Consider the following 60,569-nt stretch of genomic DNA (forward strand, 5'->3'; position numbering starts at 1 on the left):
AAGGTAGAGATGGAGCCGGAACCAGCACAACAGAGCCAGGTCAGGAATGCGTTTCTATGTTAGAAATTCAAATTGCATTTCACATTAAAGAAAGAGAACAGAGAATGAAGTATAACTGTGCAGTGCAACCTCTGCTTACGAGCAACCAACCTCCTTTCAGCGTCCAAAGACTCCACCTCCAACCTGAAGAAGCATCTTAAAGTTAGTTATTAGCTAGGGGTAGTCGTCTGCTGTAGTTTTACAGGTCACCTTACTATTTTATAGTTGTATCAGGTAGCTACCTGCTTAGTTGACGTGCAACTGTACATTCTCCTATGGGATGATTTACTAGCCCCAGAGCCGTTGAAAGACTGACTAGCCCTGTTTGACATGCTAGCTAACATTAGCTAAAACTAGCTCGTGGTAGCTTAACTTAGTATGCAGTTCGGGACTACAAATACAAAAATTCATCTCTGATTTAACAGCTTTTCTTTATCTGCACTTGAAATAAAACCATCACCAGTTCTGGAATATTAAAAATATGAAATATTTTGCTATTATCTTCTTATTAATTATCACAGTACAAAGGCAGACCCAAATGCCCGACTCAAACAGGGAATCACAGGTAAGGAGATTTTATTGTTCTCAGAACAAAGCAGGCGACAGTACAAAAAGTGGTAGAAGTGAAAGGTCCTTGGTAGCCAACCAAACTCTTTGTCCCACTCGATACTGGGGAGCCACAGATCAGGGGCAGTAGGAGACCAGCAGGAGCTTGGCGAGAATTCTTATTCCGAGCAAAGAGCGGACAGGCCGCCACATACTCTCCAACCTCCCTCTTCATGGATGGCCACCAGAACCGTTGCTGTACCACAAAAATGGTCCTTTTGACACCAGAATGGCAGGTGAGAAGAGAGGTGTGCGCCCAATGGACCACCTGAGCACGGAGTTCAACTGGAACAAACAGACGATTAGGAGGGCAGCCAGCTGGAACCGTGAGACCTCATTGTGCCCTTTTAACCCTTTCTTCCACCTCCAAAGCAACGGCTCCCAAGACACAGGAATCAGGTAAAATGTTTGCAGGTTCTTCAGGGAATGGGTCAGGATCAAACAGGCGGGACAAAGCATCTCGCTTGACATTTTTGTAACCAGGACGATAGGAAGTCAAAGTCAAATCTGTTAAAGAACATAGCCCACCTAGCAGGGCGTCTTTTGGCAGAACGTAGGTATTCCAGATTCTTGTGAAAGGCTGTTCTGCTTCCTTGAGCCAATGACGCCTCTCCTCCAGTGCCACCTTAACTGCCAGTAACTCCTGATTGCCAACATCGTACCTCCTCTCAGCTCCAGTCATTTTACGGGACAGGAACGCACAGGGATTAAGTCTCTCATCCTGCAAGGAACGTTGCGAAAGAACAGCTCCAACACCCACATTTGAAGCATCCACCTCAACCACGAACTGGCATAGCGGATCCGGCAGGACCAACACAGGAGCCGAATAGAGTCGTTGGAGGTGAGAAAATGCCCGTTCAGCGGCTGGAGACCACTGGAACGGCATCTCGACAGAAGTAAGCTCATGAAGAAGAGCAGCCACCGTACTGAAGCTTCTGATGAATTTACAGTAGAAGTTGGCAAACCCGAGAAACCTCTGCCATACCAAGGATTGAGGTTACTGAGGTCTGGACCTCAGTATTTGGAAAACCTAACCAGAAAGGAAATGTGACTGTATGTCCTTCAGCAACTATTTTGCTAATAAAATTATACCCCAGGTTATGCAATGCAATGCACCCTTCTGTAAGCGATGGACTTCAAATTTTATATAAATGCTCAATCAATCTAATGGGATTAATCGTTAATCAAAGAAGACATGCAAAATGTTTAAATGGAAACTCAGGCAGTAAAAACAGAAATTAAACAAACAAGAGACACCAAAATAAAATTCAACGAAAACCATGGAGATGATCAAGAAATTGAAATTTGAACTGGAAGAGACCCTGATGGCAAATAAAATGGACAAACTCAAATGGCATGAAGATGATTTTAGGAACAAAAAGGTTTACACATGGCAATACAAAATCAACAAGCACAAGAACCTTGGCAAACCAAAGGGACACCTTGTTGAATAAGAAATAAAACCTGAGCTGGGTGGTAAAAACGTCTGAACTCATCTCCTTCCAAACTTCCAATAAATAGGCTTTTAAAAGTTGTTTTAGTCGTGCAACAGAAAACTCAGATTGGACAGAAAGTCTAGCTAGCTGTCTGGTTTTACCCTGCAGAGATCTAATAAAAGGAATTAACATAGTCCTCATAAATCCACCGGATTTTAAAATGCCAACACAAAGGAAGCCCAAGGCAACGGATATCCGGCCTAAATGAGTGAAATCCGGCGGATTTTCCGGCGTCAATGGAGCAATCCTGAATCAAGGATATACTGTAGACAACTCCATGCGTTACTCATCTGTCTTTCTTGACACTTCTCTGTTTGGTCCTGTTTTTCCTACTTCTTTCTCTCTGTTTTTTGCGTTATTATGGTGCTGTAAATCTACGTCTTTGCTCTATAAGGCATCATCTTGGGCTAGGTGCATCCCCGTTTGTTTTCAGTGTGTTTTACAGGGAGATAGCTAAAAACTGAATTTTAATAACATCTGTTTAACAAAAATGCCATCCTTCAGCTAATTATCTTGAGACCACTATTGACGTGTTGTCATCAAACTAGTACCATTCATATTTATGCTGTAATAGGAAGAAGTTAAACTTCAGACAATGTGGATCATATTTTTTTAGATAATAAATTTCAAAGAAATCTAAAATGTGCCATGCCTTGCATTTAACCTGATTTGCTATACAAAGCGGCGGCACAATAATATCCATCGAAGCAGGAAAAAGCCCTAAATTATACTGTGATTCAGACAAAAGCATCTGTCGTGACCTTCTGGAGTCTTGAGTATGCACAGCATCAAGGGTCAGAGCGAAGATAGAAGCAAATTGCAAAGAGGGAGGCTCCCTCTTAACAAAAAACACACTGACTCTACACACTTTCACCCTGCCACATTCACACATACACGCCTCCCTACCATCTCAGCTCCTTTTAGCAGTTCTCAGAATCCTTAGGTAATAATTAGATGATAATGGAAAAGGTCTTAGACAAGCACCCTTTTCACTCTCTGGGTGGATTAGCATGTGAGTGCTATGCTAATGTTTTTCCTTCCTTCCACTCCAAAACTGCAGATGAGCAAAAGGAAAAGAGTACAAAGGCAGAACCCCAGGACATGGTCCATGAATAACAATCCACTTACTGTATAATATATATAATTAATTGCATATCACGTATGACTTTTATACTGCCTTAAAGGTAGGCACTACAAGAGCCTGTCTAAGTAATGGAGACCAGACAAGCAGTCTGACATACAGACAGAATTAGACAGCAGTGTTGCAGCAGCTTCTGGATTCATCTCTATACACTGTACACACGTACACACACACACACACAGACACACACGTGTCGCCAGGAGAAGAGGGGGAAATCCCCAGAGCTGTGGGCCTCTATATGCTTGGCCATCTCTTTGTGCAGGCATTTATCTCGTGATTACATTCTGAGTGAGACGCTGGTTAAACTTTTGTACTTCATGTGAGGATTGTTCTAATCATATGCAACATGCAATTGAATGTAGCGAGGACTGTAGGCTACTGGTTATGCACAGCATGCATTTGAACAGTCAAACTTTATACGGGCAACTTAACAGGTTAGTGTACACTCAACATTGTCTCAACTCTGGCTATGTTTGTATATTGCCATTAAAACATGTGGGTGTGAGCTCTGTGACAACAGCCTGCACAGAATTTGCTTTCACAACCTTTCCTGCCATTTCATCACTGAAGTCACGTGTTTTTTTAAGCCAAAAGACTGGACAGAGCGAAAAGCGAGAAAGACCACACTCTAAGAAATGAATCATGGGGTTGGAAAATAAAGCTTAAAATCAAGAGCTTTTTCAACATTAAAAATTACATGAAGTCACATGAACATGTTTTAGACAGCTGTTAGCTTATTTTTAGAAGTTGGTCAAAATGAAAAAAGAAGAAGATTGTCTTAACTTAAAAGAATATCAATTTTGAACAAAGATGTTTCCGTAAACTTAACAATAGAAAAGTATTTAGTTAGCAGAAGTTCAATAAGAAGTGTGTGCAAGCAGAAAAGAAGGCTGAACATGCACGCCTGGACTTGTCTGCCAGAACCAAGGGGGTAAGCCTCTCTCTAGGGCCGGCGATTGCTATAGGCGACCTAGGCGATTGCCTAGGGCGTCAAAAGTGTTGGGGGCGCCGTGTCGCCCTTAGGTCTACTTCCCATTAATAACAGAATTAGAACGACAAGCGAAATAAAACGTGTTTATTAAACATGATAATCCTAGGGCGCCCCTCAGCCACACGTTTACTTGTCAACCTTTCATTACGCGACTTTTCCAGTCTACGGGTCAAACTCAAACACACAGAGCTCTGAAGCAGATCTGTGCGTCGCTTAGTGTCCACTCTCTCTGGAGAAATAGAGACGAGCAGCGGCACTGACTGCAGCGCGCCTTCCCTGGTCTGTGCAGCTTCAGGTTTATAATGGACGCGCTCTGCTGTGGGCATGCTGCGGCACATGTGTCCCTATTTCTGCGTAGTTTTGTGTTTCCACCTCCGATGTAGAGCAGCGTAGCATACAGCCACTTCCCTAAACTGTCTCATTCAGAGACCAGCGTCTCAAACGGGGCTCTGTCTGTCAGGAGGTCTGACATTTACCGTATCAGCAGAGCAATCACGTAATGCACAGCAGACTATGGTGCAGGTGGATTATTTTCTGAAATATAGTGAATTTATTCTTGTAATAGTCTATTGTATTATCATATTATATTTCTCACAATATCACAACTCCTCCAAACCTCTTAGAACACAGATGAGATATACTGTATTGTGAATGTGCACAAAGTTTTGAACATGAGCAGAAATCTTGCTCAAACACATCTGAAATATTACAGTCGAGGGGTTTATTAATTAAGTAAAATTAATTCATGTATCATTCAGGTGAATAATTTTAATATGCACATTTAAGGTGGTTACTTCCTCAACAAAAGAAGCAAAAGTGGGAAATGATGCCTAGGCTACATGTGTGCTGACTCAGATATAATTAGAAACATCGATCCAAAGAAAAATAAATAGATGAAAGCAATACAGAATGCCTGAGAGCCTTTCCAGCATAAATTGATTCAGAAAAAGGTAAAAAAAAAAAAAAAAAAAAAAAAAAAAAAAGAAGTGCTAAAAATTCACCAGAATGCAGGAAATGAAGTATTTAATGCTCAAAACTTTCAGGGGGTGGACCCCCAGACCCCCCCATCATAAGTCCCCACGCACATAAATCTGGAAACAAAACACTGGCCTTTGGGTTCCCAGACCAGTTATGATTAGACCAAATGTTGGTGCCGTCTAACTTACATGGAAACTAGAAACTAAATTGAACATACATTGCTACTCTATCGCTGACATGGCACTGTGGAGATCTGGCAATTACCTTATTATCCATTACCTTGTTTTTGTAAAAATAGGCTAACGATTGTGTCATAACCACATGACTTATTGTTTCATAGTAGAGGAATGACCGTATTACAGGAGAAGCTTGCAGGCAGTTTTGACTTACATTAGCTGTTAAATCCAAGATAAATCCAAGATTGAGGCAGAGCTGTCACAAGCTACAACAGACTTGTGGTCCAGCAGGACGACCGAGCCCTACATAAGTCTGACAGTCCATTTACTCACAGAGGACTAATAAATAAAAAGTCACTGTTTGCAGATGGCCTTTTTCTCGGAGAGTCATACAGCCGAGAATATCGCAGAGGCCTTGAGAGAAGCGGTGACCACTTGGGGCTTAGATGAGACACGTCTAGTCTGTATAACAACAGATAATGCAGAGAAACATTGTGAAAGCTGCTGCTCTGAACAAGTGGAGCAGACTGCAGTGCTTCGGCCACAGACTGCATCTTGATCCTTATCCAAAATATACATTTTTACTCAGCTGTTTTACTTAATAACCTGTGCCGAACCTGACAATACTTTGAAAATAAATGTGTTGCATGTGTGTAGAGCTTTAAAATGTAAGAAAAAAATACAGAAACTAAACATTTGATTTTAAACAACCTATTATTTCAATCAGGAGAAATGTTGTTGCAGATAAGCAAACATTTATTTGTAAGATACAATTGCAATGTAAGGAAATACACAGAATTTTGGAGACTAGACTCCATCTTAGAAGGGGTATATATACATTATTGAGGTTTAGAGACAACCAAACATATTACCCAATGGAGTCTAGACACTGGTGGTGGCGACTAAAATCCATAGACCGGAAGAACCAAAAGGGAGCCGTCAGCCGGATAAGACAGAGACACCGTGGTCGAAGAAACCTGGAGGCAGAATTTTATGAGAACATCGAGCTGCAGGCCCTGGAGCTCTGTCAGGGCAGTGGCGTTTGGTAGTCCAGTAACCCAGAAAGGGTGAGTTTGCGCACTATGCGCAGGTTTTGAGCACCGCGGGCTGCCGGCTGTGACGGAGCTCCATCTAGCTCACAGCGGGCCGGGGTCTGTGAAGGAGGACAGGCCGGGTGGCGAGGCAGTAACCCAGGCAGCATTGGCCGCTGAACCCTGACAAGATTTGCAATTAGCCATACATTTTCGTAAAACAGCCCATATTTGACATAGTTGATTTCTCGCATAAAAAAGTCTCAGAAGTGAATTTTGTAGTGGAATAGCAGAGATCTGTGTGACCTAGATTCAGAAGACTACCTGATCTCAGGTCAATTCAATTCAAAACAACTTTATTTATCCCCATAGGGCAATTCTGTTTTTAGCATACCAGTCGTATCAACAAGACAAGACAACACTTAATCAGGCATACAGACAAACAGAGAAACACTGTCAATGACATCATATTGCATAAATGGGCATCAAAATCAAGCAAGAAATACACATACGCAGGCCACGATACTGACTAAGCAGCAACCAACTCTCAAGATAGTAGCATATTAAATAAATAATAATAATACTTAAGTAAATACTAAATAAGTAATGATACAAAGGTTTTGAATGCCTGTCGCATATTTAGTTGCCGCTGTCAACAATATTTAAGAATTTAATGGCAGAGAGAATAAAAGAATTGGCATATCTGTTAGTTTTCCTTGGGGGGGCAAGGTAGCGTTGTCCTGAAGGCATTAGGCAGAATTCCTGACGAAGAACATGGCCAGGATAACTCATAACCTGTCTAGCCTTCTGGAGCACCCGTTTTTTCCAAAGGGAGCTCAGGTCTGTCAACTGAACACCAATGATCTTGGAGCAGATTTTGACAATACTGCTTAGTCTATTCTTGTCCAGCACAGACAATCCATAAAACCAACAGATAAAAGAAAATGTTAAAAGGCTTTCAATAAATGAATAATAAAAGTTACATAAGATCCTCTGCGACACATTGAAAGAATTTAGCTTCCGCATCAAGTGGATTCTCTGTTGTCCCCGCTTAATGATTGACTCTGTGTTTTTATCAAACTTCAGGTTTGAGTCAAACATGGTTCCTAAGTACTTATATGTTTCTACAATTTCAACATTTTCTCCATGAATAATGCTGTCTTCTGGGTTAAAACGATTCTTTCTAAAATTAATAATTAACTTGGTTTTTGTCACATTAAGGTCCAGGGAGTTATCATCACACCAGTTCACAAATTGTGATAAGGCACTTCCATGGCCCGATTCCATGGGCAGAGTCGTCAGAAAATTTCACAAGGTAGCTACCCAGTTGTGAAGTCCTGCAGCTATCTGTGTACATAATAAAAAGCAAGGGAGAAAGGACACAGCCCTGCGGAGACCCTGTGTTTGAAGTGAGGATACTGGACATGTGGTCATTCACAAATACCTGCTGGAGTCTGTCTGTTAAAAAATTTAAGAGCAGCAATAAAATCTGAGCAGGTATATTAAAATAAGAGGCCAGTCGCTCTATTAAAATATGAGGCTGCATCTTATTAAAAGCTGAAGAGAAATCAGCAAATAAAAGTCTTGCATGTGACTTTGGTTTTTCGAGGTGCTTATATAATCTGTCTAAGATGAAAATCTTAGCGTCATCCACACCTTTCCCAGCTTGATAGGCAAATTGTAGTGGATCTAATTTTCCATCGATTAAGGAGAGAATTTCATCTTTCAGTATTTTCTCAAAAGTTTTCATCACAAGTGATGTTATTGCCACAGGTCTGAATTCATTCATTTCTCTGGGATTATTAGATTTAGGGACAGGTATTATAATTGATGTTTTCCATATGGCGGGAATCTGACCACACTCAATACACATCTGAAAAAGAGTTGTAAACACCTCACAGAGCTGGTCCGCGCAATGACGCAAAACGCGTCCACAGATGGAGTCAGGGCCAGCAGCTTTACTTTCTTGAAAAGATTTGTGACATTACTTTGTGTTATCACTAGACCACTCTCTGGAACAAAAGATTTCCGCATTTTAAAGATATCATTCACAAAATCAGACCTTTCAAAACGAGAAAAGAAAGAATTAAAGCCATTTGCTAAGTCTGCATTTTCCACACCATTTACATGAATGACCTGCTTGGTCCCACAGGAAGATTGATTAATTGATGCCATGGATTTTATACCTGTCCAGGCTTCCCTGAGGTCTCCACAACAATACAGATTTTCAATTTTATTTCTATAATTCCTTTTGGCCTTCTTTATTTCGACCTTAACTTCTCTGGAAGCCGCTTTTTTCTCCTGGGGGTTTCCTGAATAAAATATTCTTTTCTTTTTGTTAATGGCTGATTTAAGATCTTTGGTCACCCAAGGTTTATTATTTGGGAAAATAACCACTTTTTTAGAAGGAATTACTGAATCCACACAGAATGTAATATATGATGAAACAGTGTCTGTAAGTTCATTATTATCATCACAACCGTCATAAAAACAATGCCAGTCTGTACACTCAAAGCAAGCCTGGAGGGAGGAGATGCTGGCCTCTGACCAGATTTTCACTGTCCTTTCTTCCCGCTCTAGGCGCCTGAAACATGGTTTGTATACAGGCATAAGATAGACACTGCCATGGTAAGAATCACCAAAGGAAGGCATAGGCAAAGATTTATAAGCCCCACTTACTTTGTCATAGCATAAATCTAGCATAGTGTTCTTCTGTGTGGTAGAACAAGTCACATACTGTTCATACGTCCTCAACGTATTTTTTTAATTACAATGATTAAAATCTCCAAGGATAAACTTGGGTGCCTCTGGGCAGATAGAGTCCAGTTTATGCGTGACGTCAGCAATCAGCTGGGCAGAAACTGAGGCATTGGCCCGTGGATGAATGTACACTACTGTGTAAAAGTGTCACGGTGCTGTCTGTTTTCCCTCTCCCCTCTCCCTTGTTTTTTGTCTGTCATGTGCTGAGTGGGTGTGGTGCTCCTGACTCTCTCTCCCTCCTCGTCAAGACACCTGTGGCTTCCTGTTCACCTGATTCACATCCAGCAATCACCACTCCTGTTTTAAAACCCCAGCCTTGGGGTTGTTTTGACTTTTTGTGTTTTTGTGTCCAGATTCACACTACAGCCCTGGAAGCCCAGTCTGCCTGTCTGAGCCTTGTTCTTCTCTCGAACCTGCTTCTCACCTGTCTGCCCGCTCTCAGCCCCAGGGGATATCCAACTCCTGCATCGCTCATTTTTTGTGTTCAATAAACCTCAATACCTGTTCCGACCTTTTTCCGTGTCTGCGCTTGAATCCAGACAGCCCAGCCTAACAAAAAGAGCTGTTGAAACTCACGCGGCAAATAAAAGGGACGGAGAGAAATAGTCAACAATTCCACATCTGGGGTACACATCTTCTCTCTGATCACGACAGTGTTACAGTACCTTTCGTTCACGTAGAAGAAGCACGCGCCTCCTCCTCGGTTCTTGCCGGTGATCTCCAATGACCGATCCATACGAATTGGGCTTCCAAACCCAGTTAAGATAAGATCCGAGTCCAGGTTTGCGTCACCGAGCCATGTTTCAGTAAAGGCAAGGAGACCAGTGTTTTGAACTTCCCGTTTAAACTTGGCATATGTTTCCAGCTCATCTATCTTGTTTCTGATATACTGTACATTTGACAACAGGACCGAAGGAAGTGGTGGTAATTTACGGCGGTTTTCAAGCCAAAGAGTCTTAAGTCTCCGACGCAAACCACCTCTTTTTCCTCGTTTCCGATAGCCTGACGACTTAGACGGCCTACAAAGTTCCGTCGGTATGCCCAATGATACAGTTCCCACTGTAGAAGTCCGTAAGGACAAGAGAAGCTCACGGCTTACGTGTGTAGGTCAGTTGTGTAGCCTGTGTAAATGTTGGGGCGTGACAAAGAGAGAGACTAGTGCTAAATGAGGAGGAGCCACCGAGTTGACGTCAATTTGGTGGTACGTTGTGATTTGCCCGTTTTCAGAGGCAGTTTCAAATAGTGAGATTTGCAGAGGAAACAGGTGTCACTGGGATTTTGAGGTTTTATGCAGAGAGAGTTGCATAGGAGTAGGATGATAAGGCAGTTTATGCCACACAGGTGTGGATGGTAACCTGCTTGCGGCTGCCACTAAAGTGGAAAGCCTGAATTTCACTGCCGAGGTTACACCCATAGTTCTCTGAGAAGTCTACATATGAATGCTGGCTTCATCTTCACGTGGCGTTTTCTTTAGCTCGCTGAGTGTTTTGGCTGGATGGGACCAATTGAAATGGTGCTTTGCTAGGGAGTCAAGCTTCTTGTTGAGCAAATAATAACTGCTAGCAACTCTGATATGGTGTTAGATGGAATAACTCCTCTCTGATGCAATCTATATCTAGAAGCTTGGCATTTTAATGGGGGTGAGGCTATTTGCACCCCTGGTACAATTAGCAGTGTATGCTATTTGTACCCCTGGTACAATTAGCAGTGTATGCTATTTGCACCCCTGGTACAATTAGAAGTGTATGCTATTTGCCCCCCTGGTACAATTAGCAGTGTATGCTATTTGTACCCTGGTGCAATTAGAAATTAATGCTATTAGTACCCCGCCGGTGCACACAGCAATGTGTTCTATTAATACCTCGTCTGGTACAAATATCAATGTATGCTATTTGCACCCCTGTGCATTTACAGTACCTTGGCATATATTTACACACAGTTATCCATACTACTCATGTATTACACCTTTTTGGAATATTATCGCCCTGACATTCTTACCCTAACCATAACCAATCCCACTCCTCATGCCTAAACCTAACCAACCCAACCAGAGCAGGCATATTCATGAGTCTTTCTCTACCACCCTGCAAAAAAAAAATTATTATTCAAAATCCCAAATTATCCAATCCAAATTTAAAAAAATAAGATCACCACACAGGATAATCAAACTCCAAACTCCCATACCAAAGGTAAGCGTACTAACCACTCACCAAGCAGTTCTTTCAGTATATTGAACAACTGTTTACCACTTGGTTTCTTCAAGCCTCGGTTGCTAGGTAACCATACTGTATACAAAAAAATAGGTACTAACTAACAAACTAACAGTTGTATGCTTTCACTGAAGACAGAAAGCGCAACTGTAGTATCCATTTTCCAAAACTTCCCTAATATGCCAGTTTCTGCGGTCATGGAAGATGAACGTCCGCCATGATTTCGGTGCACGCGAGCAACGTTTTTTTGTTGTGCAAATAGACACTCCGTTTTAATGGTCTATGCGAGCCCATGTATTTCGATCAGCTTCTTTAGCTGGTGTAACATAAAAGGGGCAATATCTCAGAAATTGTCTATAGGACAATTTAAGGTGTCTCATTGCTGTTGCATTGTACCGTGTGTGTAGTAGAGTGTAACAATTTTTTCGGGACTCCCGCGGGTCACGTGATTCCCGCGGGAGTCCTGCGGTACGGGAGTCAATTTCACTGTTGGTAACATGTTTGGGGCGGATAGAGCGTAGAAATCAACGGGAGCGGGACGGAGCCGGAGATTAAATTTAAAAATGACTCTGCAATGTGGTGAGTGCACCCAACGATTGCGAGGCATTTCGTTTTAGAAAAGAGACGTAGTTCATCAGGTAAATCTACCTGATGAAGGTCTGAGACCGAAACGTATTTTTCTTCTAAATAAATTATTGCTTGCGTAATGGGCAGTGTGCGGGATTTTCTCTAAAAAGTTTTAGAAAAGAGAACCACATACAACTCACAATACATTTGTCACACAGACACACAGTCTGTCAGAGCCCATATGAGCTGATTACATGGACCCCATAAGGGACAGGCATGGGCCAATTGGGCATGGGTTTGAACTGAGAACACATATATGGGTCCTGCATAGCATTTTTATGGGCCAAGTGGGCATGGGTTTGAACTGGGAACACATATATGGGTCTTGAATGGCACATTTATGGGCCAAGTGGGCATGGGTTTGAACTGGGAATGCATATATGGATCCTGCATAGAAGTTTTATGGGCCAAGTGGGCATGGGTTTGATCAGGGAACACATATATGGGTCCTGCATGGCATTTTTATGGGCCAAGTGGCCATGGGTTTGAACTGGGAACGCATATATGGGTCCTGCATGGCAGAGGCGCAAAGTAACTATGTAGGCCTATTGATTTATGTAATTACTTACTGTACAATTTTTAGTAACTTGTAGTAACTCTACATGTATGCTAATCAAGCATGTTGAGATTGAGTAATTGTAACTCAATACATTTCAAGTCACGCTAGTCACCAAAGAACAAACATTGCATACATGTAGATCTTTTGCCAAAACAATCCATCAGTCATTTTTGTTAGTCGTGCAGAAAATGAAAAATGTAACTTCCCAAAAATGTAAAAAAACTCAAAATAGGTCAAAGTTTACGCTGTGTTGAATTATGCTGATTAGTGGACTCTCAGAAAGGTTGCAGGCCTACCGTAACACTTCAAATAATAGCCCAGTCCAAGACGCCTGTCCCTTGGGGCAGAAACACATATTTAGACAAATAACTATGCTCGATATTATCGGCCGATATTGGCTTTAAAATTAAATATTGGTATCGGTTTTTGAAATGGTTTAAAATGACTAAAGTATGTACTTGTTTCGCGCTCAAAACGTTAACAGTCCATTCGGAAAGCACTGCTGCTCGCTGTGACTTCGAGGAGAACTTCATATCAGACATTCACAAATTGAGGTAAGTTGAAATATTATGTTGCCAGAAAAATAACACTGCAGATTGTACAGCCATATCATCCACACGTTTACTTGTCAACCTTTCATTACACGACGTTTCCCGTCTCAGACTCAAACACACGGAGCTCTGAAGCAGACCTGTGCGTTGCTTAGTGTTCACTCTCTCTGGAGAAATAGAGACGAGCAGCAGCACAGACACCAGGGGCATCGGACCGGGGGTAAAACCAATACTGATTACCAGGGCCCAAGGGGAGAGAGGGTGTTACAATGGACAGAACGGACTCAAACGCAATGCTCCAAAGGTGAACAAATACTTTAATAAATAAAACAAGGAGGGAGGAGTACGGGAGAAAAAAAACTAGGAAGGCGACGGACCAAAAGGGAAAACCTAGGATGGTGAGGAACGCAGGAGAAAAACCTAGGATGGCAGGGGCTCAAGTGACAAATCTAGGATGACCAGGGGGCTCAGGGAGTCGCGGGGAAACCGGGGCTGGGAAGCCGCAGAGAAGGCACTGGAACGGGGGAGCCGAGGAGGGGAGGAGGGCTGGCTGGAACGTGGAAGCGGAGGCAGAGCGATGTAGGGTGCCGCGGGAGGAGGACTGAACGGGGAGGCCAGCTGACTGGAACAGAGGGAGGAAGTGGATCAGAGAAGATGAGGCAACAATTCAGCGGAGATGGTCTGTTGAGCCGGGGTTGAAGTACTCTGCTTGATTGTAGATGGCTGGCAGGTGTGAGTGGCGGGAGAGCGGTGATGGGTGATTGACAGCAGGTGTGTGTAGTCAGCTGGCCAGCAGTAGGCAGGAGGGGAGGAGGAAAGCAGGGAGTAGGCAGTAGGGGAGGAGGGAAAGCAAAAGAGACACAGGGAGAGAGAGGCAGAGCAACAAAAAACTAACAGCAGAGAAAAATAAACAGAAACTAACAGCCAGCTGGTCCCAACCATAACAGAGGGCCCTTGAAAAGTCTGGAATATATTTTATTTTACCTGGATATTTTTATTTCCTAATAACATTTCATAATGCATATCAGATGAAATGTAAAGTTAGTGTATTGGCTGAATAACTTGGTTGATTGACTACATTTTGTATACAAAAAGGTCTCACCACCCCCTTGCTAATGTGCCAAATGGTTTAGTCCACCTGCATGCATTACGTTAGCTAGATCGGTTGAGAGCGTCTGGTGGAGCGCAAATTTCTGCTGTAGAAATTTTCTCAAAGAAAGCCAAATCAGGCTACCAAAAAGAAAGGAAAGACAGGAGCAGGAGAGAAAACAGATTGAGGGGAAACAATTGGAAACTGACTTCTTTTCAAAGAAAGGTGAGCACAAACTAGAAAACCAAATCCATGGTGCAAATCCAAACTGCTTGAATATCTCCGTGACTGTTAGCGCTAAAAACGGACTGAGACAACCCATTGAAAGAGCAGAACATGCAATTGTTGGAGCAAAAAAGAACCTTGCTAAATTGACTTATGCTCCTTTGTTTTTAGGTGCACTGAAGAGTAATGCAATGACTCAAAATGTGAACTGCAAAGAAGTGGAAATGGCGCTGTTGAAGTGGTTCACATGCGCACGTGACCATGGAGGGGAGAGGGCTGCAAGAGCCCAAAGAGAAAAAGGAGCGTCCACCACACAGATGCCATGAGTGTATTTTGTAATAATGTATTTTTTGCAGAGGTTTTTTTTTTTTTTTTCAGAAATCTTTTTTTTTTTACATATATTTTTGATTTATTTACCGGTATGTTGTGACATTTAAATTGTTTCTTAAAGATTACGTTTGTTGTTCGATGTAACAATATATTTCTTGCAGTTCAAAGCGTCAAGTGTCTTGTATTTATCTTGGACTTATATTCATTCTTCGTTTTTCTTAGATTGTTTCCTTAAACCATTTGGCATGGTTGTGCTTAGATAGGCCTTGCGTGAATTGCCCAGTTAGGACCCACATAAGATCCTTACAGAGCCCACTTTAAGCCCATAGGGGCATTCACGGTTGAATCCTGGTGCAAGCCCACTTTAAACCCCTTTAGGCAGGTGGGGCCCAAATGGGTCTGACATGAATTACCCGGTTAAGACCCACATAAGACCCTTACAGGTCCCACTTAAAACCCATCTGGGCATCCACGGCTGGCCCCTGTGTGGATCCCGGGTGCAAGCTCATTTTAAACTCCCTTTAGGCAGGTGGGGCCCAAATGGGTCTGACATGAATTACCCAGTTAAGACCCACATAAGACCTGGGTAGCCATGGTTGGATCCCGGGTGCAAGCCCACTTTAGACCAATTTGGGCAGGTGGGGCCCAAATGGGTCTGACATGAAGTGCCCAATTAAGACCCATGCAGTACCCTTACAGGTCCCACTTTTAGTATGTCTGGGCTTCCACGGCTTGCCCCAACGTGGATCCCGGGTGCAAGCCCATAATGGGGCCCACATTTGCCGCCCATGAAGCCCTCATCTGGGCCCCACATGTCATTGCTGGCTGGGTGCTTGTGTGGTGTTGCAGCTGCAGATGTTGTTGGACGTTGCTGGCAAATACGGCTGTGCTCCTAAGGTGGTGAAACAAGTTTGTGGTATTACCACTCTTGGTGGGGATGACGGTCTTGCATAATTTGCCGACGACATTGGTCTGACTACTGTCAGACTTATAAAATCAAAAAAACTGCCATACTGGCGAGCTGACTTTTCCTGTTTTATCAACAATTTCCTCGCTCGCTGTGGCACTCAATTTCAACTTAATCACTCCACGCCGCTGGTTCTGTTATTGAAGAATCCAACACGAGACAGCGATGTGGCGCAACCAAACTTGATACTGTTACATGATTGGCTGTTGTTGTTGTCACTCCCTACGTTGCTAGGTTACCAGAGAGTGAGTGCCTTTGTTCATGCAACCAAACTTGCTTCGCAACCTCTGGTTTCTTCCGACGAAGAAAAACAAGTTATTGAACGTTTTATCAAACTCATTTTCTATTGATTACGTGTCTATCGCGAGACATATCGTTATCTTTTTATCACCCAGCCCTACCTCAGCCCTTTGTTCCCTCATATCTATGAAATTTCCCCCTCATCAAGATTGGGCCCTATGCTCCCTCAGCCCTATGTTCCAAGGATTCACCACCCCATGTCTTGTATTTATTGCTGGGGGAACACAGGGCTGAGGGAACATAGGGCTGAAGGAGCATAGACACGTTCCACAATAAATAATTTTTTTGAAAAACAAATTAGATCTTGAAGCCTCACACAGAAAATTCCTGGTAGAAGCAACTGAACTTGTTTATAGTACCACACTATGCAAACATTGTGTTGGCCTTTTTAAAATGAAACATGATTCATGCTGCCTTTTTATAGTGGTGGTGCACGCATTTAACCCTCATGCCCTCTTCGGGCATTTTTGTACATTTACATTTTTGTTAGGTTACTGCTTATTTCATCAGAACCTTTCTTTTTGGTCAACATTTTTAAATCCAGTGTTTTTTACTCTTACATTTTTTTTATACTTTATTGATTAATTTTGCACCCTCTGGACACCTTCGTAGCAAAAATGTACATGTCCAAAAAACTGATATTAAATCATCATATATCAATATGTTTTTCTGCTTTTTTTTTTAATAAATCACTTAAACTCTAACTTGGTCAAAGCTACCAAAATTCAATCATTTTCAGGATGTTAACTCTTTATGCCAGTTAAATTCTTTGAAGTAATTATTATTTATGAAAAACCCAACAGAACATTAATTATTTTCCATAAAATAAATCGTAGGGGAATGGGGCTTTGGTGGTGATTAGAGTCTTGGATATGTCAAACAACAACAACAAAACTGATTTGATTGCATTAGTATTTTTTGTTTATGTTTTTTTATGACAGATACTCCCTCAGGACACCTTCGTGGACAAAAATGTCTCATTGACTTCCATTAAAACCACATGTTTTTATCTCACTGCATTAACAGTATAAAACCATGCATTCTGTAATGTCAGCATTTCATTTTGAGTGGTGATATTTGAAAGTTTTACTGTATTCCACCGGATTCATCCATTTTCCCTTTGTAGGCCGATGCATGAAATTATTGTATGTTTGCCAGTTATATTATGGAGTCAAGTGTGTGTGTGTGTGTGTGTGTGTGTGCGTGTATGTGTGTGAGAGAGAGTTTGTGTAAATCTGTAAGCAAGCGCTGATCATTTTAGGGGTGAAAAAAGGGCATCTTTTGAAGGAAGAGGCTTTAGAAATGGTCATGCAGCCTTTATCTGCCAGCAAACTGCAGGACTCATCTGAAGATGACACAAGTTTCGAGGGGGAGTCTGACACAAAATGGTCACTGGAGTCCTCCAATTCTGAGTGCCTCTAACCCTTCCTCTGAAAGTGGTGAGGTTACTGATCCTGTCCATCCTAAATGTGAGTGGACAGCAAAGAATGGGCAAGTCTGGTCTCCATCGAATACTGAGATGCTGCGCTACTTTCAAGCACCGACCGGCATGATGCCAGGGCCCACGAGCTATTCCATATCAAGAATCCACGATGTGGCATCCTCTTTTGACCTTTTCTTCACTCCTGACATGATCCATCTGATAACTGGAGCAATAAAGCAAATGACAAACCTACACGGGAGGCGTTCAATCTCAGGATGGGGTGATGTGGATTTTCAAGAGACTCAAGCATGGGACTTCTCATGGCAGGTGTGTACCGGTCCAAAGGGAAATCTACCCGGATGCCCATAGTGGGAGACCAGTCTTCAGGGTCACAATGTCCCACAAACGATTTGAAATGATAAGCTCCAGCGTCCGATTTGATGACCGACTCACCCGTCCTTCTCAACACAAGAGGACAAGCTTTCTGCTTTCGGGAACATGTGGGACAAGTGGACAGCACCTCACACTCCTGTTCAATCCAGGGGACGACATCGGTGTTGATGAGCAGCTTGTACCCTTCAGAGGCCGCTGCAAATTCCGGCAGTATATGCCCAGCAAGCCAGTGAAGTACAGGCTGAAAATCTGGGTCACCGCAGATGTTACCACATCATATGGCTGGAGGTGCCTGGTATATACTGGAAAAGCTGCTGGTGGAGCTCCGGAGATGGGCCAGGGAAAGCGAATCATCCTGGACATGACTGAGGGGCTCAAGGGGGTCACAATTACTTGTGACAAGTTTTTTACTTCCTACTCACTTGTTCAGGAGCTTCTGAGGAAGAAAGTTGCCCTGGTAGGGACCATCAGGGCAAACAAGCCTGAGCTTCCCCCCAAACTGAAGCAGACAAAGGGGAGAGCTGTTTTTTCATCTCTGTTTGCATTCACAACCACCACCACTGCAGTGAGCTACATACCGCGGTGGGGAAGAAATGTCGTTCTGAGCAGCAAACACCGGGAACTAGGTGTACATCAGAATGAGAAGCAGAAACCACAAATCATTGACTACAATCGCTGCAAGGGTGGCATGGACAACCTGTTATGGAAGTTTCCTTTGCAGCAGGGGGGGGGGGAATTTCAGAGTTTAGTAAATTGAAACAAATAAGACAGACTGAGACTAAAACCAAGTTGGGTTTTTGTATTTTATTATGAAAGATATATTATATTTGCAAATAGGAGCAACATGATTTCACAAAAGGCTGCAGCCCAGTGTGGAGTCAGTTTCTTAAATGAGTGCACAAGAACACTAGGCTTATATGCATCTTCAGAGTGACAACACACACGCACTTGGATTATTATGACGCTACAATTTTGACAGGCAATCTGATACACATGAAGACAATCAGATGAATACAAGAGACATCTCGGAGCCATCTCACCTCCTCCTCCCTGTACGACTGTCACCCTCCCAGTTACAGCTAAACTGGCATGAGAAAACTAGAGATAGGTTTAGGGTGACCTTGTACCTTTATTGGTTCAGGCTAACAGTGCTCACATAATGTTCCAGACTGCATGTCTCACAAAGTTAGAATCAAAATCTGCATGTGGGAATGAGATAGACTCTTTCAGCATTTGTGAGAGCAGTAAAGTAGAAATAAAACATAAAAATATAAGGAATTGTGCTTAAATGTAATTTTGCCATTACAAACCTTGACAAGTTATGTGATTGTATGCTTGTATTACTACATGAATAGATTCCAGACATAGTCTACTTATTCTCACTGATTGTGATGATAATAATAATAATAATAATAATAATACATTTTATTTACTGCGCCTTTCATGTGTCATGAGGTCAATCTCGCCAGCGGTCCCGTTACTAGTTTGTTTGTTTGAGATAAATATATATTTATTATGATTGCTTATTATTATTAGACCTATTTCTTGCATGTATATGAAGAATGAATTATATAAATACTTGTGAATGTTGAGGAAGGACATTTTTTCATGATCTTTGTTTTCTTGGTCATTTTTAGGTGGTCAGCACCTCCAGCTGTAGGAGGCAGACCCATCGGTGGCCTCTTGTCCTCTTCTTCAATTGCATCGATGTCTCCGCTTTCAATGCTTTTGTGCTGTTCACTGCTGTGGATCCCTCCTGGAACCAGCAAAAAACATACAGAGGTTGTTCTTAGAGGAGCTGGGGAAATCCATGGTGTCCTCAGAGATTGTGGGGAGAAAGCATCCCCCGCGTACTCTGGCTGCTTCTGCCATGGTGGTGGAGTTAAAGACCAATATTGATGCCCTGGCAGAAACCACCAACACCGTCAATGCCTCTGCTGCCGCCAGCTCCACCAGAAGGAGAGGTGTGTGCTGGTTGTGTACAGGCCTAAAAAAGAGGTCTTCTACCACCTGCACCAAAGTTAACAAGTGCATTTGTAGAGACCACCAGGTCACTTCCTATGGGATTTGCTGGTCTGCTGCTGAAAATGAAGTAAGAACTAAACACACACACATAGCTCCATAATATAACTGGCAAAAATTCAATAATTTCATGCATCAGCCTACAAAGGGAAAATGGTTGAATCTAAATGGGATAAAGTAAAAATGTCAAATATCACCACTTTTCTTCAAAATGAAATGCTGACATTACAGAATGCATGGTTTTATACTGTAAAGGCAATGAGATAAAAACATGTGGTTTTAATGGAAGTCAATGAGGCATTTTTGTCCACGAAGGTGTCTAGAGGGAGTATCTGGTACTACATAAAAAATACTATTGCAGTCAAATCAGTTTTTTGATAATCTTTGACATATCAAAGACTCTAATCACCACCAAAGCCCCATTCCCCTACGATTTATTTTATGGAAAATAATTAATGTTCTGCTGGGTTTTTATTACTTCAAAGAATTAAACTGGCATTTAAAGGGTTATAATCCTGAAATGATTGAATGTTTGGTAGTTTTGAGCAAGTTAGAAGTTGTTAAAGAAATGTATGAAAAAAATCTGAAAAAATATTGATGTGTGACGATTTAATAGCAGTTTTTGTGTGCATGTACATTTTTGTCCATGAAGGTGTCCAGAAGGAGTATTGGCACTACATAAAAAATACTAATGCAATCAAATTATTTTTGTTGCTTATCTTTGACATATCCAAGACTCTAATGACCACTAAAGCCCCATCTCCATATTATTCATTATATGGAAAAATAATATAATAATTAAATACTTCAAATAAATAAACTTGCATTTAAAGGGTTAATATCCTGAAAATGATTGAATGTTTGGTAGTTTTGAGCAAGTTAGAAGTTGATTAAAGTGGCCATATTATGCTCATTTTAAAGCCAGCCATCCTGTTTAGCATACTAATTAAATTCATTCCCACTATTGTCACTACTTCACCTTCTTCCTACACAATTCAAGCCAGCAATCCAGTGTAGCGTCAGCCTTTCAAAATACAGCATTCAAACCGCAATTTCTTCAGAAATTGCATGCTCCAGTTAACTTCTGTCCTACAGCTGGGAATAGACGCGCAAAAATGGCTCACTAGCGCCCCCTACAAAGTAAAAAAAAATTGAGGCCCTGCAGTGCGTTTAACGTAGACTCACGAAACTCGGTACACATATGTAACATGTTGAGATGTACAAAAAACGTCATTAGAGCTATACCCTAAACCCAACAGGAAGTCCGCCATTTTGATTTCAAAGTTCGAAATTAATGCGATTTTGGCCATTTCCACATGTCGTACTTTAACGAACTCCTCCTAGAGATTTCATCCAATCAACTTCAAATTTGGTCTGTGCCATCTTAAGATGTTAAAGATGAAAGTTGTTAAAAGAAAAACTTTTCGTCATAGGGCGTGGCCGTGGTGGGGCAGCCATTTTGTGCGTTTCGCCATCAAAACAGGAAGTGGGTGTAACTTGAGTTTACATTGCCCAATTGGCTCGAAACTTTTCAGGATTCATAAGAGTCCAACCCTGAGGACAAACAAAGGCGATATTTACTTAAAGTCATAGCGCCCCCTAGTGGCAACAGGAACATGCGTGGCATGGCGGCTATTTTGAGTGTTTAGCGATGAACGAGAAAGTGGCTGTAACTACAGTCTACATTGTCATATCTGCTTGAAATTTCAAGCCTATGCACTCGCGCATAGGCGCGACGGCCCGTCCATCGCTGCTTGCATCTTTAATTGTAATTTGAGATTGTACCAGAATAGCTTTACATGGTTTAATTTTCAAAAAACACCATATTTTTGTTGTACTGCACATTGCTGCAGCTCCTCTTCACCCTGTGTCAGGTCTCTGTTTTAGCTACAGAGTGAGACCTCTCAACTTCTGTAACATCTTTGTTGTCAGTCGCACATGCGCAGTAGCTAGGTAAGGATTACGTGAGCTAGCTAGCGGTTTCTCCAACTTCGGCCTGTACAAGGCAGGATTAGCCGGGAGACTTCTAAATGAGGGCGCACATCCAACTTTGTGTGGAATACCTGCAGATCATACAATTTATTTTGTAGATTAGGGTGAATTTGTTTGTGTTGTAGCAGTGTTTTGCCATTGAGAACGTGTGCATGCTAACGGTTAGCCCCCTAGGCCCCTCGTTTCATCTAGTGACATAGAAAGCCGTGCAGATTTTGACCAGCTCACAGGCAGGACACATTCAGAAACCGTATCTCACTCAAAACAGCATGGATATTTTTTTTTCAAAGTTTGTATGCGTGTGGAAGCACCTGAGACACAAAATAACCCCAAATCCCAGAAGAAGTGATTTTTTTGTAATACGGGCACTTTAAGAGATGTATGGGTGGAAAAAAGCAGAAACAAATATTGTGTGATGATTTAATAGCAGTTTTTGTGCGCGTGTACATTTTTGCCACAAAGGTGTCCAATGTTACGGTAAATTTGAGGAGGGCACAAGGGTTAACTCTGAGTGAATCTACTCTGAGTTGATTGAACTCAGATCAGCTGTTTTGGAACCAAAAACTCAGTTTCCCATCCCTGAAACGGGCCTCAAGTCCAACGAGACTAACTGTGAAAGTTTTGTCTAGGATCTGTCGCTAAGTGGAAAAAGAACCAGGTATATGAAGAAGAGGTTGATTGTGGCTGATTAGAAGCCGCTGGACACCTTACACACCTGGAGAGAGAACAGAACACTGCTACACAGAGGCAGTGGTCCTGACAGATATGTTGATGAACAGTTAAACACAGCATTGAATTAAGTAAGAATTAAATGTGGAAATGAACCCCCTTCTTAGTCTTCCACAGTGTGTGTCCTTAGAATCTCAGACAGGCCACATAAATTCAAACGGTCAATTAAAAGACCCTGGCACATTCTAACTTTTCATAGAGGGAGAAACTTTAAAGACAAACTTGTATACTCAGATTGGCTCCAAACCAATCCAACTGTCGTCACCCTTACCAGAAGGCACTTTTAAATGTGGTCCATGCACACAATGCCAACATACGACTAAGTGCATTTCCTTTTTTCATACCATAACAACAAAAAAGTACGAAATCTAAGGCACAATTTCCTGCACGTCCACAGGAGTCAGAAATGCTAACAAAGACAGTCCAGTTGCCCTGCATTTTGCACACACAGTATGACATACTGGTGTACTGGCATTTACAGAGTTCAACAGTTCAAATTTCCAGACGAGGAGGTAACCTAAAGCCAGCCTTAGATGTGAAGCATATTGGATAACTGAACTAGAGACCCACGCACCTTAGGGAAAATATGAGGACCTGGAGCTCAGGGTCTTCCTGTAGAATGTCCTGTCTATTGACATATCCTGGAACAGGCTTTTTTTGCCATGCCTTCATTTTTTAGGGCCATTGACAGAATGCTCCCTCCTTACATTGCTTCACTGTTAGAGTGAAACTCCGGCCGTTATCACACATCGTCCAACAACAGGGGCGTACTGACAATCTGTGCATTCTGGAAAAGTCCAGAACGGCCGTCCAACCGACGGCCGTCGGCAAAAAAAAAAAAAAAAAAAAAAAGGTCTATTAAAGTGATATTAACAGCCAACAGCAGGGGGCACAAATACAATTACTTATATAATACGTGTAAAAATAAAACTGAAGAAGAAGAGTTGGCCTACATCATTAGACGTGAGTTAATTTCACATCAGCATTACTGGTAAGTGCCAGGAGCAGGAAACACTATAGGCTGCCTTTATCCCTATTTTAGCGAACTGCATGTTGTCAGCTCAACATGAGGATGTTTAATAATTTCTGTTAGGTTAATTTGAAACATTAAACGCATTAGAAATGAATCGTGGCTTGACCGCAATTTTTCACTTGGTTGTATATGAGAGGTTATAGTGAACTCACTTTTGCTGCTAGGATGAAGATTATGATATTAAATTAATCGGGAAGACATCAGGCATGCATTGGTACCACTCTAAACATGCTAACAAACAGGGAAGGGGGCTAAATAATTCACCAAATGTAACCAAAAGTTTAACCATAAAAATCCTAGCTTGCACTTTCTGTCTGTCTTCCATCAAGTGCAGTTTTTCCTTGTCTTTCATATTTTGTTTTCTATTGTCGAACTGGCAAAGACCTGGTGGTTGTTTGTGAAAGCTTCAGAAACAACATTGATAGGGCCTAGTCATTTTCATTATTTCACAGCCTTAATATGAATCAAAAGTGTAATATGACATTGAGAAAATATTAAATAGGTTATTCACTGCAAATTTTTTAACACAAAGTAACACGTTATATACATTTATATTTGAATAGTTATAGTATATAATAACTAACACTCTCAGTGTAGTTTTGGTATAGGCCTACAATATATCTAATCCCCATGTTCAGGTACAGCAAGTAGCCTACTTTATCTCTGAAAGTGTTGTCAGTAATACTCTATACTGTTTACAAGTTTGTGTAATTTGGGGTTTCTGTAGCCAGTGACATTCATTATTCATTATTTGTATTTTAATTTCAATGCAGATGTAATGGCATTGTACATTTTTTGTTTTTATTTGAAGGCTGAGGCTTCATTAATAAACACAACCCCATTATCATTTGAGATGTTACTTGCTATGAATACCTTGTCTGATAGGCTACAGTATTGTGGCATTGTATCAGGACATCCTGGCTAGTGTCTGTCACGCACGGCTAAGGGCAAATGGCCGGATGATGGGCCTATTTGAGAGAAAGTCCAGGGCTGTTTTTTAGCCCCAGTACGTCCCTGTCCAACAACCTGCTCTTACTTAAGGTCCCGAAGGTACAGACAGAGCTAGGGAAATCAGCATTCTTTTTTTAATGCGCCAACCACCCAGAACAAGCTTTAACAATCAGTTAAATAAATCTTCTTCCGACATATGGGAAATGTAGAGCAATGGTGTTAAATAGTCCTGTTTGTGGTTGTAATTGTTTTTAGTAATTTAATTGTTTTTGATTTTATCTTGATTATTTTATAATTTATTTGGTTATGTCCTTGATTTCACATAATTTTTTGAATGACTGCATGTCCTTGTTTCTACTCCAGTCATTGTATTTCACAAGTTTTGCATTCTTTGTGTATTGTGTTCAAAATTATATTGTGTATTAATTTTCTTTAAACTCGGCTACATTGAAAATGAGGACTTGGCCTCAATTGTAGCTCTGAGTACTAAATAAAGGTTGATGATGATGAATTGACGCAGGTGGACTTATTTGGCCTGTGGCTATTTTTGGTGGTTGATTTTGGATTATTCTTGATTTAATAACATGGGGGCAGTGAAATGGTTTAAAATTTAGACTGTCTTTGAAATCCACTGAAGTATTCTGCATGTTTATTGAAATCTACAGAGAAATAAGAAAAATATTTTTTGTGGGTAAAGTTGACGGGCAGTTGTGTGTTATATACTTTGAGTTATGTCTTTTTTATGTACCACTGACTTAAAAAAAAGTTTTTATCATATGTGTGATAATGGAAACACCTCGAGACAGCTGTGGATCATCGTGTAAACATGACTTGTATTTAAGCACCATGCACTATGTAACTTTACTACAAGAACCCATAAACCTTTTTGGCTGGATCCGAATCACGGGCGGATACAAAAAATGTTAACAGACTATTAACAAAATTGCAAGATAGGGCATGCCTTGGCGGAGGTCTGTGCTCTCTGAGTATATATATATATAAACATAAACACGCGGCAGTACAATATATTGCGGTTATCACACAATCTTTTCTTAACATGGTGGTTCTCTGATCACAGCATGTGAACAACTTGAGGAAACAGAACAGCCAGCTGAATCTAAGCGTGAACTAAAGAGAGTTACTTGTGGACCCCTTGTAAGCTCAGTTTTCTGACCTGGCTATTTCTAAAACCCTGCGAATGGCCATGAGCCTATAGCTCAGATGTCCTCTCAGAACACAGGGCCCCTGTCCGTCCCCAGAGTTAAAAAGAAGTCAGCAGGCCACAGGGCCTTTTCCCATTATGCCCCCTTGAAAAATCTTTCTATGGAATCCAATCTTTAAATCCAAAACTCATCTTTTTGCCTTAACTTTCAATTATTTGCTTATTCTTTCATTATCCGGCTGGCGGGTTGGTCTCAAGTCTCAATGTAATATAAGCTGCGTAATCCTGCCAATAAGAATAATATTAACCTTTGGAAAGCCACTGCTTCTCAATAAACCTCTGGTGTTTGTGTCCCACAAACACTGCTGTTTCTCTGTCTCTCCCTCCCTCCCTCTCTTTTTTCTTAGGCTTCTCTGTGCTGGGCCATCGGCCATCCCGGTTGTAAATGATCCGCTCAGTTTTGCTTCTTGTATGTTTGGTAACCTGTCCTCTTTCCCGGTTGCATGGTGGAGAGGAGGTTGTATGGGTCAGGCTCTAGCTGTTTGGCGACACCTGAAAGCTGCTTGACATCCTCCTGGACCCATCTTTCTCACTTATGTTCTAGGGATGTAACGATATGTCAAATGTTGCAATACCGCAATAAAAAAATGTATCAATACCAATGTGGGAATGACAAAATCTACAATATTACATTATGTCACTAGTACAGCTGCGTTCTCCTATCTCTCTTGTGTATATATCATTGAAAACTGTGTTTTCCTCAATCCTTGTGTGCAAGAAAAGCAGTGACAACCACCGTCTTCACAGAGAGATTGGAAACGAGAAATTGTCGGATGAAGAAGATACTTGCGGCGACGAAATTAAGATATTGAATTTGAGATTGTGGATGCTCCATTGACAAGCTCATGTGTGGCAGATAGCCTTTCTCTCTTCCCCAGTCTTTGTTTAAGGTTTGTTTAGGGCCTCAACACAGCCTGCAAGCACTTCCGGTCGGTGGAGCAATGGTGGTTTCCCCGGTTTCTTGGTTTATACAAAAAATGGGAAAAAACTGAAAACAGACGTTTTCATTCTTAGGAGCCCTCCAGAAAGCTCAGGTACTTTCCCCAATTTCTAGGTATATGCATCCAATCTTGCAAACCGTTTATATGACATTTTTTCAAACGCCCTAGCCATCTCACAAGCCCACTCCTGGATTGACAGCACCCCTTCATTCCTCCATCCTCTTAAAATAATCTGTCTAACACAGCAGAAGCTGCGCATTATTATGAGTCCCTCGCCGACAAGTCACTCCATATTCTTTATGAACGCCATCGTCTTTTGGGGGGGCATTTAAGTGCCTTGACTCCATCCTTGGCCTTGATTTCAAGTTTGGCAGGATACAGGATTCTGAATCTCACCTCTCTTTCATGAAGCTTTTTCTTACACTCCTTTAAAGCTTTAGTGCGTAACTTTTTGATATTAATGAACATCCGTTACATTCAAGCCATTGCCAAATGAGTTGCTACAAAGCTAATCAAGAGTATCAGCTCCACACAACTCTCTCTGTATCTCTCAGCATGGCTATGTTCTGAAGATTGTGTCATCTGGTGATTTTCGCGCACAGAAACTCGAGGGAACATAATTACCTCTTCTGAAGAGTCAATCATGTTTTTTTAATCCTCCGTGTCCTTCGTGGTTACCAAACTTTCTGCTTGGACTCAGATAAACTCTTGGTAATAAAACAGCAGAGCACTCTCTACCCGTTGAGTCGAAAATCAAGCGCTAAGTGGAACAGCCCTGGAGGCCTGGAGAACTTCCGTTGTATAATATGCAGCGTTTGTTTTGTTGCATTTGTTTTCGGGGATTGTGTGCATTTCTTTTTGCATCATTTCTGTTTTTTGGGTTTTGTGCTTTTCTTTTTGCATTGTTTGTGTATTTGCAGCGTGTTGCTGTGTGCTGGCATGTGTTGTCAAATTTATGAAGATGTTTTCTTAATTTGCTTGTGTTTTGTCTATTTGCGTGTGTTTCATTAAGTTGCAGTGCGTTTTCCCCTGTTGGCCACCGCATTTAATGAATTCTTCAATCACAGCAGTTAATCTGAACACAGAGAAAAAAGATTACCTGTTGTAGTTGGGAGCCTCTCTGCGGGCAGCCTCCTTGGATTCTTATTTCCCTTGTTCCAAAAAGAAAGCAAAAACAGTTTTGCTGTCTCCAGTTGTCTTTAAGTCCAGTTACAGCATATGTGTGTCAGCAGGAAAGCAGTCTCCTCTCCACAATTGATAGAGTGCTGAAGAAAAATCCCATTGCAATAAAGCAACTCTACAAGGTACCTTTTGAGAAGAATGGTAAGGGAGAGAAGGAGCTGAGGTACAGTATGGACAGGTAATAATTCATTATTGTACAGTACACAGTGCTGTAATCTCCTTGTCTTTCAGTATTGACAATTACAACCTGTATATGCAGAATATGTAACACAACATGGTAACTGTATGATTTACAAAATCAACTGTAAATTATTTCCTAAATTTCTAAATTGCTTTACTAATTTTTATAGAAAGTGATGGAGCTGGAAAGTGATGAATAACCACACATTTTTGTGTATGATGATTGGCAGGATTCAACTTGACTGAAGTCAGGAGACATGGGCGCGTTGTGTTTGATCAAGCCATGTCTTTGGAGACACACTCAAAACAGCTCGTCAAAAATTGCTTTTATCATCTTAGGAACATCTGTAAAATACGCAAAATATTGTCAAAAAAGGATCTGGAAATGATAATTCACGCTTTCATATCAACAAGACTTGACTACTGCAATTCTGTTTTTTACTTGTCTGAATAAGTCCGCCCTGAACAAACTGCAAATTGTTCAAAATTCTGCTGCTAGACTTTTAACAGGTGCTCCTCGAAGGTCTCATATCACTCCAGTCTTGTCGGCTCTCCATTGGCTCCCTGTAAAATTCAGGATTGATTTTAAGATTTTAGTACTGACTTTCAGAGCCTTAAACGGTCAGGCCCCAGAGTACATCCTGGACCTTTTGAAGCTGTATTCCTCTGGCCGGACTCTTCGGTCCGCTGGCCAGAACCTGCTTGTAGTCCCTAAGACTCGTTATAAGACCAGAGGGGACCTGTCTTTTGAGTTTGTTGCTCCCAGACTATGGAACGCCCTGCCCCTGTCCATGCGTCTGGCAGACTCTGTTGTCTCTTTTAAAAAGGATCTGAAAACATGTTTATTTAGGAAAGCTTTTGGTTGTTGGGTTTTCACTAGTGTCACTTTAATTTTACATATGTATATACATTTTACATTGTTTGTTTTACCTCTTCTTTTGTACAGCACTTTGTGATTTTATCTGTGAAAAGCGCTTTATAAATAAATTTTACTTACTTACTTACTTACTTATTATTGGTCAGCGAGCCACTGTTTATGGGTAACTACCGTTTTTTTCAACCTATTTCATCTACCCCTATTTTCCTATGTTTTTGTGTGTAAGTGACTAATGGGAACAACAATCTTTGACATTGGTCCAGTATGAAGCTAGATCGCTGCAATCAGCAGTGGCGAAAAAAGCTACAATGTAAGTTAATAGGGCAATTGTCCAGCTTGTATTTACCTTCACAAAAGTTCTTGTTTTCCCGCTCACAGGCTCAGATTAATATTCTAAATGTCTGACAACATTATGGAAAGGATTTCTAAGGAGTCCTACTTCTTTATTAAAGAGTACGATCCTTTTTTTGGCGCCTGGGTAGCTAACCTGGTAGAGCAGGCGCCCATATATAGAGGTTTACTCCTTGACACAGCGGCTATGGGTTCGACTCTGACCTGTTGTCCTATGCTGCATGTCATTCCCCCTCTGTCTCCCCTTTCATGTCTCAGCCGTCCTATATAAATAAAGGCCTAAAATGTCAAACAAATTATCTTAAAAAAAAAAAAAAGAGTAAGATCCTTTTTTTTTTTTTTATAAAACATATGTCCATATTGCTAAACCCACCAGACTCCATGTAAATAAACAGTAATTTTAGCATCGTAAAATACACTTAATTCAAAGTCGACAGAAACAAAATAAAACTATGAAAAGCCATTTTGAGTTGTCTTTCCACTTTTCCAACCATCGCTCTAGTTTTGGTTAAAATAAACACATAGTTTACCGATTAAATGTGGAAATATATTTTCTATTTACACGCTAAAAGTATAGCTTTTTTAAATGGAGTCTGGTGGGTTTAGCGCTAGCGAATTTAGAGCAGTTTCTGGTTAAATATAGAGGTCTTAAAGAGGTTTTAAAAGTCTTATCTCTGAAGGGATCCTTTCCATAATGTTGTTAGACACTTAATATTAATCTGAGCCTGTCAGCGGCAAAACTCTTGTGAGCACTCTTGTGAAGGTAAATTCAAGCTGGACAATTGCCCTATTAACTTACATTGTAGCTTGTTTCGCCTCTGCAGCGATCTTGCTTAATACTGGACCAATGTCAAAGATTGTTGTTCCCATCAGTCCCTTAGATACCAAAACATAGGAAAATAGGGTCCAGGTTGAAAAAAACGGCAGCTACCCTTTATTGTACCAGCACTTAAAGAGCGATGGAGCTGGAGGCTGATGAATCCCCACACATTTTTGTGTATGATGATAAGGCAGGATTCAACTTGACCAAAGTCAGGAGACATGGGCGTATTATTGGTCGCCGAGCCACTGTTAATGGGCCAGGCCAGCGTGGAGGAAACATTACAATGTGTGCTGCCATATGTGAGAATACTGCACTCAGCGACATTCCCATCATTGGGCCCTATAACACACAGTGTCTCTTCACTTTCCTGGAAACTCTTTACAGGGATATTATTCCTGACAATGAGAGGGGGTTGGTAAGAAATGACTTGCCAACATATGTTATAGTTTGGGACAAAGTAAGTTTCCATCGTTCAAAGACAGTTGGGGAATGGTTTGTTGCCCACCCATGTTTTTTTTGATGTAGTTTCTCCCACCATACTCCCCATTTCTAAATCCTATTGAGGAGTTATTTTCAGTATGGAGAAGATGGATGGTATATGATCACTGTCCTCACGACTGGTTGTCCTTACCCAGTGCAATGGATGGTTGTGAGGATATCACAGCAGATTGTTGTAGGGGGTGGCTGCGTCATGCCAAAAATATTTTTCCTTTGTTGCATTGCAGGGGAGGACATCAGGTGTGATGTTGATGAAATGTTGTGGCCAGACAGAGAGGAGAGATTGGAACACCCGTGAGGTTGATACATTTGTAGGATCTTTTCTTTTCTTGCACATATTGTACAGTAGTTTCTGATCATTTTGCTGTTGTATATCTTTTTTTCTGTACAAGCATTCTTTATGTATTTGTGGTTGGCTGGTGTGTACATAAAATGAGTGTCAGGCCCGCTCCCTCTGAATAGTAGGTGTCAGGGGCGATTTCAGGATTTTTTTGAGTGGGGTGCCACCCCGGGCGCCCCCTCTAGAGGGGGGGGGGTCCGGCAGGTGTGTGTGTGTGTGTGTGTGTGTGTGTGTGTGTGTGTGTTTTAATTGCTGGGGAGGATCCAGCTGCTTGTTAGCTTCTGCCTCACAGCAAGTTGGCACTGCAGAGTTTGATCCGGTTTCCTCCGGTTTCCTCCGGTTTCCTCCCAACATAACAACATGCATGCTTGGTAACTAAGACTACAGTTGAAAATTTGTCAGAGTCAGATTGTAGACGATTCTTCAGTTAGTCCATTCCAGTCACTTTTGTTTGTTTCAGTCACTTATCTCTGAGTACACTGTCTGCATTTGGGTTCAAATTGTCATTGTCATAAATGTTTTGTTGAAAGTATAGTGTGTGCCATTGCTGACATCAATACTATTCAGCTGCCCACATATACAATGTTTGCAATTGAACATAGTGGGTAACTGTCGGACTGGAGGGAAAAAGGGGACTGAGTACCCAGGGCCCTCATGTGAGGAGGGCCCAAAAAGATGCTAGAATGAATAACTGTGGATGTGGGGAGGGGCCCATAGAAAATGCCTTTCTACAGGGGCCACAATTTTGTGGTACGCCCCTGGTAACTATCACACTTCTAAAGTACACTCATTTGACTTTTAATTATGGACATGTAATTTTAGCAAATCCAGACAGCTAGCATCTGTCCAATTCGAGTTTTCTATAACATGACTAAAACAACTTTTGAACGTAAACGTGTTCCACCAAAACAAGTTCCTTCCTGAGGCTATTTTGCAGCCGCACAGTAGTTCTGTCCGGAGCTTAGCGCCGCCCATGATGATTGTGATTGGTTTGAAGCAATGTCAATAAAGCAGACAACGTTTTTCCCCCATCCTGGAATTCTGTGTGTACTAGCCAGACACTCCTTTGCAGCGCTGTGGAGGAAGGTCTGATAACCCCCCCGCATGTCTAGCTCCTGTAGAGGCTTAGATGCTTTGAAAAATGTTGCCTCTTTTCTTTCCCTTTAGCATCAATGTTGTAAAGTAAAATTTTATTGTATTTAATAAAACCGCCCAAAACCTTAAATTATTGTTCAATAAATTTCCCTTCAGTCAAAAGTCTCCAGACAAGATAATGTTTTGGGCTTTTCCGCCTTTATTTCATAGGACAGCTAGGTGTAAAAGGGGACAGAGAGGGGGAAGACATGCAGGAAATCGTCACAGGTCGTATTCGAACCCTGGACCTCTGCGTCGAGATCAAATCATTCCAAACCCACATTATCACTGCCAGAGCGGTAGATGGCTCTGTCACCAGGTTTGATATAGCTGGCTCATCATTGAGCAAATAGAGCTGTGACTCTCTGTCAGTCTGGCTACAGTGCTGAACGAACCCTTGGGTTGTTCTTATTTTCCTCTAGTAATGATGAGTAATAGGCTGCTGGGACTTCCTATACTTTTTCAGATTGTCTTGCAAGACTAAACAAGATTCTTCCAGATTGGTGGACCTCCATTTTCCCACAAGTTTGCATTTTAATTTGCAGGTTTGGGAGTTATACCATAGAGCGTTCCTTTGTTGCATCATCGTCCTTTTTTAGAGGAGCAACAGAGTTGAGTGTTGTTTGCAGTCAGCCTGTAACACTGTCTACAAGATGATCAATTGGAAAGGGACTAAAGTTAACATAGGAGTCCTCTGTTGTTGAGGAATTGCATCTAATTAAATGCCGATGGAATTTAGCCACAGCACTATCAAGTAGACATCTAGTGTAGAAACTAGTGCATATAGCCAGGTACTAATTATGTAAAAGGTATTAAAAATGGTCTGATAAAAGTGTTCTGTGGAAATACAATTAAATCTTCAATTTCAATGCAAGGTTGGTTAAAACAGTGAGTGGGTTTATGTACACTCTAACTGAAGCCAGTACAATTGTGAGATAAATGCAATACTAAGGCAAAACTTGCTTAACACTCAGAAAAAACTTTTTATTGTTTTTTCATTTTGTTAAGTAAATCCAGCAAGAACAGCCAGACAATTGGAAGAGCCCTTTCATTAATCTATACACAAACAAATATAGAAACCAATGACTAGACTCCTCCAGTCAATTTACAGAGGCTCTTCTCCTGGCGGCCTAGGACTCCTCTCATCCATTCGTCTTTCAGTGGCTACTCTCCTTCAGTTGGCCTGCAGATAGTATCAGGAATTTAAAGATTCTAGCATGTCAATTCTGCTTTTTAAGTTATTGGTGTTCTCTTTGTTTAAATAAATACATGGACATTGTTACATTTTACTGTTATGTCCCTTGATGTGGTATGTGTAACAGGGCAAAAGTGTTGATGCATGATTTGTTACTTTGCACAGTTTTATTGTCATGTTTTAAGATTGTTTGCTGTCTTTTTATCATGTACTGTTTTTAACACAAACAGCTAAACCTACCGCTCCTGAACTGCACACCCACAACTCACAACAGCAAATCAACACAAGGGGCAGAGGACTGTATTACGAATCAAGATCAACATGCCCTTGATTTCCTTCAGTTACCCGGCTTCACCTAACCTAACAACCACGGTCCCTGTGTCACAACGGTGGTTAACAACTAGTTCAATCAACCCAGGGTTTCCCAATCCAGCGACGTGCGCGTTCACATAAAAAGGCAGTGTTTGTGCAGCATGACTAATTGCAAACATCTACCAGAGCCGCATATTTAAAAAAAGAGAGCAAACTATAATTCTACATAAATATGAAGAACACAGACACGGTTTTACAGGCAAAACGCAATACAGTTGCTGCTTCCTAAAACAGGAAGGAAAGCTGGCAAAAAAATAGACGACGCTGTAAATCACAACGCTTATCAATATCACTTCCCCATCAGTCAGGCACAAGATCTGACCATAATTACACTTGTGCTTTCCATAAACTGTCGTTGCTTTAGCTATTATTTCAGTTGCGACCCCCGGCATGAAATACAAAATTCAAACCGATGTGTGGCATTGGCAAGACACGGCTCAACAAGCCGACAAATAGCACATACACAATTACAATTCCACTGAAAATCTTTATCTTTCATAAAAATACCCATCAGGGAATGTTATCGGGGTTGTCGGTCTCTAAATGTTTTTATTTTTCTGAGCGCACCTCTCTGTCTCTCTCTCTCTCCGCGCACCGAGCTCCACCTGATCTTCTAAGAACGGTGACGCTGTTAACAGTCGAGTACTGATTGATCAGTAGGCGGTGCTTTTACACTGGTTGATCTCTAATCTCCAACATAACCTGCTCCCGACCAGCTTAGGTGTTCAGCATAAGTTACCACGGCGATTGAACCCGGTAACAACTGATCCACCGTCTTGATACAGAAAACCCTGGGTTGAACCTGAAGTTACCTCGTTAACGCCAAATCTTGCTTCGTAGTACAGGCCTCTGGTGTACAGGACCTATTTTAATTTGCTTTAATTCAATCTACCATACCCCCTGCCAGATACGGCCTGTTGTACACTATACATCTTTGTTAACACGTGACAGCAATGTGAAAGCAAAGTAGGTCCTCACTTCGCTTTCAGGAATTGAGAAGCGTAAACTATATGGCAAATTGTTTAATAATTCCCCAGTTCTTAGAAATTTGAAAAGGCTTTAAACTTACTGTAGTCTAGTGGATAATTGCTTTCAGTAAGCAGGAGGTTGGGTGGAACTTCACATTCCTGTAACCACGTCTAGATCCAAAGTCCACTCTGTGCTGAAGCTTTATTGGCTCTCTGGGCAGATGCAAGCCACAAATGGTCTGCCCAGTGCTCTAGCAATTGAGGAAAACATCTTTTTTGTGGAGGCAGCTATCCTGCTCATGGGTGGACATTGCCGTTGCTCTGTTTGGTCTTTCAACGTTTCTTCTTTACACAATTGTGTAGTGGAAAAAAATAAAAACCCAATGTTAATATTAATTGTTTTACTTCCAATACTGACTCACTTTGTGTATGAAAAGCTTTGCATAGAGGGGCTTTCATATTGACACTACATAAGTGAAAAATACATGAAAAATAAATAAATGCCAGTACATGTTAATGTTCAAGATAGTTGAACCTACGAAGGACTGCAAACTGTAGCAATACAGTCTGTTGTTTTGCTAGTAAATCTCAATCTGAAAGCTCAATTGTCACAGAATGAACAAAACTTTGATGTGTTACCCTGTAGCTGGCTCCTGTCCTGGTCCCTGGTCAGAGAGATGACAGGTGTAGTCTTGCCAGGCTTCTTCTTTTTGCTGCACAGTTTTTTTAACTTCTTGAAGAAACCACAGGTTGTTTTCTTGGCTGTGTTCCGATGAGGTTCTGGATATGTAGGCATTCCCAGCTGTGTCCTCAGTGCTCTCACAATAGCCTCCTCAAAAGTGGGATCCCCTGATTTTATGACCTCTTTCAGTTCATCTACTGAACCAAACTCCAGCTGGAGGTCGCTAATGCCAGCTTGGTAAATGTCTTTGAAACTCCGACCCATCAAGGTGTCATAGAAGTGGTTGTACAGCATAGGGTCCACATCTTGAATCTGTTGAATCACTTTCTTTACAACCTCACTAATCATTTCACTGTTTTCAATACCGATGACAATAAGCATCTCACGAACCAGCAGAGTCAACAGGGATGCATGAAAATTGCCTCCCAGCAACTGTGCCTGCATTAGCTCAAGCGGCTCAGGGATAACTTCATATGTGACGATATTTTCTTGACTCAACACTGGAGCAATGTTAGGAGAAGGAGTTACAGGCACTACTTCTAAATGGTCCCCTGCTGCATGTCCTACAAACACAAAGTCAGGATCTACAGACAATTGTTCGAAAGCGAGTGGAGATGGATAATAAGACTTCTCTGAGTGTAGTTCTGACCAAAGGAGAACCTGCACAGCACAACGAGTAACAACCTCTGCTGTCCTCAGGTAAAGGGCATGAGCAACAATGCCTGAGTCGGTGACACCCTTTCGCCTCAGGTTTCTATAGATCACAGTGTCACAAATGCGAGTTCCGGCTGGCACTAACGGAATCTGGTAGTCACGTCCAGTCATTACCACATTAAAGGTTCTGTCTGTGAGTTCCCTTAGTTTAACGACCTCCAGCCAACTGTCTGTCTGCACTGCCCCCTGCAGATCTACTTCCAAAAAATCTTGTACCAGTTCGTCAGCTATATTCTTGATAGATTCCATCTCTATGGGACTTAAACGAGAAGAATGGTCCTCCGTTTTAGAAATTACTGTAATTGAACTGAAGGGACACCTATCAGAATGGGACTCTGTGTCGTTGGTGTCAGGCACAGCACCTGGTATGGAATCCAAACCACAATAGGAGGACATGGCAGACTCTTGTCTATCTAATTTCCTGTCTTCCACAGTCAAAATGTGTGTCTTTGAGCCAACTCTAATACAAACATCTCCATGGTTGCTAGGGCTCATTTCACAGTTTGACATTTGAGTGTTTTTTAGGACTTTCAGCATGCGAATGATGTAAGTCTTCACCAATTTCTTTAAGTCACTTTTGGAATTTAAATTGAATATAGGGGGCTCCACTTCTCTGCCTGGTTCATACAATGCAGTCTGGCTCCGCTGATCTTCAGTCATCTTTTGAGCTTGCTGCTGAGCTTCGAAGGCTCCTGTCAGTATGGTGGCAAACTGACGAACCATATCTGTAAGTTCTCCAATGGAAGTCACACAGCCACTGACAAAAATCACAGGAAGTCTAGACTCCAGGGCGGGAGTCTGAGTGAACAAAGCCAAGACTGAGTTGACGGTCTTTGAAATGTGTCTCAAAAGTGACTTGGAGAATTCCTTAGTGGCCACAAAATTCTGGACTTTGATCTTCAGGGCATTAGCCAGCGCCTGTTCAATAGAATCCCCCAGGTAGATGTGGATTCGGTCCTCAGTTAGGCCGAGGACAGATGGAGAAAAGGTGCCGTAGTTTCTCATGTATCTGTAGACCTGTGGCATTACGACATCCACAATAGCCTCTGCAAAGATCTGGATGATATCCATGCAAGAATTGGCCAGCCCAGCTGTCGTCACACAGCTCACCAAGCCATTTGTCATTAACTCCCAATGCCTGAAAGAAAGCAGTCAATGTTGTGGCATAAAGATTCAGATACCCATCTGAAAAAAACTAATTTATTCACAATTTTTACACAAATGTAAATTTTTGTACAATACAAAGACATAAAACGTTTGTTTTAAAGAAGGGTTTGGATTCAATGTAAGGGATTCCCTCTGCCATTTTCAATTCACCTTCAACATTCACAATTCATGTATGCACTGCCACTTTGCCACTTTTATAATAACAATGTGGTCATGACTTGACATGTCCTAATAATACTTGTAAAGACTATATTTTTAGCTGTAGCACTTACTTTGTGGTAATTTGTATCAAACATTTGTTGATTGTAAAACAGACTTCCTTTGGATCAACATGTGGCAGGTCAATATGCAGAGTATCAGGCGTTTGCACCAATGCAGCGGAACACCCTGATTGGTTCTGGGCTGGTTGTTCAATCATAGTGATGTTCCTCAAGAAGTCTGAAAGAAGCAAATTAAACCAAAAAACGGAGCATTTTCATCTTTGCAGATGTGGTATTTTTGCAGGGTTGTGTAGGGTCTTTAATTAAAAAAAATCTAGCCTTTATGAAACTAGTACAGTGCCTGTTCAAAATGTGACTCATTCGAAAGGGCTGATTGCTTGGCCTATGGTAGTGCTGCTTGTAGAATTATCCAGAACCAAATTGTACACCCAAATTATTTACAGTAGGACCCCAAATCACTTAATGTGCAATGTGTGTTTGTGAGTAGAGAGAGAGAGAGAGAGAGAGAGAGAGAGAGAAAGAGAGAAAAAAAGGTGGAAGGCAATGCAAATAAACATTTTAGTGTTGTCTTTTTTTTGTCAGTGATATTGCATGTTGATTTCACCAAAGTCAGTGTTTAATGACGCCGATGTTGTGTTGTCTTGTTAATTTAAAGAATGTAACACTTCAGTAGAGGTGATTTCCATACAGGCTTAGTGGCTTGACGGTTAACGTTGAAGAATGGATTTGATTTGCGGGGGTATTTTGCTGACACTAATGTTATACAGTAAGTGTTATAAGTTAGCAGTAGACTTAATTAACCGGACCCAGGGTGAATCTGATAACTGCTGTCTTTGCCCGGTCAGCTCCAAGATAGTCTTGCACAGCGCTGTGGAGGAAGCTCCAAGATTAGGTTATGTTCTACCTCTGTTTAGAAGTGGTGATTGTACAGCTCAGAACAATATAAATTGATATAGTGTTTGGCTTTTGTTTGATATTTAGTGTTGGTAAATCACCCAACTTTTGTATTCATGAAAACAGCATAATTTCAAAGTGGCTTGATTGGTGCATATTTTTCCATGTAGCTCTCAGTCTCGCCCCCACCCCCCCACCCAATCGCTAGCAGATGGGTCTGACCCAACAAAAATCGCAACATCACAGCAACACGAGTTTGGAGTTGCTTTTTTTGAGAATGCAATGTATCATCACTGACATGAAGATGGAATATAATGAAGCTGACTAGCTCAAAGGTTTCACGTTGCCTCGAGTTCAAGCACCCACGGAAAATACTGAGCATCCACGTGTGCCAGACTGCCAGTAGGCTACATTCATTTTAAATTTAAATATTGCAGTTGGTGCTAAGTGGAGCGTGTGAACGCTGATCGCGGTTAGCTGTCAGTTAAACTTCTCATCTCCAATCCTGTCTATAGAGCTCCAGCCAGCTCACAGCTGGGTCTGTGAAGGTTGACAGGCCGGGTGGCAAGCCGGCAGGCATCCGCCGTCACGTCCGCCTGTCACGTCAGACTGTGGAGCTTCTGAACTCTGACACAGTCGGACCAAATTTGCAATTAGCCATCAATTTTCATAAAACAGCCCTACTATGTTGATGTCTCTCATAAAAAAGTCTCAGAAGTGAATTTAGTAATTAAGTAGCAGACGAACAAAATCTCTTAAGTTTCCAGTTGTTGGCCACAACAGCAATCCATGGTTGTTGTGATTGTTGCAGCACTTTGCACACCAACACACTTAACTTTGAATTTCTGATTGGGCAGGTCAGCTGTCAATATGGGTTATTACCCAGTGTGCTTTGTTGAATGGTCTCAATGTTTTATGTGCAGTGTGCATTTAGTTTCCATGCCTATTGGGTTTCCAAAACAGTGATTAAATCTACCGAAATGGCCACCATAACAGTGGAGTATGATGTGTAAGATGTTGACTAAAGATACCAAAACTCCTCCGGTAGCCCCTCAAATAAAAAACGAACAGTCCCTTACTAACGTTTGGGAAAAATGTATTGAATAAAAACCTTTTTTGGTATAGTTAGCCAAGGTGCAAGAATAATCATCAGCAAGTGTAATACCAACTCACACGCTGATGTAAATTATTTTGGTGTTTGACCACAGTCAAAGAATTAGAGCCAGCTTACCTTGTTCCTGTATTAGAAATGATGGTCCGGTAGCTAGGTTTGTAGAAATAAAAACGGTCAGAATTTTTTTTAAGATATTTCTCTCAGAAAGTTTTCTGTACTGTTCAATCCTCTACTGGAATAGTCTCTGAAACAACTAACCACAGGAAGGGTTCCACTGTGATGTCACTCCATTATGACAGAGTTCTAGAATTTTTTTTTCGTCTGTCAACTGTCATACTATCATAACATTCTCCACCACCATAATATATACTTTTACACTTTGAAAGAACAAAGTACACACAAAGAACACACCCAGCCTCACCAGGTTGGGTGTGCACCCCATGTGCTGAGGCTCAGCCCGGGGATCAGTTCCGACTCAAGTCTTTTGCCGCATGTCATCCCCCGCATTCCCACTTTCCCTTGCTGTCCTATCCTTAAAAAAGGCCAAAAGAATTCTTAATTCCTTGTTCATTTTTTTTCAACCTGGACCCTTTTTTCACATGTATTGGTGTCTAAGTGACTAATCTTTGAAATTGGTCCAGTATTGAGCGAGAACACTATAACCGGCAGCCGCAAACTAGGCTGCAATGTAATGATATACAGTATTTATTGCCACAGACAGGCTCAGGTTGTTATTCTGACAACATAATGGAAAGGATCCCTACAGAGAGACCGTTTTGTTAAAGAGTAAGATCATTTTTGTTTAACCAGAAACAGCTCCAAAATTGCCATCGCCAAACCAACCAGACTCAATATACAGTAAATAATCAATACTTTTAGCGTGTATAGAGCAAGCATATTTCCACATATAAATTTTGACAGATTTGCAGTAAGTGAATATAAAAAAAGAAATTCAAAGATACAGATTTGGAGGGCCCATACTGTTTAAACATCCTTTAAACCTAAGGGGGTTAACACTCCCGTTGAAGGCTTTTTTCTTGTGACATCAAAGTGAAAGTTATTTTTTCAGAAGGTCATTTTTACTCTGACACATTTTGATTACAATCGCTTTACTATTTATCGGTAATCACTCCATGAGTCCTTTAACTGAGCACAGCTGCAGCTACAGAAAGAACAGTCAGGACTTCTCTTTACCCAGATTATAATGACACCACATGTGTCTGGAGCCTGTGAAGGGCACTGCAGAAGTGAAAATTGGAGGGAAATTGACAGTACTGCAGGGGGGGGCTGTTACATGGGACTTATGATTGTCCAATCATCAGAGCTCAATAAATGTTCCATCTCTACTAATAAAACTCTTTGTCACCATATTTTGGTGCTTTATTTTAAAATAAGCTACAGGACACGATGGCTTGGCCTGTTCTGCTCTCTGCTACTTTGTGGTCCTACTACCTGCATCGTCCCAAGAAGTTCTGATAAATTAGAATCACTCAATAAATGTTGTTGTGAAATGTTTGTTTAAAACAACAGTGTGTAAAATACAGTGTGTTTAAAAAAACATATTTTTACAACCAGCCCAGGGACAGCAGATGTAAAACTCCCTACAGGTTAATTCTGGCAAATAGATAAACCTGTAAGAAAAAAAAAAAAAAATTACAGTACATGATTTACAGCTACACGTTATTTGTTGATAACGGTAATTCAGTATTACTATTGACCATCACAGGAAGTGCTTTTATTTTGTCTGTTGTGTCTTTTTGCTAATTTTATATGATGAGATGAAAGTACAAAATGTCCGCCATGCCTACGTTTGTTCACTTTCTTGTTTGTAAAACTGCAGCACATGGAGCAGTCAGAATTCACTGCCCTTCCATAACCAAAGTGATTTGCACATACTGTCGATGTGAACTGACTTACCACTGGAGTACGTCGAGTCAATAGCACTTGGGAATTAGAAATTGGAAAATATTCCTTTGAAAGTACAATTAGAACAGAAAAATAAAAATGTCCGTAAAAAGTGTGATTCATTTGTTAAGTAATTCGCAAGTTAACTATTGACAATCGTGCAATGAATCGCAATTAAATATTTGAATTGATTGACAGCCCTAGTTTTTTCATCTAGCCCACATTGTCAGAAATACAACATTTACCACAAACCATTTAAAGGCGGGGTTGGTAAGGTTGAGAAGCTAGTGAGATTTGAAGGTAACATCTCCTTGGGGATCCCAACGCACACACTGTCGTGCACTAACCACTTTAATAGCAAGGCACCACTCAGCTTCTGCTTCACAGCAGTGCAGGGTTGCCAGGTTTGCGATTTACCCGAGGAATTGGGCTACTTATTTTTTTATTTTAAGATTATTTTGGGGGGCTTTTCCCTTTATTCAATAGTGACAATGATAGACAGGAAAGGGAAAGAGAGGGGATGACGCGCAGCGAAGTGCCACAGGTCGGATTTGAACCCAGGACTAAGCCTATGGCGCACGCACCATTGGTTGGGTAGACCAGACCCACACAGACATGGCATGCCCCCAGCCCAGCACCTGCAGCAAACAGACTAGTACACAGTTTACAACAAAACAGGTTAGTCAGTGAATTGGTCTACATGTAGCCTAGAAATCTAGACGCACGCTACTATGCACCGTTGGCTTGCGAGCTGGAAAAACCAAATTTTGGTCAGGCCAATCACATTGTGTATAGAGTCGGTGGGTGGGCTTATGGTTGCTGCTGCTGGGAACAGCGGTCTTCTGGAAGACTTGGAGTTAAGCTTTTCTTTGAGAAAAGAACAAAGAACGGCACAGAAATCATTCTTAAAAAAGGAAGATGTGTTCGGAGTTTTACCAACCGGATACGGCAAAAGTTTAATCTATCAACTAGCTCCTCTACCTTCTTCGTTGCTCTGCCTCGTTGTAGCGCTATCCTATTACATGCAGAGGGAATTTGAAAGACAACCGTTTATTCCGCCCCTCGGATTGAGCTCAATGGTGAGATCCCAGACCCAACATCTGGATGTGGGTCTGGCTTGTCAGGCTAGTCTACATGTGCATGGAAATTTATTTATTTTTTACATTATTATGTATCTAATTACACAAGGAGAATGGAGAATTTGGGACCTAGGTAAAATAACTTTAGGGGGAAACTGCTTTGAATGCTGGTACACTATCTACACATTCTTGCTGTTACTATGTAGATATTACAAACATTTGGCGATTATAGTAATGCTGTTGAACTTTAAAAGCAGTGTAAGGATTAGTGTAATTTGTTTTTGGAGAGGAATATTTTGAGTTCTGGTCTGGGTTTAAATTTTATTGGCCATTGGGCTGGTTTTGTCATGCAGACCTGGCAACCCTGGAGAAGAGCAGAGGAAGGACTGCAATTCTACTCATCAAAACTAGGGCTGTTGTTCATCAAAACGAATTCTGAAATTCAAATATAATTTGAATATTAAAAAAAATCAATACTATTCGAATGCTGAAATTACTATTCAAATATTGCTTTTTTTATGTGTCGCAATCTTGCCTTTCTCGCCATCTGGCCTAAATTTTGTGTCGTCTGATGAACAATAAAGTTTTGGAATCGTATCACAATCGAACACGTTCCCTTAATACATCCACGCGGTATCATCATCACAATACTCTCAAAAATGGTGGAGAGCGACGTCTCCACTGAAACGGAGATCACCACTCCTGACAATTTGAGAAGCGATGTGTGGAAGGTGTTTGGATTTCAATCCATGAATGAAAAAAATACAGATAAAGAAGTGGCAATCTATATGCAAAATCCGAATGAAATATCACTCCTCAACGAGCAACCTGAAAGCACACCTGACAACGTTACACCCTGACAAGCTAGGCGATCTGTCCGAGGAACCGCCACTAAAACATGACTTCTCTTCTGCCTCTCTCCTCATCACGGGGCTTACCAGCTCTCCGTCAAAAGGCGGTAACAGACAAACTGACACGGTTTATCTGTAAAAATATGAGACCGATCAACATCACGCAGGGGTCTGGATTTAAAATTTTTATTCACGAGCTTGAGCCAAGGTAGCTGCGCAACAATCACTGACAGAGTTGTGAAACTCTATGACACAACATCAGACAACATCAGACAAATGATCAGTGGAAAAAAAGATCGCCCTGACCACAGATGGCTAGACATCACTTGCCACAGAGGCATATGTGACAGTCACCGCACATTTTATAGATAATGACTGGGAATTAAAAGATATAATTCTCAAAACGCCTGAAGCGGAGAAAAGTCCACCGAGAGCGTTGAAGAGCGCACCTCGAACATACTCCAAGAGTACGTTAGTCGTGAGTCAGTGCTTTCCATCACCACTGACAACGCAGCTAATTATATCAACGCTGTCGAGAGGCACCTGCGGGCCGTCAATGTCCCGTGAATGGCACACACCATTAACCTGGCTGTGAGGAAAGGGCTGGCAGTGCGAGCTATAGAAACTCCAGTCAGCAGACTGAATGCCACGGCACCGCATTTTAACAAATCCACTACCGACACCTACCTTTTGGAATCCAAGCAGAAGCTGCTTGGTCATAAACCTGCGAAGCTAATGAACGGCTGCGCCACCCGATGGAACAGCGCTTACGACATTCGTGTCGGGCAGCCGAACAACAGTTTCCATCGGCTAATTCATTTGGAACGAGACCAACGGCAGGAAAAAAACGCTCTCAGTGCTATGGAGGACCTTTTTGGTAATGTTTATCGCCAAGGAGCAGGCGCATCATGTGGTCCCTTGGATATAGGAGCCTTGCTCGAGCAAGAAATGTTGATCTACGAAAGTGAGACCCCACTACCCACCGATACCAACCCATTATCATGGTGGAAGACGTCACAGTCTAAGTACCCCCACCTTGCCCAGCTGGCACGGTGCTACTTGAGCATCCCGGGCACCTCAGAGCAGAAAGGGTTTTCTCCACGGCTGGGATTATAGTAAATAAAAAACGCTCTGCACTAGATTCAGAAAACGTTGCTCTAAATCCTGCCAATGTTGTTTGAAATGTTGAATGTAAATGTTACACATTTTGATTTAGGCATCTTCATTTTATTTTAATTGTTTTTCTTCAATTTGTGAAGATCGGTTGTGCTGCGCAGTTATTGATGCAATCTCAGCAGGCGTTGTTTTTTTATATATGTCCACTAAAGTTGACAAATTAAAGTCATTCATTTATTCCGCTGTTTTATTCTTATTAAGAAAGCGATCACCTGTTTCCAAATGTTTCTATTGTAAATTGGAAGTCCCTCTAGCTCTAGTGGACAGAACGTGTAACAACAACCACACGCTGACAGTGGCATTGGCGATTCAAAAGCCTGTGTAATGTCGTAAATATCAATAATAGGATGAATTTGAGCATTTAATATTAAAATATTAAATAAAATAAGGAATGAAATTCAAATAGTATTATAGAGGAAGATTGACAGCCCTAATCAAAACTACTTTATTTTATGGACTGCATTAATGTAAATGGATTGTATTTATATAGTGCTTTTCTAGTCCTAAAAACTGATCAAAGCACTTTAACATAGTACAGGAACCATTCACCATTCATACACTGTGGCCGAGGCTGCCGTACAAGTTACCACCTGCTCATGAGATAAACATTCACACACACTCACGTTCACATTCCGATGCGCAGCATCGGGAGCAATTTGGGGTTCAGTGACGTGCCCAAGGACACTTCGACATGGAACTGCAGGGCCAGGGATGGAACTACCAACCTTCCGATTGGTAGGCGACTGCTTTACCACCTGAGCCACAGCCTCCCTGTCGACGCAATTTAAATAGTTTGATTTATTCCCAGGAGGAATTAACGGTACACAGTACCCTTTGTTTTTATATTTTCTTTGAATAAAAAAAATGATAAATTACTTTTCATGTATGTTATTATAACAATTATATCTCATCTACGTATCATATCATATCTTTTTTTTGTGTGGTCATAGACTGGTCCGGACTCAGTCTATGTGTGGACCCCAGGAGTTGCTACCCAAGTCGAAAAATAAAAAATATAAACGGGGAAGAAAATCAACTGGTCCTCAACCTGTAGCGGTTATCACATTCTATCCAGCTCTCTGGAGGCAGAGGCACAGGAAGCAAGTGACCTTTCTGTTTGTTTATTTCTCTCTCCGTCCTCTACTCTTCGTTGTCTCTCACCCTCTGTATTCCCTGCCTGTCCCTTTCTCTGTGACACCTCACTTGTCTCTTCTGCCAATGTACACTTAAATTTCATGTTTGAGTTAGCATCATTTTGGATTTGAATTCTAGAAATGTCTCAAACTGTACATAAACGTGAGCAAAATGTGTTAATAATCTATTCATACAATAATACTATTGCACTATAATTATGCTAGGTGTTAGTGTTTGTGTTGAACAGAACATGATGTAATGCTGATCCTATCCTGAGCAAAGTGGGCTGTATATGCTCTTCCTCTCTCCTTTCCATCACCTTATCTTTCTTTTTCTCAGAAACTGACAAACCTAAAGATACAGATTTAACTACAGGGTTATACATATCTAATCTGATATTTCATCTCCACCTAATACTAATATTTTCCCTGCTTCTATTCCGCTAAAACCGTGTTTGCCTGGTTTTTATTATTTTATTTAGGTGACACTTTTATCCAAAGCAAGTTCAAATAAATGCATTCAACCATGAAGGTACAAACTCGGAACAGCAAGAATCACATAAAAGAAGTACATTCTGTAACTTCAAATGTACCATGCCAAACTACAAAGTGCCAAATGTAGCCTAAGTGCAACACATAAGTGCAAATTATCATCTGTGCAAAGTATGCGTAATGTGCACTTTTTTTTTTTTTTTTTTTAAAGCACATCCTTCTTGGGAAAGTTCACGTTTTTTTGTGCAAAGGCATCATTTTAACATCTGGCCTATGGTGTGCCTAGTAGCCTAATGGTTGCTAAGCTATAATTGGACAATTGCTGTTTGAAGGAACTGTTTGTCTCATATCTTTTAAGCACTAAAAGAAAAAAAAGTGGCTGGCAAAAAATCTTTTAGATACAAATGTTAAGCATTCAGTCACCTCAAAAAACATCACTAATTAGGTATGCGGGATGACCTTATTTCTTCACTTGAAAGCTCGCAATGGCAACAATAATCAAAAGGAGAATGCATAGACGAATGGAGGCAGTCACAATTTCTTTTACGGTGCTCCTGCTGCTTTTCCAGCGCCAGTCCGTGGTGTACAATAAATTGATTCTTGAGATTTCTTGAGGAAACAAAAATTAACTACCAAACAATGGGCTGGATTTGAGCATTTGGTTGGTTTTGAATTGAATCTACTTACTTTACTGATTTAAAAAAGTATATAAAAACAAAATAAACAATAATACCGGTGAACAATAAGCAACACAAATTAACATATCACGTCCAAAAAGAAGTAGAAAGAAGCTTGTCTGGTGCTACCACTAGTCTATACAAATCTAATCCGTCAATACATCAATGATGTCAGTTTTGTTTGTGCTGACACTAATTACGCAATTATTCCAGCTAGTGATACCCCCCCACCGGAACACCTAACTGCCATCCACCCAACTGTCACTGCATGCCCTATGTGTCCCCTTCTGAATGTCCACATACAGTATCACAAAGACCAAAGCTGTGTCCCAATTCAGGGGCTGTTGCCTTCGGAGGCTGCACTCGTAGACTGATTGTGCCAAACCGGCGCGACAAAGGCTGTCCCATATCATTTAACTTTGAAGCCTCCTTCAAATGCGGCCCACAGATGTAGCCTCCTCTTACAGAATTCAGAGGACCCAACTGTTGTATCCATAGACAGTATATAATGGACCAATAGACCCCGTTGCTCTGGACGGAGACCAGTGAAGGCTATTAGAAGCACTTTTCCGGTGATGGCCAGCTTCACTGCGCAGCCTCCAACTGAGAGAATGTGACGTGAGCAACGTGTCTGAAAGTTGTAAGTCTTCTGGTAGCTGTGCCAAGAGAAATCTCAATCATTCCCAACAGATACGGAGACTGTAGGTGGATGTAAGGAGATAACATGGGCACAGGCTAATTATTGATCACTAACATGCTAGTTAACATTAGTAATTAAACCTAAACAGCTAATGTAAGTCAAAACTGCCTGCGAGCTTCTCCTGTACTATACGGTAATTCCTCTACTATGCGACAGTAAGTCACTTGGTTATGACACAATCGTTAGCCTATTTTTACAAAAACGTCTGCTACGGAGCCATAACGTGAGGTACAAGGTAATGGAGCCTTTTATACATTGTCATGTTTCTTTGGAACTAAACAACGGACAAATAGAGTCTTTAAATGCTTCAGATGTAAAGTTATTCGCAGTCAAGTGACGTAAAAAAAAAATGGCGGTCAGCGGAATGCTAACAGGAGGTGATGGCCAGTTAGCAACAAAATGGCGCCATGATGGCTCGAGTTCTGAAGCGAAGCTTACCCCCTTGGTTGTATCCTTCGCAGCCCCAGGATTCCCAGCATTCATTTCGGCATTCAATCAGAGGCACAGGCAAACACAAACGCTAACAAGCGTTTTTTTTCTTTTATTTTTTTTACAATTTTCGTCTTCTATTTTATTATTAAATTCACTTCTGAGAATGTTTCAGGTGAGAAATTAACTGTGTAGATGTTGAATAGGCAGTGTTATTAAAATGTATGGCAAATTAAAAATTTGCTCCAAATTTGCTTCGGAGTGTAGAAGCTCCATAAACGGCCTGACGCCAGCTAGCTCTGCAGGGGGGTAGCTAGATATCTGGCCGGCCAGTCGTGCTCAAAGACCCCGCTGTGAGCTGACTGGAGCTCTGGGTCTCAGAGACAAGAGATGTTCACATGTACGCTACATGAGGGTTTATTATTATTTTTTCCTCTCTTTCTTTCGGTGCTTTAGTTAACATTTTGATCACTTATCAGCTGCAGCTGTCAAGGTTGCTAGGCGACAGGAGCGACACTTCGACGTAAACAGGAAATGCTCTGAAGACCAGACCGTCTCATTTCGGAGTGCTGCAGACAATGAATTGGGACATAGCTCAAGTTTGATTTTTTGTTTTTTTTTCTTTAGCATTTGATCGCTCAAGCCGTGCATTTCACTAAAACAAAAATGTGAACCTTACGGTGGTGCTGAAGGAGAAGGCACCAGTGTCTGTCGCGGTTTAACGTTGAATTCCAACAATTGATCAACAGATCAATTATACATTTTTTTCTCCACACGTTTAATCCAACAGTACTCTTGTCAGTAAGACATGGCAGCCCTATTGTAAACTACACATACCTTTGACAGTTTGACAGATAGTTGCAACACAACATATTTTTCCATCTATCTTTGGAGAGACTCATTGGTCTTTTTCCTAATGTGACCATATTTTATGTTTTTACAACAATTGTGAAAGCAAAAGACGAAAGTTACTGGTAGTTTGGAAACAGACCCTTTGCCATAAGCTGACTTAGCTGAATTTTTTAATTGGTTTCTTCACAACAAACAAATAACGCAACAATCATTCCACAACATCCACCCTTTGGTCCCCAGAGACTGGCAAGCACAGACAGACAAAAAAAGTCAAATGTAAATATAAATATACAGAGGCATAAAACGCCGTGCTTATGGGGCGACCTCTAGCTCACCCAGTAAGAGCGTGCGCCCCATGTAGGCTGAGTCCTTTGCAGTGGCCCGGGTTCGAGTCCGACCTGCGGCCCTTTGCTGGGTGCCATTCCCCATCTCTCTCCCACCTTTCCTGTATTTCCACCGTCACCACAAATAAAGGGATTGGCCCCCAAAAAATAAAAATGCCGTGCTTATATCAATAATGGCACTATGGATAAAAGGTAAATAGAAATATATATTAGATATCCACATACCATAGGCCCAAAATGAGTGAAAGAGAGTTGTTGGGTTGCATATAGAGGTCCCGGTCACACCGTTGACAGGTTGGATCCAGTTCAGGAAAAAGTTGAGCAAGTCTGCTCTTAGACAGGTGAAGTCTGTGCAGAATATTAAATTGGACAACGTTGTGTCTAACACGTATAGAGGCTGAGTGAATCCTAGCCACAGCCAACCTCCAACTGTCCAAACTTGTACCAAAATCCTCTTATTTTGATGGAAGGTGGTCCAGAGAGGGCGAGGCAACAGACGGTACTAAATCATAGATTTTAGATATTGAGTTTTGTTCAGAAGGGCCTTAATGAATAATTTAATTCAATTCAATTTTATTTATAGTATCAAATCATAACACGAGTTATCTTGAGACACTTTACAGATAGAGTAGGTCTAGACCACACTCTATAATTTACAAAGCCCCAACAATTACAGTAATTCCCTCAAGAGCAAGCAACTGGCCTCAATCCTCTAACCAACTGGCAGGAGTTTGATAGGGGAATGTTGTGAAATTCTTTTTTGACAAAATTCCTAAGTTGGAGGTACCAAAAGAAGTGAGATTGACTTTAAACATATCTGTCACTGTACTCAGACCCTGCCTGGACCACTGTTTGAAAGTAGTGTCTAACAAGGAGGGCGCAAATAGTGGGTTACTGGTAAGAGGCATGCAGAAAAAGCCTTGCCTCAGCCCCCAGTGGTACCTGCACTGCGACCAAACAACAATTTTTATTAACAATATATTTATGGCTTAGTGTAATGGAATTAATGTTAGAATTTAAGTTTAATTTCAGCTGTAAAGATTGAAAAAAAACTTATAATTTAGATTATTATGCATGTTCATTTCATTAGAATATTAAATCAATAACATGCCATTTTACACAAATATTACCATTGCCATATAACATTTTTCTTTTCTTTTCTTTTTAGCCATATGGAGCTGCACTCTTTCTGCTGCAGTGTCTTTAATGTGCAACAACACATCAGAGGGACATTAACAAGCTTGGCTGATGCATACAGTACCAGTTGAGGCATTGTTAATGAAAATAAATTGATTTGGATGTTTACACAACATAATTATTAACTGTGGAAATGAGACTTGAGCCCTATATGCCCAATTACGTCCGTGCCGAGAGCAACACACAAACTCAATTTCAAAAGAGTGCGTCAGAGCAAAATCAATGGTTCGGTTCCGTTCACCATGTGTCATACCCGAACGGAAGAGTCTCAGTAGCGAAGCGTTTTGCATGTCCAACTCGCAGATTTTTTATTTTGGTCATTTGTGCTTCTACCATAAAAAAAGTAAGTAGTCAACAAAGTTCAATAGTTTCTTCCATTTAGTCCGGCTATGATCGATACAGATCAAGGATTTGGGGCTGTGTTTTAGTTGTTAAAATAACGTAGTGATGTAACATAGAATCGAGAGTCTTCACAAGACATTTATTTTGAAAATTGCAGTGGCTGCCGCTGAGGAAGCATTACATGCGTCCAGAAACATTGTAGGCCACTCAGACGTAACCACATTCTGTTTCACACATTTTATGGGAACAAAAGACCATCCCAACAGATGCACTGTTCTTAACCCTTCTTTTCTTCTCCCCACACCAGATGACGGAAAGGAACACCATTGTGTTGCAGAGCTACAGGTCGTCTGCACACCATGACCTGACCTCTCTGACACACCTCTCACTAACCCTGATTTTATTTTCTATGTTGACAGCTCTGCTTCCAGTCTAAATGAAAAAAACCAGGACAACCCAATAGAGGTGAGGTTATTTGTGCAATTAATATCCCATGCAGCTAAATGTGCTTACCAGCCACATCCAGCCCGGTACTACCTTATTTTTTAATCTGGTGCAAAGAAGCTTTTTTGGGCCTAAATGTTACAAAGACAAAGGAAATGTGCATTGATTTTAGACGTCACCATCCAACTCTTGAAAAAACGATTATAGATGGAAAAGAGGTTGAATTTGTTGAGTCGTACAAGTATTTGGGAATCAATATTGATGATTCTGTCTGAGAAAGTTAGCTAAGTTTCAATTAGACAGATCCCTGATGACATTGTTTTTCTAAATCTTTTATTGAGTCCATTTTTACTTTTTCATGTATTTGCTGGTATGCTTCTCTTAGTTTAAAACAGAAGAACACATTAGCAATGGTAAATAAAGTTTAAAATTATCGGGATTCAACAGGTAAAACTAAATGAACTGTACAATAGACATGTACTGAAAAAGGCGTAATCCATCATGTCTTGTAGTTCTCACGCCCTGCATGCAGAATTTAAGATGTTGCCTTCTGGTTCCCGCCTTAATCAGCCATACGTCAAAACAAATAGATATAAATTTTCCTTTGTACCCTCTGCTATCTCTTTGATAAATTCTGAAAAAAGAGGTAACATCCGCACTGAACTGAAATTTGAATTTAAATGTTAGTGGTATTAATATATCAATTTGTCTTAATATATCAATTTAATTTAATTTATCAATTTGTTGGATGTGTATTGTAAATTTTAATCATGTTGAATGTTTTTGTTGTCATTTATTGTTTGCTACTGCAGAAAAATTAATTGCCCCTTGGGGACAAATAAATGTCTTGAACTAGAATCCTGTACAATTACAGTGTAATTATCCAACTCTTAACTTTTAGGTAACAGAGCCATTTGAACTAGTTGGATGGACTTCATGAAGCTGACTGTAACTGAGGGTGGTTATCAATACATTTGTGTAATGGTTGATTATTTCACAAGGTGGGCAGAGGCCTACCCTCTGAAGAATAAATCAGCAGAGGAGGTGACCAATTGTATTCTGGATTTTGTATATAAATGCGGTGTACCTCAGAGACTGCTTACAGACCAGGGGACAAAGTTTAAAAACCAGGTAGAAATGACAAACATTGCTTATTTCTTACAGAGCCGTACTGTAAATGCTGACCAGTGTTCTGCAAAATTGAATTTAAGGTGAATGCCAGGCTCTGTAGGCAGCACGGTGGCTCAGTGGTTAGCACTTCTGCCTCACAGCAAGAAGGTTCTAGGTTCAAACCCAGGTCATCCCAGTCCTTTCTGTGTGGAGTTTGCATGTTCTCTCCGTGCTTGCGTGGGTTTCCTCCGGGTGCTCCAGTTTCTTCCCACCATAAAAACATGCATGCAACTAGGACTACAGTTGAAAATTAGCCGACTGGCTAACACTGGCGCATTTACAAAAATGTTGATTAATGTGCATTGTCCTAATATAAATAAATAAATCTTCTTCTTCTGTAAAGCCCTTGGCATTCAACTGAGCTTCTGTTCCCCATACCATCCTCAAACCACTGACTTGGTTGAGAAGCTTAATGGCACCATCCAGAGGTACGTTACATTCTTAAATTGGCCAATATACACCTACCCAGCATGAATACTATAGACTAAATTAGTGACATAAAAATGCCTGCGGTTATGTTATTTAATGCAAACATGTTCAGGTCTCTCAACAAACTGGCCAGGAATTTGCCAACCCAATGGGACTAATTCCTCCAACCAATTATGTTATATGTTGTATGTCCGTGTTATTTACTGTTTGGAAAGGAGGCCAGATACCCATCTGAGGTTCCAGAAGAGTATGAGGTAAGTTGCTGTATTTGTTTTGGAGTAAGTGGTCATAATTACTTGGATAAAGAGTTCCAAATATAACACTACTTGGTATTTTGGTACCTTAGGTGACAACATAAAAAACAGAGGGACTCGGAGGGAGGAGGTGTTTAAAAAGTATTATAATGCTATATATTCTTTTTAAATGACTGACATGATCTTTATTTCCAGTTCTTGAACATGAATGGAATTTAAGAATAGGGGAGATTCTGTTGGCAAAGTTGGGCCCCTATAAGCTTTTTACAACCGATTTTATGAACCTGGCTCCTGGGAGGGAATTGGAGAGTGAGGTAAGTCTTGTTTTATAAGCTGCATAAGATTTTTACTCTTTGATATTCACATTAATATTGTTTTTGTGTAGATTGTAAATACTTATCTGCTGTGGTTGGCAAAACGGGTAACAGAACAGAAAATCACAGTGATTGACACTTTCCAAATGACAGCAATCTGGAATGGTACATCAAAGGGGATGAAAACGGTAACGATGATAGTTGCTTTTAAATGTGTTTGGTACAATTATAACATCTAAAAAACTAATGATTACTTGCAGCTTGATGTTACTCAGTAGGTGTATTAATTGGGGCTATCTGCAAGGACAGGCATTGGACAGGCATTGAAAAAACTGCTTCAGTTCCACACACAATTTTCATGGAAAGCGTAGGAACCCTGTGTTACAGTTTTTTTTGTATCCCTATGTAGTGGTGTGTGCAGTAAGCTTGGCACGCTGTTGGTTCTTGAACGCACCTTAACTAGACCGAATTAGCTCCACCCAGACCTAAACCCCTCATTAGTTTAAGGAATTAGGCTTAAGAAATCATTTAGTTGGTGATACAAGCATGAAAATTGCCATGAGCTGTCTCAAAGGGTCATTTGACAAGAAACCGCCCACAGCAACATAAAATTTCAAGATGGCGGCAATTTTTCAGGATTACTGCCGCCCGCCATGTGTATCTTTAAATGATACATTTTCTCATAGAAAAGTATTGGGTTCCTCAAAAGATTCTGTCAAGAGAGGTAGTTTGACTGTGTTTTGTCTGACTCCTCACCCATGACCTGTCCAAGTTTGGTAAAGCCTGTCAGGAGTTGCCTCCCACTGCCATAGCTCTCAGGGTTCATTGAGGTACACAAGCTCCCTTACCACGACAAGGTAACAGTCACAAGGGAGTTTTTTTTTTTTTTTTTTTTTTTTTTTAAACTAACAGTTATTAAACATGTCAAATGAATACTGAGAGGTGGGGAAACAAAAATAAGATTAATAAATTAGCACAGTTGTGGTGCTGAACGGACAGTGCACCAAACAAAAAATTGAGCAATGACTAATACTGAATGTCAATAAGAACAGATCCAGAGGCAACAGCGACTCTGGCTGACACAGCCATGGAACCATGACAAATAGAAAGTATCTCAAACAATACTAAGGTACTAAACTGAAAATGTCACAGTGATAGTCTGGTGACAAAAAAAAACATGATGCGCCGATGTGGCGAGGGGAAGCCGAGCCATAGGCCTACACTGGAAAACATAGAGGACTAACACTGGCAAAAGGTTCTAGGTTCTAGCAGGGGCAACTACAAAGGCATGTACAACTGAGTCCATATCTGAAGCACTTACACCTTCAAGTACATGCCTTGTTGCACCTACATTTGGTCAACTCACGCATTTGTGGATGTCGCTTCAATGCCTGTCCCCACACGTATCCAGCCTCATAAGAAGCACGTTTGGCATTCTCTTTGAGTGCTGGTTGAGTTGGTGGGATCAAGTCATATTGTCTTTGCTTTCTGGCAAAGAGATCAAGCCTGGCCTCGTTCACAGTGGTGACATCGCTGGACCTGTCATACATTAGCACAACAAATCTCTCCAAAGCTTGCAGGTCACTATCCTCCACTGCAGAGGGACATTTGCTGAGTCTTGCAAATGTGTTTGAGACCTCATCACACACGTCCCATGTTTTCCAGGCAGACTTCTTTGATTTGCCATGGAAGGAGGACACAATGTCACAACCACTGAAGGTATGGAAGAAGAGGATACCACGTGTTTTCTCTGGTCCTATGGGTGAAACCACCTCATGTATAGGGATCCATCTTGTCTTCTCTCCTTTGCCAAACATCACCCACATTTTCTCCAGGCCAAGTTGCATCAAAGACGGCATAACAGAAGTGGCTATGATTAAAATATCTGTGTCATTGGCATCAATCATCAGGGATTTGTGTCCTTGTTTCACTGCATGCTGGGCATGAAGGAAAATATGCGTGTCTGCCTCTTCATGACTACACGGGGCTACTGCATCCAGGTTAGTAGTTTGGTTGCTAACAGCATCTTCTCCCTTCGTCACAATGACTATATTGGCTGTTTTCATTTCTGTTACTTTATCAGCAATAAAATGGAATAATTCCTGCTTGTTGTTTTCATCGTAGGAAGCTTTGCCAGTTTGACGGAGTTTTGCCTGTGCCTGTTACTCTCCTTCTGATTACTTTTCCCCGTTTTGACTCAGACTTCAGAATGGACTTCCAGTAAACATTGAACACAATGTCCGTCCACCTGTATGTATGGCTGTATGTCTCTATTCTTGGAAGTATGTCATTTATTGCATATTCATCAATCGTCTTGCTTGAACCTGGTGGCAGTGTATTCACCATAGCTGATCCATCCACTATAAGAACATCTGATTCTGGCTTTTTTTCTGGCAATGTCACTTTTGCTTGTAGTAAATCAGCCAGGTGTGATTTGGTACACGTGTGGAGTTTCCCTCCATCATTGAGAGAGGCGGGAGCTGATTGGTTCTCATGCATGAAGAACTCTTGTAAGTCACACTGCCTGTTCTGGCAAGAGATGAATAGTTGGGAGAAAAGTGGGTAGTCACCCTTAAGTTCCATCATCTTGGAGTTTGTTCCACTGACAACTGGCTTGTGCTTGAAGAAAGTTACCATATTCTTCTTGATAGGCTTGTAGAAAGAGCATGGACTGTCAAGGCTCTGTAGATCTGTCACAAAAGACTTGAACTGTCTGCCTTGTTGGTGATGTACTGCTATCAGCTCAGCTGAACGGACATCAACAATGTCCTTTGTGTCCAACACAAGCCGATCATCTGATTCTTCCATGAAAGGGTTACCCATTTCCCGCATCACTGATGTGAGTCGTTTCACTTTCTCAAAAAATGCTTTTTGAGCAGCCTCTGTTTGTTCATAGTGATGATTACCTTTCTTCACATCTTTAGCTCCTGACACAGCTTCATAGTTCGCAACTAGACGGCTCACTTCTGGACCCGCTAACATCCATCTTTGAAGTGTTGATGGGTTCTCTGTCAGCCCGACTGTTCCCCCATCACCTTTGATCACAGCATTGAGCCATTCATGAGCCTGATCAATTGCCACTGAAGAGAAAGCCCTATCTGACTTATGTACTACAAAGTTCCCCTTGGGGAACTCTGCAGCCACTTCTGGATGTTGCTCCTCAATGCACATCATGTCTCGAAGGTGTATTGGAAGCCATTGAGCATAATTTACATTGTTGTTGGCAAAAAAGTATGGGACAAGTTCAAACAGTGACTCGCGGTACAGTCTGAAGTTACCTTCTCGAAATGATCGGATCAAAATGAGAATGGTCAGCTCCATCCTATAAATGAGAAACCAGAACTTGAACTGTGGACTCTTCTGCTCCGTGCACCACACCTCAAAAGTGGTGTTAGTGTTGTCAGGTCTCCTCCTTGTACGCATTGTATGCATCTTTCATGAGCTCATACAGACTGCATACTGTTATCTGATGTGCATACCGTGTTTTAGTTACACTTGATGCTGAAAGAAATGAATCTGCTGTACCAGGTGAGGCTACCCCAGACTCAACGAGAGCACTATTACATCCACTGTCTTTGAGTAGCTTTCCGATAAATTTAAACGCTGTCATTTCAATATGTAGACCTCCAAACATGATCACATATTTGTCTTCTCCATATTGCTCTGGCCAGTGCCATTGGCTCTGCTTTGCAAGAGCATATAGTGGCTGGTCAGCAGCTATGACTGGCGTTTGTCCTGGATTCAGGAATGCTACTGTAAATCTACATCTGATTCTGTTAAATTGTTTTGTTTTCCAGTGTAGCTAGTAGCCAGCTTGTGGTGGAGGCTAGGCACGTTAGCGTGGTTCCCTTCAAAGATTGTAGTGATACGGTGACACGATTTGCAGTGAATTGGTTTGCAGTGGGCACATGCGGTGGGTAAGTTAGTGGATCCCTGGAACACACCCTTAGTAGACTCTCTCCACAGCTGGCCTCTGCCCACTTCTTTTAAAGTCATTTTAAATTCAAGCCATAAATGGGAGTGTATTGTTTTAAAATAATTAACCTGAATGCTAAATATATATTGTAATAAAACCTTTTCTACATTTTATATTGCAATTTGATTTAAAGCTTCTCATTTCTAATGATCCTCTTTTACAGTCACTTCCAGTTATCATTTATCCATTAATAAACAAATATTTCTTTTGTAACCACGTCTCTGTCTTGCTTCAGTTAGTGAACCTGTGTAGCCTTTGTATAACTGGGGTGAATGCTTGTTGAACTAGAAATAAACATATCTTGGGGTGGAAGTCCCCAGGTGGCGTTGTTGGTTAGTTAGACTCGGGTGGTGGCTCCTCCCCTAGCGCCACCCGCCTTGCACCTACATGGAAAAAGCATGAAGGAGAGTATGTGTCCGATGTGACAATGAGACGTCCGATATCTTGGGTGGCTGCAATAGAAAGGACATTACTTTCGACCGCATCTCCCAGTCGATGAGGGTGTTCTCTGCATTTTCATTTGGGTAAGTTCTCTGTAAATGTGTTTGTTTTGTCGGCTCTTAAAGCCACGAAGTGCACCTAACGTTGTTACTTAGCTTGCTAACTAACTACAGTGCTAAGCATAAGTGAATACACCCATGCTAAAGTTGACTAAAAAGAGGAATAAAACATCATCACCATACCACACACACCCACATATGCAAATCAAACCAGGCTAACTGAAATAAAACCATGCCAATCTGTAGGTATGGTGAACGTGATGTCCTAAAGATGATTTTTTTTTTTTTTTTTAAGTCAACTTTAGCATGGGTGTATTCACTTATGCTTAGCACTGTAGTTAGTTAGCAGGCTAAGTGCACTGTATCTATAAAAACTGTTTCCCTGTTGTTCATAATAAAACCGAAATTATTCTGTTCTAGGTAAACCATGAGATGTTTGAGAACCACCCTGACTGGAAACCATCTTTGCGGTTAGGCCACAGCGATAAGAAAACAGATGAAGCGAGATTTCAGCGGAAAGCAAAGCGCAGGACCCAGCACCAGGAGAAGCTGTTGCTGCCGCAGCATCAGGACCAGCTGCCATCCCCAGCACAGCACCAGGAGCAAGCGGCACCGCTGGCACAGCATCATGACCAGATGCCATCTCCAGCGCAGCACCAGGAGCCAAGCGCTGGCACAACATCAGGACCATCCGCACCAGCAGCCGCCATCTCCGGCACAGCACCAGGAGCCGCCATCCCCGGAACAAGAGTGTGTCTTTTGGAAGAAAACAGAAAGCTGAAGGAGGAGCTTGAAGAGTACTGGATGAATGAGAACTTTGAGTGGTGATGACAACAGAGTGAAGTATTACACAGGACTTCCGAATTATGTAATGTAGCTCTCACCCTTCCAACTTGTCCTGTTGACTCTTATGCGCCTCAGACTAGAGCTGCCAATACAGCACCTCGGCCGTCTGTTTCGGGTGCACAGGACAACAGCCAGTGATGCCTTTCACCATACACTCAATGTGATGTACTCACGGCTGTCTCCATTGGTGTACTGGCCAAGCAGAGAATGTTTATTGGCCAGCATGCCACACCAGTTTGTGGAATCGTTCGGAAAAAAATGTGTCCGCCATATTGTGGACTGTTTTGAGGTTTTTGAAAAACCCTCAAATGTACTTGCAAGGGCACAGACTTTTTCTCAGTATAAACATGCATACACCATGAATTACCCAATTGTGACTACACCCCAGGGTGTAATTTCTTTCATATCCGAAGGGTGGGGTGTGCGCGCTAGTGACAAAAAGATAACCGAGCAAAGCGGTTTCCTAAACCAACTGTTGCCAGGTGACGTTGTGCTGGCCAGATAGGGGATTTAATATCAGGGATGTATATCAGTGGGTATGATTAAGGGGTCGTGCACAGCTGGAGGCGAAAAATGTGGAGGAGATTAGGGCCATAGCACATCTCAGGATTCATGTGGAGAGGGTGATTGGTGTTGTCCAGAACAAATTTTAATTCTTACACTCAACTGTACCTGTGAACATGCTTCTCAAATGTGAAGGTGAAAACGTAATGCCGTTGGACAAGTGTGTCACGGTTTGCTGTGCCTTGACAAATATGTGCAAAAGTGTTGAGTGCAGACTGTTTTCTTTAAACTACAGTTTAATCTAATCTACTTAGAAATGACAGTTGAAATAAATTCTTCTTTATATGACTTAACAGTATTTATTGAGAACTTTAAAACTCATTAACATACATACAAAAGGTGAAGCAACATACCTTTGCCAGTACAACGGTGTTTTCAGTGTCTGTGGGCTTGTAGATGATCAAGTCTTGTAGCTTTCCAGGGATTTAAAGCTTTTGAATTCTTGCAAAGTGTAATAACTGATGCCAAAAATCAAGTAGTTAACCATTTCCATGTAGGTACAAGGTGGTAAAGTGTCTAGGTCTCTGTTCCATTCTGCTGCAGGCAACTCATATGGGTCAATGTTGTTATATCAGCCAGCTTCTCTTGTACAAGTTCGTCCTTGTTAAAAGAATGCTCCGTAACACGTTCGTACAACTCGAGAGGCTTCTCCTTTATTTCGTCTCCTGACGTGTGTACAGTATAGGCCGTAGTATATGGCATTACAAGACTAGCACCTTTTCCTGACGGCCAAATCACAAAGTCTTTCAGCCTCTCCGGTGGACGGACAATTCTCCCCCGTGAAGACACACGAGCCGGAGCAGGGAGCTGTGCCACAGGCACCGGCAGCACAGTCTGTTCCATAGGTGAAGGTGGCGGTGAAGACCGGGAAGGTGGGGAATGTTCCGCCACCTGCATGTCTTCCATTGTGTCTGGCTCCTTTGTAGGTAGGAAAGTTGGGCGTAAGTGTCGCCTGTTTCTCCGCAGTGTACCGTGATCCGTTTGGATCAGGTAGGACCTCGGAGTTGGGTGTGGCAGGTGGACTGTCCCTGTTGTTGTCCAACCCGACTCACTGTCTAGTTTGACTGCCACACTGTCCCCTGGATTGAAAGGTGGAAGTGGTCTGACGCCGTGGCGTTTGTTGTAGGCACGCCTGTAGCTTTTTTTGGCCTTGGTATCAGCTTTACGCACTTTTGAGAGGTCCGGCCATCTTGGAGACAGCACCGTGTTGACTGTGGGCATTGTTGTTTTGATCTGTCGGCCCATCATGAGCTGAGCAGGACTGCAACCCGTGGCATGCAGCGGAGTAGCTCTGTAGCTCATGAGAGCCAGGAACGGGTAAGCCTGCCGGAGAATCCTTTTCGCCGTTTGAACCGCCCTCTCAGCCTCCCCGTTGGACGGAGGGTAGTGGGGGCTGGAGG

At 41.5% G+C, this 60,569-nt stretch overlaps 1 protein-coding gene and 1 pseudogene across 2 annotated transcripts; one reads left to right on the top strand and one right to left on the bottom strand.

Moving 5' to 3' along the window:
* The first annotated feature begins 16,852 nt into the window (after nt 1-16,852).
* On the top strand, nt 16,853-18,651 carry LOC114573583 (piggyBac transposable element-derived protein 1-like; annotated as a pseudogene).
* Nucleotides 18,652-33,262: 14,611 nt separating this feature from the next.
* Nucleotides 33,263-39,702, bottom strand: LOC114573663 (uncharacterized). Of its 2 annotated transcripts, XR_003694923.1 has the most exons (5): nt 39,613-39,702; nt 37,539-37,704; nt 35,343-37,237; nt 34,805-35,048; nt 33,263-33,351 (listed from the first exon to the last, which is right to left on the bottom strand). XR_003694923.1 is itself a non-coding variant. In XM_028605947.1 (4 exons), exons 2-4 carry the CDS (start codon nt 37,682-37,684, stop codon nt 33,326-33,328), a joined length of 2,067 nt encoding a protein of 688 aa, XP_028461748.1. In that variant the 5' UTR covers nt 37,685-37,704; nt 39,613-39,702; the 3' UTR covers nt 33,298-33,325. The 2 variants fall into 2 exon arrangements, 1 of the variants encoding a protein (XP_028461748.1); XM_028605947.1 differs by lacking the exon at nt 34,805-35,048 and having other exon boundaries at nt 33,298-33,351.
* Nucleotides 39,703-60,569: the final 20,867 nt, after the last annotated feature.

Source organism: Perca flavescens, chromosome 18 (assembly GCF_004354835.1).
Source record: "Perca flavescens isolate YP-PL-M2 chromosome 18, PFLA_1.0, whole genome shotgun sequence".
Classification (NCBI taxonomy): domain Eukaryota; kingdom Metazoa; phylum Chordata; class Actinopteri; order Perciformes; family Percidae; genus Perca; species Perca flavescens.

Excerpts from the sequence above, each read along its gene's own strand:
- LOC114573663 (XM_028605947.1), bottom strand. The coding sequence starts at position 37,684 with ATGATTGAACAACCAGCCCAGAACCAATCAGGGTGTTCCGCTGCATTG. Across the intron at positions 37,238-37,538 it reads TTGATACAAATTACCACAAA|GCATTGGGAGTTAATGACAA; the intron begins GTAAGTGCTACA and ends GCTTTCTTTCAG. Across the intron at positions 33,352-35,342 it reads GGACAGGAGCCAGCTACAGG|GCCAACTGAAGGAGAGTAGC; the intron begins GTAACACATCAA and ends TACTATCTGCAG.